Source organism: Harmonia axyridis, chromosome 4 (assembly GCF_914767665.1).
Source record: "Harmonia axyridis chromosome 4, icHarAxyr1.1, whole genome shotgun sequence".
In the NCBI taxonomy this organism is placed as follows: Eukaryota; Metazoa; Arthropoda; class Insecta; order Coleoptera; family Coccinellidae; genus Harmonia; species Harmonia axyridis.
The window spans coordinates 40,263,284-40,335,372 of NC_059504.1; the positions used below are offsets into that span (position 1 = coordinate 40,263,284).

Sequence of the window (72,089 nt, forward strand, 5' to 3'; positions counted from 1 at the left end):
TTAGACATATGATTTATTGCTTCCTAAGAGTCAGAGAACTGTATCGTTCTCTGACTCTTAGGAAGCAATAAATCATATGTCTAAATCTCAGAAACCGTATGATCTTATATGTCAGTTTGGCTATCATACTACCACATTGATTATGTCATGATAGACAGATGAAATAGGAAAGTTAGTGAACATAGAGTGTGGCACGATATAATTACACCACCAATTGGATATGTTAATAGCAAAAGTGTACGTCTATTTCCCGTTCAATAGTATAATCAGTATCAACAAGGAGAATGTTTTACTATCGAAGTCAATTATTTTAATGAGGACCGCTACACTTATGAAAATGACCTGCAATATCGCAACATTTTTCTGCGCTTTGATAGACTTTTATTTTATTGAAGAATATAGTCCCTCTAAAACGTAAATGAAATTATTTTAGCAATTAGTTAGTGTTCATTCTAAGTGTGAAAAATCCGCTAGAGGGAGTCCCACTTGCGAGGATTTTCTAATCCCTCTCTAAAAATCTCCGCGCGCCTCTGTTCCTTGGTCAGTTGGGAAATTGGGTTCTACGGACGTGGAAAAATATATAAGTTTGTTGTAGGCAGATAACGTCAAGATTATAGTAAAAAACTTTCGGAGAGATGACCGTTGAAACTCAGGATTCAGGACGTTAGCTCGGAAACTTTCCATGTGAAAAAAGCTACATCAGTCTTGAATTTCAACTAAGCATGATACAATGCTTCTCAACAAGAACTTTTCCTTTGTCCAACATCGGGATATATTTCGAGACATTCGTTTCACTTTTTGCAGTTTTGATGTATGATACGAAATGAGGGACTCATTTTTCGTTCGATGTAGGAAGAACGGAAATGTTATGCTGCCTGAGTTCGGACTCACGGGCCGAAAGATCCTGTTTTTCCTGAAAATTATTACATTTGAATTGAGAAGAATTCATAGCTTGGTAGGTATTTTTACAATTGTATTCTCATTCTATAATAAGGAACGATCAACTTCAATTCATGAAGGATTGCTAATCTCATCACGTCTGCCCAGAATAACAATATCAATTAATTATTATTATATTCCCGACTTGAGCCTATACGCGTAGGACAGAAAAATCTCCTCGCCGTCGGCTTTCCCACTCTCCGCTAAGAGGAACATTCACTAAATCTCAGATATTTAAAATATCAGAAGGGTAGAGCTCGGTCGTGTCCGGTCCTTGTGGTCCCTGGTTCTCATCGAGCTGGTACTCTTACACGCGATCCTTGGACCTATGCGTCGCTTCCTAGGAATTTTCTCACCGTCCTTGAAGTACCTAAAAGAACAGCTTTTTGCATTATATTACAAATATACTCACTAAGTCCTAATTGCTTGATATTCCTTTTGAGATTTTTGGGTACTATTCCAGTTGTTGAAATGATAATTGGAATAGTTCTCGTTGATATCATTCCTCATTGCTGCTTTATCTGAATTTCGAGGTCCCCATATTTTGAAATTTTTAGACCTCCTTTTGACGCATGTTGTTGTTATTTTTCATTGCTATGTCGATGAGTATTGTTGTCTTTTGATGTTCATCGACTAGCAGTATATCTGACCTGTTCTGAGGGACTGTTTTATCAGTCAAAACTGTACGATCCCAGTACAGTTAAGAGCATTCGTTTTCCAAGATGGTCTCCGGTTGGTACTTGTAGTATGGCACTTTTTCAGAATGAATTAGTTTGAATTTGGTTGCCAATTCTTGGTGTAGTATCTTTCCTTCTGCATCGTGTCTCTCTTTATATTCATTTTCTGCAAACATTTGTCATCCTCCCGTGATATGCTGGATTGTCTCATTAATTGGACACCCATATCAGCATCGATTTTAATTATTATTACTTTAATTATTCGAGGAATTATATCCTTCAAAAAGTAACTGGTTCTTCATGGGGGTGCTGGTGCCAGCACCCTTCGTACGGCAGCTTTGGCCTTGGTTTTTTCTGCTGCTGAATATTGTTGTTCTGTTTGGTTCAAAAGTAGATATTCGTGTTCATAAAATTGATGCACAGCTTGAAATTTCTATGAGAATTATCGGTGGAACATCTACGCCTTCACAGTGCGATTTCATATACTTCCGCCTCATATTCTTAGATAGATCTCAGTCAAGTAATCTTAGGAAAAATTTCTTTTCTACCAGAACATATTTCAAATTGTATCTCACCTGTTTACTAGAACTGCTAGATTAAAGTCCCGCAAACCTTTATGGATTAATACCTACCTTCAATCTAGTGAAAGCGACAACGAAATTTAGCATTTGAATTGGAGTTCTTGTAATGTGTCCAACAAAAGTCTAATCGTTGATCCTTGAGAGAAAGTTCTAGGTTTCAATCTTCCTAGGAAAATTTGGTGTATTCTAAATCGACTTAGGACTGATCGTTGCATTAGTATACTCTTCAAATGGCATTCTATTGATAGCCCACTATATTTGTGTGGTGTAAAAGAAACCATTGACCACTTAGGGAATACTTTACCAATTTATGAATTTCATAGTGGTTTCCAAGCTATTCATTCAGTTTCAGATTCCTTTTTAAAATGGGTCGCTTACCTACTTTCTTTTTTGTTTTCAGATTTAAGTATAGGGTCGTCAACCGTTGGTGAAGAGAAATTATGGAGAAGATTTTGTTTGGATGAACAGGAAGCCCTTCAATATAAATATGTCAGGTTATTCTCAAAACAAATACACAAACCAGTCACTGCAGGAGACAGAGTTTTGCTGAGGTTTTTAACTGTGCTCTTGTATCAAACGTTGATATTTTTTGTATCGCTCTATCTCAAAAAAATCGATGTATCGATTGGTGAATGAATTTAGTGTGAACTGTCAAGACAAACACTTCACGCGATGAGTTCTGGGTCGAACAACTAAATACACATTCTTTCTTAATATTTCGACTTTAGGTATTCATCTAAATAGTGACATTCTAGAGTTACAAGGGTGTAACATGAGTAGTTGAATATAGCCTAGTGGTGAATGCAGGTCATCCAGGTCTTTCAGAGAAGTAGTTTGTTGTGTATCCTAAGATTATTAGTTTCGGAGTGACTCATGAAATTTATCCCAAAATTTCTGATATCAGTAGTTCGATTCTGTTTGAATTTTATGGGTTTGTTCACTGAATTCAACACTTCGTTCAGCAGTAGACGGGATAAGTTTGATGATGATGATGATATCAAAAATTCAGCCGATTTGTCAGGGGAACACATTCTCTTATAAAGTGTGCGGTATTCTTTGTTTAGTTTTTCACAAATATTGTATAGAATATGCAAACGTAATGAACACTTCGTCATAGTATATTATTCAACGAGCGGTAATGTAGGTAATAACTCACGCAGATGAAGTTACTGAGTTATGACCATTACAGCAAGTTGAATACTATACTTCATTAACGACTATAACAATAAATACTAAGAAACAAGTACAGACGAAGGACTTTGTTGATAAACCTTAATAGTTACCTATAACAATGCTATACAATATGTTGTAATTACTCGTTTTGTTTATTGATACAATTAAATGTGAATTTTGAACAATAAGTAAAAATTTTTGCAATCTTAGTTTATCTGATTGATGTTCAAGAAATGCACTCGAAATTTTGAAAAACACTAAACTAATATTATCTATATTGATTCCATTATTCATGTTGAGTGTGCTTCTTAGCGAGGAGTTGAAAGTCCATAGAGATGATGCTTTATATTTAGTGCTAAGTTCACTGGAAAATATCAAAAAAACATTCTCTGTAAACGATGTCTTAATGTTTTCTTACTGCTACACCAATCTCGAAAAAAATTGTAAACAACTTTATGGTTTTTTATTTTTCTGTCAAGAAATGCTATATAGTAACATTAGCTACTTGTCTTCTGGAGTTGTATATGATATTTCACCTCCTACGAAAAATTCACAAATATTAGGTATCAACTTAATTTAAAAACGTCAAAATTATCAAAGTGACATTCCTCCCCTCAATAACAATAATGGCATGTACACTTTCGACCAATTGCATAGAAGCAGAGAGGTGAAGAAGCAAAGATCCATCTTTTCAGATTTATTATAGTGAGTTATTATAACTAAGATGCATAGAATACCTGGTGTGTCTACTTATAGCTGTAAAACTTTCAGACAAAATGGGAGATTTTTCGGATTTATACCTACTTGATTTCGAGGGATCGCGGGCTGTTCAGATGGCGCATACATCGTTTACATTTGACATTTCTCGACTCTTGTGAAACAAGGGCGTAGATCTTTTTTTTCTTGGGGAGGGATAATCGAAAAAAAATTTTTGACGACAACTTTTATTAATATCTGTAATGTTGGAAAAAGAAGTTTGATAATGAAGTTTGAACCAAATTACTCGAAATAATTTTTGTTGTTACTAATTAGGTTGTTCTCAAATAAGAGTTACGAATGAAAATGAGAAATTACTTGGATAATTTTGAGAAAAAAAAGTTTCATGAATATGAGCCCACAAAGGCTTTGCTTTCAATATACAGGTTGTTTCTAGTGTGTCGTACAGTTTATCAAATATTTATTAATCTTCGCTACAGATTAGGTAAATAAATACCAAAACTTATAATTAATGCATTCATTAGAGGTTATTAGCTGGATCTTCATAATAATTTGGATTTTCCTGAGGATTACTGGAGATTTTTCTCGAAATCGATAGCAGATACGACAAAACTATAACAAACAAACAAAAAAGTATAGTACTGGACCAGAGTTTTTTTTCTACATTTTTCTAAACTAACAGCCATTCACCAAAATATAGTTTTGGAGGAAGGAAGCAGGCATCCTTCCAGAAAATATATCACCCTGTAGATTTGCATTCAAAATTAGCATATCACATAGTGAAAACTTTAAACTGGAATATCTATGGCCAATTCATATTAAATATCTTGTGAAGGGAAGGTTATACGAGAAAATAACTTGAACTTCAACACATGTATCTCAAAACAAAATGTTTGGGGACTCATGTTATAGGACTTTTTTTCTTAAAATGATCCGGAAATCTGTCATTTTCATTTGTATCTCCAATTTAGGAGCACCGTGTAATTACCCCTAGTATCCCCCTATTTCTACGCTCTTGTCGTGAACTTTGAGTATAGAACAATAATATTTTATATTCTATGGTCTGTCATTATATTCCATTCATTTGAGTAAAAATTCGATATGAACTGAATTGTAATTTATTGTGAATGTTTGCAGTGTCTAAAATCAGTATTTCCTTTTTAAACGGCACCAGGCAGATGCGGGAATTCGAAAAATTTTAAAGAGCGCCACCTTACAGCACTCTGGTGAAGCACACCACCAAAGCAACAGGTGGGTCTCTCAAAAAGTCTGAAACAAAATCGAATCAGTAAACACACCAGGTATTCTATGCATCTTAATTATAACTCACGTTGTTGCTGAGCAATGGCACACCTTTAAAGTTGTCTCAGAACGACTCGCCAAAAATTATGTTTGGGAATTTTCAAAAACAATAAATGAACCTCCACAAGGATTATTGTAATGATTTTCAACTAGAATGAGATTAAATGGCTCATGTCCACTCAAAATCAAAGTTCAGAAAATTAATAAAGGTTTTTTCTACAGTTGTTCATGAAAAATGCAAAAATATTGTGTATTGAAAAATTTATCAGGAAAAGTTCACAAAATTTATATTCTCTCCTCCACAAAAGTGCACCAATATTGTGTTCTTTTTGAAAGGAAAAAAATAACTGTTGAAAATTGAACAGTTTGATAGAGTTACCTACTACACAATCAAGGGTACACAAAAATTTGTATATTTTTCACACTGTACCTATTCCAGCACCAATTTGTGCGCATTAAGTTGTTAAATTGTACAACCATTTTTGCGAGTGTAGATTTCGAAGCTGACTTGAACTAAAATAGTTATTGATGAGTGAGCTTAATCTTCATTCCCAGTATTCCGCTAAATATTACAAGATAAGAGATCCTCATTCATTGGAGAAAAACCGAATCCCATATTTATTCCATAGATAAACGTGCACTCCAGAACAAGCTAATTTTTCACCAGTAGTATCTCCAATTTCAGATTCACTTGTATATGGATTGGCGCCATAAATAACAACCCCTATCAAGTCAATACCAGCGGACATGTCCTGGGTTCCAATTAATATCCTGGAATTGTTATGCCCTCTAGCCACCGTTCGATGAGATGTTATAGCTTCCCTACAGCACATACAAGAACAATTAATCACAAAACAATAATATGGCATTGTTCGTTTAACAATTATTGATGTGTGAGATTTTTATCCCTTATAGAATGAAACTAGTAATAGCTTGATATAGCTATCTGTATTTGCCAACCATAGCAATTTTTCATTCAGGAAATAATATACAGAAACCTAATTATTGAATGATTTGAAGTGAAAGATTTTGAACTATGGAAATTTAAAATTTTTCATTCAGAAAGGATGAAAAGATGAAGTATTTGTCGAACCATAGAGGAAGTTATTACTTTGTGAGAATAATATACATGATGATTCATTGGTAAATCGTAGAAAGAAGACACTGAAACGAATCCCAATATCCTATATTTGAAGGATCTATCTCTCTTTATAACCAGGATACAAAGTGTTTTATTGATTTTGCCTATTTCTTCAATTATCCATAACGCTCGAACATATTTGCATGAGATTTGGAGCGTTTATTCTCTGCAACAACTACTTAATACAGACATAGCACCTAATTTTTTTAGGGCCGGCCTAGGAAATATTGATGAATAAGATTCAATCGAAAAAAACACCCTATATATCAAAATTTCTTGAATTTTATAGGATATTCGAATGAAAGAGAAAAAAAACTAAAGGGAACAAGGTATTTCTTTAACTTCCGCATGCGATTTTAATATTCAATAAATCTAGTCGTAATAGGAAAAGTTGAGAAGTTAGAGTTAGGCAATTAAATTATTCTACTAGTTTTTGGGAGGATATTGCGAAATCGAAGAATTTTATACAAATGATTATTTAACGATGAAGCACAATTTACCAGAGATGTAATTAATAATTTTAAAAAATCAAATGTCTTCGTCGAACCAAATTCTTTTGCTACATTACAGGCCCATTCCCAATACCGGTTTTCAGTTTATGTTCGGTGTGGTGTTTATAATAATAGATTGGTTGGTCTGTACGTGTTGCCACCCTTTTTAACTGGTGAAGTTTATTTCGATTTTCTTCAAAGTTTTGCTTGATGCAACTGTTCATGTCAGAGGCATGTACTTTAAGCACTTCATTTCAAGGCCATTGTGACCAATTTTTCGAACGAAAATTTTCCGAATCGTTATAGGTAGGGGTGGATCTCATAACTGGCCTGCAAGAAGCACCGACTTGAATCCATCAATTATTTTGTTGAGGGTTACTAAAAATCAGTTTTCTCGACACAAATAAACGATAGAATGCAACTTCTTCAGAAAATCGAGGACGTTTGCAACAAATATTGAAATAATCAATCAATGATAAGAAAATCTATTTAAATGAACACAGAAATGGATAGAGCAGAATGGTAGTCATTTTCTGTAATTTTTGTGAAACTATTTTCTCTATTTCAAAGGTTTTTTTTATAGGTAAGGCTTTTTATGATGTTATGTGTTTCAGAACTCATTCAATTGTTTATCCTCAATTTAGATATTTAATAAATGATTTTAATCCTCGGTGTTATCGTTTTCAGTGGTGATATCAGTGATTGAAATCAGTTTTCTCCAAACAAAGACCATATGCAAACCTATGCATTTCGTTGTGTTTCAAATTTGTGCCCCAAAAATTCAATGGAATTGAAAGAATTAATAAATACCGAATGAAGTTTAGTTTTTTTGAAATTTTGGTTACTGTGTTGTCCTCAAAATATAATTTCGCGATCGTTGATCATAGAAATTGTAGTGGAATTAAATGTCATTTTGACGGTGATATGTCATAAAAGTAAATTCATGCTTTTCAAATTTGGTATAAGAAACTGAGACTTGAGAATAAAATTTTCGTTTTAGAGTAAATACGAATTGAATTCGGAAGCTTCAGTTTATCGATTAATCAAGTATATACCTGAATTAATTTTCATATTTTCTGTTTGATTATTCACATTTTTCTTCCACAAAATTTTAAGGTACATAGTTTCTCATAAAGCTAGTTATGTTCTAATTTGCGAGACTGCATTTTCTGAAATATCATTGTTTTATAATTTTTCTTCTCGTTTGGTTGTTGTAAAGAGTGGAACAATATCGAATCAAACCTCAAAGATCTTGAAAAATTAAATGTTCAATTATTCTCATGCATGGAAGTACATTATTCACGAATATAACCTATTATATTATATACTTATCGATGAAATGTAAATAAGATCGAAATGGTTTCCTACAAATGACTAAGAGGAATATAATTCATAGTTGGATTACCACTTTTTTCGATATTTCCGCTTTAGTGACCAGCAGTTTCTTATAGCAGTTGTTTTACTCTCACAGTGATAGATGACATTGTACATTGTTTATTTTTTATTTCATTTTAGCAGTAAATTCAGAAACAGTTACAAATGAAGGATTTTTCAACAAGACGTTTCATTTTGAAGAGCCCGCTATATAATCAGATGTCAAATTTGAAGATGTCATCTTTTGTCATTGACAGGTAAAAACTATGCCATTAGTAAAAATGCAAGATACACACAAACAACAACGCAATGAAATTTTCAGCCACAGTTCCCAAAATGAAAGTGTTTTTGGGTCGTCGTAAAGCACCTTCTCAGCCGGCAATAGTGAAATTGTTGTAGAAATTTGAGCTTTTGGGACAAGTTAGTGATGTGACGAATTGAAACCATGTGCGTCGCTCAAGAACAAATGAGAATATGGCAGATGTAGCACGTAGTGTTTGACGAAAACCCAGCTTTGTCGATTCCTCATCGATATTTGCAATTAGGGATTCTAACGGGTGTTTTTTTTCGAGGTATATATCTTTAAATTGTCATTACTGTTCAAGATGGCGACCGATTTAACAGCTGTCAAGTTATTTATTCTCAGTTTGGTTTGGCAACTCATATTGAATAAACTCACGCCTGAACAACGCATGCAAATAGTGCAATTTCATCTCGAAAATAATGGTTCTGTGCGGAATACGTATCGAGCACTACGTCCGTTTTATTTTGTATAGCGATGAAGCGCACTTCTGGTTCAATGGCTTCGTCAACAAAAAAAACTGCCGCATTTGGAGTGAAGCTAATCCTCAAGTGTATGTCGAAACACCGCTACATCCAGAAAAACTGACTGTTTGGTGCGCTTTATGGGCTGGTGGAATCATTGGTCCGTACTTCTTAAAAAACGATGATGGCCAGAACGTTACAGTCAATATGATCGGTATAGAGCCATGATTACTAACTTTTTCATTCCTGAATTGAACAACCATGATGTCCAGGAGCTGTGGTTTCAACAAGACGGCGCAACATGTCACACAGCTCGTGCCACAATCGATTTATTGAAAGTCACGTTTGGTGACCGCCTAATTTCACGTTTTGGACCTGTGAAATGGCCTCCAAGATCTTGTTATTTAACACCGCTAGACTACTTTCTGTGGGGCTATGTGAAGTCATTGGTCTATGCGGATAAGCCACAAACCCTTGACCATTTAGAAGACAACATTCGCCGTGTTATTGCCGATATACGGCCACAAATGTTGGAAAAAGTCATCGAAAATTGGACGTCCAGATTGGACTACATCCGAGCCAGCCGTGGCGGTCATATGCCAGAAATCATATTTGAAATGTAATGCCAGAAGATTATCTTGCGGATAAATAAAATTAATGTCAATCGAATAATCCATCGTTCTTTTATTGCAATTTAAAGTTCTATAGCTCTGAAAAAAACACCCTTTACAAAAATGATTACTTAAAAGCCTCCCCTACCTCTGCTACTTCACAATCGATTCAAGACCTCAAGTATGGAATTTGGCATCGTTCTTCGTCGTTAATTGTTTACGTTTCTCTTTACAATGAAATACACATTCAGTGATTTATATATTTTATTAGACTTGTACATATTTATTGAATACTCCTTTTTTTTAATATCAAATCGAAACATCTTTTTGGAAAACTCTTAAGCCTTGTTTTATCATATTTCTAGTATATGTATGATTTAATTGTTCTAGATTTCTAGAAATTACAGTTAAAACTAAATTCAAAATGTTTTTCCACTGGTTTTCTCTAAGATTTTGTCGTGGATTCAAATATTCAAATATAAAGCTCAAAAATAATGTGAAGAAACGGTTACATAATACATTCATTCTTATTATTCAATTCAGAATAGCGTTTTCTGGAGGACCTATTCAAGAATTCGGCAACACCATGGATTATCATATACGACGTTCTTTACTTTCCTGGTCTGAAATAAATCGAAGCAATATTTATAAGAAAAATAAGAGAGAATCGACAATCATCTAACCTTCATTCTATTCTCTTCAACACTGTAAACAGTGATATGCTTTATACATGGTGATTTTTTTCCATTGTCCCCATGTTCATGATGATGATGGTGGTTATGATGATGCTGATCATGATGATGTCGATTGTGGTGGTGATGTTTGTCGTCCCGATGGTGATGTCTGTGGTGCCTTTTATTTTCACTGCAATCGGAATCGTCATCAATATCGACGATTCGAGTTTCAACTTTGTTTACTGAAAATAAAGGAAATATTAGATTCTATCACCATTTGACTCACCCATCAGTTTACCTGATGCCATCAGGAATAAACATAAATGTATAATTTAATTCCATACATCAATATTTAAACTCTATTGTTAGTAATTGGTGCATGCGTAATAGATTTATATTTACTATCTTATTTATCTGAATTCAGTTGATTATTTCCTTGTTTGACGAAATAATTTTATTTCATATGATCAGTAATGAAATTCAATAAAGGCAAGATGAATGTTGAACAATCTTTCCGAGAAAATGCAGAATAATTGATAAAAGGTAACTGGATTGGGAAATTAATTTTCAGAGCGATGAATATGTTCTTTTGATTTGAAATTCAAGTATTTATTAATACTAAGTAATTCATGTCGTCTTCCGGATAACACAGCCTCATTTCAATTCAAAATCAAACAGAATTGTCATTCGAAGCGTTATATGTTTAGTTGTATGTCGACATAATGGTCCATCTGATTGTACAATTGACATGACAATGAAAAAATTCGAAGAGACTGGACCTGCTTCTGATGTCTTGAGGCTCATACCGAAAATATTGCTGCTTTGAGTGAAAGTTTGGTCGAAGATACAAATTAATCCATTTCTCTGCTCACACATTTATTGGCCACCAAGATCTTGTGATTTATCCCCTTTGGTTATTTTTTTGTGGGGTTATGCGAAGGATCGTGGTTATGCCAATAATCCTCAGACTATTAACGATATTAAAACCAAAATTCGTCAAGTTATTGGCATTTATTGAAATGCGCAGGTGATTCATCGAAACTTACCTCACAATTTGAATGATGTTGTATTCCACACATAATGACAATGTACAGGGTGGGCAAATTTCGATGTTTTAGCACTACAACTTTCAAACCATCAGAGGAGGTAGACAAAATCTGATACCCCTCCTCGGTCTCTTTTTCTGAGAAACTAACAAGGGTATTATTAATTTTTGGCCACCTTATTTTGTTTTTGAGTAATAAGCGAAAATTGGAAAAATGGCGATATCGAAAAACATTTATATCTCCGCTAATACTGATTAAAGAGCTCTGAAATTATAACATTATTGAGGCACTTTTTTACGTAGAATCCAGGAGCGTGCTCTTCTTTTCAATAGTGTTTTTAATTACGAAGCTATGAACTAAAGTTATGTTTTTTCAAATAGGAATACTAGATTTCTGTGCTATTTTTGGAAAGCGCAATTTTTCCTGATTTCAAAAATATATAACATCACATGAATATTGAGACTCTTTCATGAAAAAAGGTTTTGACCATTTTCTATAATTTATATTGATACCATACGATGTTATATAATTTTGAAATCAGGAAAAATTAAGCTTTCAAAAAATGGCACAGAAATCTAGTGTTCCTGTTCGAAAAAATATAACTTTGGGTCATAGCTTCGTAATTGAAAACCCTTTCGAAAAGACGAGCACGGCACTGGGATCTACGTAAAAAAGTGCCTGTACGATGTTTTAATTTCAGAGCTCTATCATCAGTATTAGCAGAGATATAAATGTTTTTCATTATCGCCATTTCTCCAATTTTCGCATATAACTCGAAAACAAAAGAAAGTGGACAAAAATGAATACTATGCTTGTTAGTTTCTCAGAAATAGAAAATGAGAATGAGAAATATCGAAAAAACAAATTGCTAATTAATATTTCAACAAGAAGCATGAGTGATGCTGGCAACAAAAATCCGAGTCAGAGACGAATGCTTTTCGTTAAAAAAATATTAATTTTCGGCAAGAAAAAGCGTCCGGGAAGTGAGCACTTCCCGGACGCTTTTTCTCTGAGAAAGTAGCATTTCCCGGCCTAGTCCCGAAAGTACGTACTTCCCGGACTAGGCCGGAAAAGCATCATAGAATCCATAGCAACCGAGATAACGGCTGACGGCTGTGTTATTTCATGTGGTTGCCGAAAAAATATTGTACGCAACACGCCCGAAAATGGTTTTTTTGGACTCACAGACTTCCCGGACTCGCTTACGCTCGTCCTGGAATTTTGTCTATTCGTCCAAAAAAACCCTATTTTCCGGACTTGTTACGTAAATTACTATTTTTTGTGAAAACAGATGTCTGCCAGTTTTTTCACAGGTAGAATCGAAAAAACTGCTGTCACAAAATTTTTCCATCTCGAACCTTTTGTGTTTCGAAATTGCTCGTTTATATTGGTGGAGATTAAGATGAGAGAAATAGAAAAAGTAAAAATTTGATCGATATTCTCAATGAAATTGCGTTTTATTTACATTTTACACAATGGACAACCCTTTGTTAGGTTATATGTTGGCATAGGTATTATATGAGAATATCAGGTGATAATTCAAATATTCAAAACGTTTCCGATTAACATATTTTATAGGTCGAGATAAGTTAACGATCACTTTTTGTATCATATCAGTTTCCCTTTTCTGTACAATAATAACAAACAGTTGAAACTAACGTTTGATCTGTAATAAACTGGCGACAAAAATTTAGTGAGTTTGATAAAGTGTGTTCAAGAAAAGTCAGAAATTGTCAGTAGGACTGAATATTGCAATGAGAGCTCTCCAAGCACGGTTCCAAGAAGACTTAATACTGAAAACAAGGCAACTCTTTGCATTGATGAAATGCATAGTTTTTACAAGAGCAATTGTGGACCATTGGTTCATAGAAAGTGGTATGCGTAGTGTTCATAATAGAATTCGACGTTTTGAACTATTCTCAAACAATCCTCACTGTGTGTTAACTCTTACATCTATAAACCAAGACAACCTACCAGCATGCTGCAAAAAACACAACTGGAATATGTTTCTCGTTGAAGACAAATTTTGTTCAGGTATGGATAATGTTCGGGCAATGGTTAGAATGGAGAGATTACGATATAGGAAAAGATGTCATGACCAAAATTCTTTGGGAAGCCCAGTGTACTGTAGTGTTGGAGATATGATGCGGGAGATGGTAACTCAAGGAAATGGACCTCTTGTAAGAAATAATATAACCGCTAAATATTACATTCAAGGATTAATGGCATTCGTTGCTCAACCTTACCATACCATTAATCCATTTTTCCGGCAAGATATTGCCCTATCTCCCATTAAAATAAAGTTTACCTTAGTCCACTTGGAACAAAACCGAATCAACTTGTTGTCATGGCCACATCGGTCTCCGGATTCCTCGTACATTGTGTACTTCTTGAACGTAATGGATAGAAGATTACTAAATGTATCCCACCCTAGACATACTTTGACTAATATTTACCCAGAGTTACAGGCAGATTGGGGTATAACACCTGAAGAGGAAATGGGAGATTTCATAAGATGTAAGCACAAATCTATTTCATTTTAGTAAAATTGAACCAAATTTGATATAGTATTTAGCAATTCCTTGTAAATGTTAAGGATATCATTATACAAATTGGTTGGTGTTTAACAAAGTATATTCTTTTTATCGACTCATCTTCCAAAAAAAAAAACAAGCATCATTAGGACATATATAAAAAAGTGGATAGAATTCAATTATATCCGACCGTCTTACAAACACGAAACATTCCAATTATATATTTGAGTCCCGACCAAGGGCGTTGAAATGGGGGGAACTGGGTGTAATTACCCCCCAAGATTTCCAAATTACCAAATTGCGAATTCTCGAAAAGACGAAGAACGAACATTTTTCCATAAAATGATTCAACAATCATTTTACTTTTTTTCGAAATCCACACAGCAGTAAAAATTGGACCCTTTTACGGTTTATGAGTTTATTATAGCTTTTAAGATGAGTACTTTTATTGCACTACGGGCACGTCTATGTCCGAGGTTTATTATTTTTCTATATCAATCCGCTTTCTCGGGCTCTTATTTGCCATCTGTGATTTTTGCATTCGTCATTCTCGTCACAAAATTTCAATAGTGTAGTTATCAAAGAATTGAACTGAGTAATTCGCATAAAAAATTTGTATGGGATGTGTTTGTGTTTCATTCAAATTGCAATTCATTTGTGAAGAAAGACATCAGTTTTGAATTGACTATATCTACACGTTGTTCCTAAATAAGAGGTACAAATGAAAATGATAGATTTCTCTGATCATTTCAAGACAAAAAGTTCTATAACATGAGTCCCCAAACACTTTGTTTTTGAGCTACAGGTGTTAAAGTTTAAGTTTTTTGGTTTGTTATAGTTTTATCGTTTTTCGAGAAATATATTTCAAACAAGTCTCTAGTAATCCTCAGGAAAATCCAAATTATTATAAAGATTCAGCTAGTAAGCTGAAATGAATGAATGAATTATAAGTTTTGGTATTTATTTACCCACTCTAGCGAAGATTGATAAAGATTTGATAAACTGATATACCTAAGCAGAAACACCCTGTATACCGAAAACAAAGCGTTTGCGGGCTTATAGTCATGGGACTTTTTATTCCTAAAATTATCCAAGTAATCTCTCATTTTCTCCGGTACTATAATTTAGGAACAGCCGGTATAAGGTAAGAACAACTGAACTGATAATAAACAAAATTATTTCGAGTATTTTTGGTTTAAACTTCGTTATCAAACTTTTTTTCTTACATTACAGATATGAGTAAACGTTGTTGTCAAAAAAATTTTTTTGATTACCCCCCACAGAAAAAAAAAGATCTACGCCCTTGGTCCCCACTGCCGCGATTGAGTGAATCCCCAAAATTCAACTAGGGTTCCGTAAATATGGCCGTTCGAATATTTGTCTGATAATGTCAATACTACGGATTTGATAAAGATGTTATTTTGCATTCATATTGGCGGCACGAGCCGCTAGTTGTGCGTAATATGCTTCTTACGAATCTACATCAACAGTTGAAACCATAGAAATATTGGGACTCTTAAATAAAAAAAGGGTTTTTGATCATTTTCTATTATTTATATTGATACAAACCATACGATGTTATATATTTTTGAAATCAGGAAAAAATAAGCTTTCAAAAAATGACACTGAAATCGAGTGTTCCCATTTGAAAAACATAACTTTGGTTTATAGCTTCGTAATTCGTTGGAAAGACGAGTACGCCACTGGATTCTACGCATGTATGATGTTTTAATTTCAGAGATTTAACATCAGTATTAGCTAAGACATAAATATTGTTCGATATCGCCATTTTTCCAATTTTCGCTTACAACTCGAAACGAAAGAAGTTGGTTGAAATCAATGCTACTCTTGTTAGTTTCTCAGGAAAAGAGAACGAGAATGGGGTATCATATTTTGTCAATCTCATCTGGTTTAAAAGTTTTAGTGCTAAAACATGCTAAAACCCTGTACAGTGCATCCCATTTTGGGTGAGACAGCCAGGTTTCTCGCTTGTTATTTGAGATAGAGCCTTGCGGTTTTCACGTTCCTGTCCTACTTTTTCGTGAAACTCAAGTTGGTCTAATCAGATTTTTCATAACTGTTTCCTTTCAAGAGATACCGGGTGATTTTGGAAATTGATACTTTTCGGACACCTCCTTTATCTCCGAAGTTATTAGAAATAATTCTGAGGTAAAAACTACGCCTGAATCAGAATTCTGCGTAGAATCCAGTGGCGTACTCATATATTTTTTTCGGGTTATGGTTTTGAAGATTCAACACAAACCTATATTTTTTTTAATGGAACACTCTATATATCATTACTTCGTTCAATTCGTAATTTTTTTCCCTTCAAAATGATGTATGATACTATGTAGGTAGGATGTTCAGAAATGTTAAAAAAACACTAAAACATAAAATAATGATGATTTTTTTGTTAATGGGCAATGGATTTCCAATATAAAAAGAGAATCAATTGGATAATTGATTTGTGATTTTTATTTATAGTAGAGTAAGCAAACAAAGATAATCCAGTCATCACTAACGTGAAAAACAAAACGTAGGTACCTGCCTAATAGCAACAAATAAATAATACAAAAATTCATAAACATTGTATAATATCTTACAGATTAAACTCTTCAAATTGCTGTCCATTTTCCCTAATACATATATTATACTACAGTTAAAGACACAACAGTCCCGAAGAACTTCGTGCATCAACAGAGGCAGTTTTCCAGGATTTACAATATTTTATAATATTAAATGCACTCAGGCGTATTGAAATTTTTGTCAATTATGTATGAGACAAAATGGACAGCAATTTCAACAGTTTAATCTATAAGATATTATGCAATGTTTATGAATTTTTGTATTATTTATTTGTTGCTATTAGGTATGTACCTACGTTTGGTTTTTCATGTTAGTGATGAGTGTATTATCTTTGTTTGCTTACTCTACTATGAATAAAAATCACAAATGAAAATTATCCAATTGATTCTTTTTTTATAGGGGAAATCCATTGCCAATTAACGAAAAAATCATCATTATTCGATGTTTTATTGTTTTTTAACATTTCTGAACATCCTACCTACATAGTATCATACATCATTTTGAAGGGAAAAAAATAACGAATTCAACGAAGTAATGATATATAGGGTGTTCCATTAAAAAAATATAGGTTTGTGTCGAATCTTCAAAACCATAACCCGAAAAAAAAATTTGAGTACGCCACTGGATTCTACGCAGAATTCTGATTCAGACGTAGTTTTTACCTCAGCATTATTCCTAATAACTTCGAAGATAAAGGAGGTGTCCGAAAAGTATCAATTTCCAAAATCACCCTGTATCTCTTGAACGGAAACAGTTATGAAAAATCTGATCAGACCAACTTGAGTTTCAAGAAAAAGTAGGACAGGAACGTGAAAACCGCAAGGCTCTATCTTAAATAACAAGCGAGAAACCTGGCTGTCTCACCCAAAATGGGATGCACTGTACATCCTCAAGATAATTGTATCTCGATTTCTACAGCACCATTCGGCATCATTAGCATCTCAATATAAACCAGCAATCTCCAAATATAAATGAAGCCAAACAATGGGGCGTACGCCATAGAAATGTTTCGCGATCACGTGGCATCCAATGGGTACATTTAGGTCAATTTTCGCGCAATACCACCCCCACAATCGTATCGGACAAATCTGTTTCGATTGTCCGATACTCATTTGAAATATTCGGTTGAATAATGCGATACTTGATCGCATTTATGATACAACAATAATAAATTACCTAAAAGCTTTTATTTAATGTTCATTTCTGTTGATTTACGGGCACAATTTGTGACGGAACAAACCGATCCCGGTTATCTATTTATCAGAATTGCACGGTGAATCTTCCGTTACATGAAATGCCATTGCTCATTCGCAAATATGAAATCGGGAATTATGAAAAAGTAGATATGGGATGATTCATTTTCATCGAAAATTCAATTACTTATTTGGCTATCATTTGTTACGTCGATTAATTATCAGTAGAAATATCCCTAGTATATGACATTACTTGGAAACTTGGAAGTTCTTTCCCTTCTGCCGTTTGGCTATTAGACTTTTACTGCTCAATTTCAATATAATTCACCCCTGGTGAGTTATTTTGATCTGCTCTAGCAGGTGGCACTACGCCACTCAGAAGGTTTGTGTAATCCTTATACAATCTTTGTCAGAAGAAGTTTGGCTTTAAAACACACTTCCAAGGGAAGTGCCATCTTTGGTCTCTTGTGTTTCCCAGGGCTTTTTCATCATAGTCGCAAACCTTCCTTATGAGATGGTTTGCGTGATTTTTCATCTTACTGTAGGTCTTCACGCTCAGGTCTTTTGGATGGTCGTCTAGGAATGGTAAACCTAAAACATTAATAATTGACGAGATAATTTTATGACAATCGAAAGACCGTCATTGACAGCCCGAAGCTGAAGACTGCATTTGTCAATGACCGAGGAACATTCATTGTAAAATTATTTGACAAAAAAATTTATGACTCTATTAAAATTTAACTAAACAAGAAATTCGTTCCTGTTGTCTACTATGAATGATCTATTACCATTACATCGTGGGCATTACTGTGCACAGTTTATATTTTCATAAAACTCTACAGTATTATAGAGTTTATTGAATGTATTTTCATGAATAAACTCTCTTATGACCCGGTATTGGTCGGCTACTCTTTGTTCAGAAACTTGAAGTTCGGGATAGTTTCTGTGAAATTCTGCAAACAGCTTTTGCCGGTAGCCTATTTTATCCTCTTCCATATTAGTTACTTCATAGTATATGCGCATGATCGTTTCATTTATCGAACTTGTCCATTTCATGCGTCTTCTTGGTGACCTGCTTGGGTGAGTGCTGGTTGGGGATCCTGCACAGCAGCTTCAGCAGTCGGAGAAACACGTGTTATTCTTCTCCTAGAATGTTGAGATTGTGGAGGCGTAGCATTTTGTTCGACAGACGCCCGTCTCCTTAGCACTCTGTCACCGACGTCCCCCATAGTGTCATGTCCAGCGCCGGCTCCAGACACGCCCTGACGAACCTCAGGCAGCGGCTCTATATTTCTATTCCTTAAATTCACCATCATTCATGGGTTCCTCCGTGTCGTGGAGGAGACGGCCTTTGATCGCTTTTTACGATCCGCAGAGCTACTTTCCATACGGCTTCGTCCGTTACCCTGGACAAGGACCCTTCGACAGGTTACAGCTTCCCGGGTCAGGGAGCTCTTGGAATCTGTGGTGGGCAGGAGTCGATTCAACTCTCCTGATAGGTGAATCGCTAGGGATTCCCTACCGCTACCCTAGTACTCTTATTATTATTAATATTATTATTATTATTACATCGTGGGCATCTCGAGCTGATTTAAATACAATGTTGTTAAATTCACAATCACAATCACAATGTTATAATAATTATAGTTTTTCTTGCAATAGATTGCACAAAACTTTCCACATTGTCTCAACTGTTGTCCTGTCTTTCTTTCTCATATTGACCGCCCAATATTTTAGTATCAACCTCAATTCTCCTAATCTCATATATTCATTCAATTCATATTCTCTTTCGCAGAAAAAATCCATAAATATTCCCCAAATATATTTGTGAGTTTGTTGTATTTCTGGGAATTTACTTTGATTAGCGCATTTATAATTTGTTAAAATTTGAATATACGCATTGCCACCAAGTGAAGTTATCAAACTCAATTGTGTTGTCTTAGTGATTGATAATTGCATTGAATGCAATCATCAGTGTAATGTTGACATGATTGGGTGAAATTGTTTCATATGGAACGGAATGACAAAATTTGATTGTTAGTGCTGTCAAACAATTTTTCAGGAAAACACGTTGTGTTTATTATACGGAATGGACTAGTTTAGTGATGTTGATAATATTATATTTGACACGATAGAATTAAAATGTAGAGCAAAACTAATAAATCAGTGAAAAAATTCTGAAAATCCATCAATAAATGACTGAGAAATAGATTATTTAAATTTACGTATTTTAGCGCGGAACGTCTTTGGCCTCCGACGCGTCTGTGACGTCACGCCACTTGCCTGTGATCGCTACACCATAAATTACGTTGAAATACTTAGCCGCGCCAAGGCTCTCGCGCCGTTTGTAGTTGTACAGTGTAGTTTTAACTCGAGTTTTGTTTTTATGTCACCATAATGGAAGAAGGCTTCGTGAAAGGACAAAGTTATTTTTACTCAATAACTTATTTCGAACCAACTTACACCTTAGTATTTTTATTATCAGAAATAGACAGCTAGTACTGATAGGTACTTACATCAAAATGATCTTCACACACATATGAAGTAGTTTTAGGTCCAATTAAGTCACGCCTCATTAATTTGCACCACTTCTTCCTTTGATTCATGTCATTTGGTACATGAAAAAAACAATTTATTGGTGTTTTTAATTGTCTTGCTTGCACACATAGGCACAATACAATATTTGTAGGATTTTTTTGATTTCAGCTATCGTGACACGAACGGCACAAGTGATTGTACACCAATGAATTCGTAAGCACTCTGCGAATACCAGTCGCCTCGTGTAAGTGGCGTGACGTCACACATTAGACTATGAAATTATTCTTCCAAGCGCATCTTCCAAGTCCCATAACTTTTTCATTTCTAGGGGTATTTCAATGATTCTTCCACATTTTTGTTTCATTTTACTTAAATTTTTAGAATTAATCCTTAACAAAAAAATGAAAACTAGTCCATTGTGTAGGGATCGTGGGTGGAAATATAATTTTTATAATTTTGAAGAAATTTTGTTCGAATATGTTTTGGTATTTTATAGCAGATACGTATTCTACGTTGAAAATATTTTGTATGAGCAATTTTTCACGATTCGCCACAGATGGTACTGTATTTGAATTTGAATTTCCCATCAGAACGTGACTTTAATGTAGCCGTCTCATTAATTATTCGAATAAAATTTTATTCGTATTTTGTTCAACTATTCCTTGAAACCATGAAAAACGTTATGCAGATGGCTTGACGGAAATTTCTACTTGATTAAAAATAAGAGAGATCCATTTCGATCCTTTCTTTTGTTTCAATGGGTACATCCTTTTTAATTAATGGGAAACAAAAACAACAAGAACAAATAATTTCGCCATTCTTGAATGATCAATGACAGTACATGTACTGAAAACAAACAATTCAGCAGGAAACGTCAGAATGTTATTTGAATGGGAATATTGTGATATAGAGGGTTTTTACAATAAAAGGTTTCATTTTGAAATGGCCGCTATCTGGGTAGCTGTCATCTACGTCATTTCTAAAAATGAAACGATACACGCATCAACAACACTAACTAAGAATATTGCTGCTGTATTGTTGACGAAAACCTAGGCTTGTCGATCCCTCGTTGATCTGGGGAATTAGACATTCAACAAACGACATTACAGTGTAAATACTTAGGTCTTTCAATAAAACTGCGCTACGTGTCACATAACCAATGAAACGATCGGAAAAGTTTCCTGGCCGTGTTATTTCTCAATTGGCCACCTAGATCTTACGAATTAACACCTTTATACTTTTTATTCGGAGCCACCGGAATGAAGATGTCTATAAAAATGCTTCAAAACCGATTCAAGACCTGTCAGATGGAATTCGTGCAAATTGGTCATGGAAAATTTTATGAAAAGAATATGGTGCTGCAACCGTAGCATTGACAGTCATTTGGCTAATAGCGTTTTCCATTTTCAACACCATACATTTTTCACAATTGAATTAATATCCACTGATTCCACTTAAAATATATTTGTTTCGAAAATCGTTTATTATGGGAAATATGCACAATGGATCTTCACAGGGCCCCCGCAACCGCGCGTGCAACGCGTGCACCGCACGCGGGCGCCACTCTAAAGGGGCGCCAAAACCACTTATAGATCGAATGAAGAACCGAAAGAACTAAGGTTTTTGAAAAAGATTCTTTCAAATTTTTTAAACAATTTTTTTTCCAACTTCTTTCTTGCAATTTATGCAAGTTTCCGAACGTCGCAATCGGTATGAAATAGCCTTTAGCTAGAGGAATTACTGAAATTCACTTTTGACACCATCTGTAGGAAAAATACTACAAGTTACGGAGAATTTCTGAAACTACCAAAATCTGCTTGCTGCGCAATAACAGCGAGAGGCGGCGTAATCCAAATAATAGATATTTTATTTCGCCAAGTTTAAGAGTCAAGAATTTAAATACTTTAATACCTAATTAAAAATTGGAAAAATTTGTATTTTGTGTATAATTGTGTTTTGTTAAACCGCTTTTGTTGTGATCGAATTAAATTTTATGAAATGGTAAGTACCTTTCCAAGGTTTTCCTAAAATACTTTTTGAATATGATAATGGGAACTTTCTCAAAACTATCTGAGATGATTTCGTCTTTTGATCCTGTGATGAGAGAGCACATTAGTCGAGTGTAAAACTCACAAACAAATTCTTTAAGAATGATTATTTAGGCTACCAGATACAAAAAGAAATCAAATTTAGATATTAAAATCATGAGAGGTCAAGAGTCTGATAATGGGGCAAATATGCGCGAATATATAATAATAATAATAAAACAAACATATTGGTTTACAAAAACGCATACTCGATGCTAATCCTAGGGCATTTTTTGCGCCATGTGCTGCACACAGCTTAAATTGAACTGAAAATGATGCTGCTAAGGTTTCAAATGAAACATTGGACTTTTTTAATATTGTACAAGAACTTTATATATTTTTCTCTTCATCCACAAAAAGATTGGAATGTTTTTAAAAAGCATGATCCTCAGTTACATCTAAAACCCCTAAGTGATACTAAATGGTCAAGTAGAATTGATGTTAAAGTTTTATTTTATTCAAATATGTGATAGCCTTTTAGAAATAGCAGAAAATGATACTTTCAATATAGAAACTAGACATAAAGCAATTCCTCTTTTATTAAATATTCAATCTTTTGAATTGATTTGATATCCAATCTTTTAAATTTATTTGTTGTATAATAATTTGGTATGATGCTTCATTCCAGATTAATATTTCAAGCAAAATGATGCAAAGTATAGCAATTGACCTTAAAGTGTGCCAAAACTATTTGAAGAAGTTGATAATTTCAAAAATTATAGAGATAATAATGTTTTCGAGGAAAAACTTGCTGAAGTTGGAAAACTAGTGGCTGCTCGTGAGAAAGAGCAATGTTTATGCCTTTATGAATAATTTATAGAAGAATAAATCTTAAGTTTTGAAACATCTCTTGTTTCATAACAAAATTAAAACATAATGCGCTTTTAGTCGAATGCTAAAATGAAATAATGAAAAATTTAAAAAATGTATTATGTAACAACTGACAGCATAAGGTTCTAAAGGCAATGACTGTTGCTGATAGATTTTTAACCATTCTACACTTAATTCTCAACAAAACCTAAAAAAAAATTTGCCGATTACCCAGCAGCGCTTTTCTCCACCTTCCCCCTTTAAGGGGCGCCAAAATATGTTCGGCACGCGGGCGTTGATGACCCTTGCGGGGGCCCTGGATCTTCAAATCAAGGTGCATGTTAGGTCAGATCATTTTTCGCCCCTCCTATAATCTAACGGAAATAAAAATATTTATTTTTTATTTGAATCATAAAAGTTTCAAGTCAAATTGAATTTTTTTTTTTTCGCAAGTGGATTAACAATTCTACTAGCTCAGATATTGGTTTCCTACAAAAGTTATGTAGATGTCTCAACCGTTATAAATCATCGGTTAATCACCGATCCTAATCTTTTAATTTCCTCAATCAAATATGTATATATATTCAAGCGCATTTATTTACTCGAACTATTCAGTTTTTGTTTCCATAGAACCATGGCAGGTAAGGTCTGAATGCGAGTTACTTTATAACTAATACGTTTACGCCTTGATTTTCTCACCCTTTGTTTCAGCTTGCTCGTCTCAGCAGCAACAGTATTCTTGGCAAGACTGTAATGATTTCCAGTTGCCAGAAAATTCGGTGTGGTATGGCAAAGACGATGATGGAAGCGACATTTTTTGTGGTAAGGCTTGGTGTGATGGACAAGAAGTTCCAGCTAAAATAATACCTCAAAGAAAAGAATGTAGGATCATTCACAACGGATCTGAGAGAGTTGTGCCAAGATGTAGAAAGGTAAGTAGAAGATTGAGTTTATCATTCGAATAAAAAATCAAAGTTCGTTATATTTCGAATTTGAATTTTCAGAATTTGTTCTGGTATAGAGTTTTGAAGATCATATCAGTTACTCTTATAAGTAAAGGGTTATAACACTAAAACATACAAATCATTCAGAATATCCATCAAATTTTGATTCCAATATAATGCTTGGACCTTGCCAATATATGTGAAATAACACATCATTTAAGAGATCCCTCAGCGGGATCTCTTGATCATTTTGGTCGCGGGCAGTTTGAGGATTATTGGCAAAAACATGACCCTTTGCTTTACCTTACAAAACAAATCCAGAGTCAAATAATCAAAACATCAGGGTGGTCACTTCACATCGTCGAAACGATAAATACGTGTCCTGGGAATTTTTCTTGCAATAAAGTCAAAACGGTCGTATTGTCTGGCATTTTGCACCATCTTGTTGGATTCACTCATATCTTTCAATTCCATATCAGTAACATCAGGGCAAAAAACAGTAACCATTTGACTATAGCTATGAGATTTAAAAGTTGAGTGATACCTTCCTTTCCAAAGAAGTATGGGCCAATCATTCCACCAAACCAAATACAGTGATTTTTGTGGATGTAATGGTCTATCAGCAGTTACATGAAAATTTTCACCGTCGCATAGGCAATAATTTTGCTTGTATACGCTGAGGAATTTATAGAAGTTCGTCCTATGCGAATCAATAAATGGATTAATTGGGAAAAGTTATTTGATGAAATTAATTTTTACATTTTGTCTCTCTTTCAAATCAACATAATTCTTTTACATTATTTTAATGTATGTCAAACTTCATTTAGTTATTCTCTTGCCCAATCTCATTTCGTTATTTCTATTGATGTTTTGCCAACTTTCGATTGAGAATCTTCTTCATTTCTTCATTATCCTCTCCATACCCATTAGAAAATTTTACACATTTTCAACCATATTCGTATCACATTTCCTGTTTAGATTAACCTACCCTTTTCAATAACTTAGACAATATCTGAGTAGAGTTCGATATCTATGGTTTTCAGTTCATGAGATCAGGTGGGTTAGTATATTATTACTTACAGAAATGAAATGAATTCTATTATTTAATGATATTTTCCAGCTTCATTTATATTTCCTTGTCATTGGTTCATATTTAAATAGAACTCAATTTCAAGGTACTAATATGTCGTGGATCCGACGAAGATCAATGCAATCGAAGAAGGGACCACTGCCATAGACGCAAACATCACCATCATCATAGAGGTGATTGCTCTAGTGAAAGTGAAAGTGAAGAGGAGACTACTACTACCACTACTACCTCTTCTAGTAATAACGAGAGCCGATTGCTCATTAGAAGCATCAAGTGTAGCAGCACCTCAAGCACTACTGTCGTGAAGAAAGATAAGAAGGTAAAAAAATGTCATTCTCTCACCAGAAATAATTGTCAAATATAAACATCGACAAAATTAGGGGAACGGACAAAATATCAACGAAGTTTGTAGTTAATTTTCTTTTGAACCAATTTTGTTTTGAATTATGGCTTGATTCTTCAGGTACATAACTATTCAAATGCAGTCCCCAGTTACTTTGTTTTTTGTTATACAACAGTGGGGAATGAAAAGTAAGCTCAAAACAACCTGAGGATTGAATCGTTGAGAGACAAGAATATTTTCCAACACTTAAATGTTGGCTCATCATAATTTTTGATCATTTCATGTTTTTATTAATTCCGATGTCTAAATTTTGAGAAAAATTATAGAACTTTAAATCCGTTTCTCTAATTTTGACGGCCTCGGGTCTTCTATTTGTATGAGGACTGATATTTTATTTAATACGCCTCTACTCTCATTTCTCCGATTTCCTACTGTTGTCTAATTGGGAGTCTTTTCCCCCTACTGCATGTTATTTCTTTCTTTTATTTCGTTCTATGAAAGAGGTATTTCTTTTTTTCTGTCATTCTTATTTTGATTTGTAGTATATTTCTTAATTCCTTATTCTACTGCTCCTTCAGCGTCTCCATTTTCTTCTTTCTTTGTTTGTTAACTATTTCCTCAATAGTTTCAATTTTCAATTTTTCTCTGATTTGTTGGTTGCTTATATATCATGGGGCGCCAACCGCTGTTCTGATAACTGTATTTAGTGTAGTTTTCAATTGATCTTTATAAGTGTTTTGCGTATTACACCAGGTTACTCCTGCATACGTTATTAGCACTGTTTTTATTATCTTCATCTTTTATTCTAAGGAAAGTTTATTTTTTGATTGATCAATTTCCTTGCCTTTCTCTGTTTTCTTCTATCTGTTTTTTAGAGTTCATTCTTTCATCTAGAATTATTCCCAAATGTTTTGCTTCCTTTTTCCATTCAATATCGTCTGATTTTCTATTTTGACGTTTCCTGCTTTCTCTTTCGTTATAGTTGTTCCTCTGAAGTGGATTGCAACTGTTTTCGATATATTCACTTTTTTTAGTCTACATTTCTTGAATTATTCCATCAATTTATCTAGGTCTATCTGTAACTGCCTAGTAGTTGTTTTCCCCATTCTACAGTGATAGTAAATGGCGGTGTCATCTGCAAACTGGGCATCTATTCATTTTTGGTATGTCCTATCACCGAACCTTGGGGAACTCCGGCTTCAATTCCTCTGATCGTTGACCTGGTACTATCGATATTCACTCTAAATACTTTGCCGTACTTTGCCAGGTACGATTGTATTAAGTTCGTAAGTTTGGTGGGAAATTTTATGAACTTCATTTTGTATTGATGAATTTTGCCGATGTGTTTCTATAGCCTATATAAAATTTTTATTTCAGAAACGCAAGAAGAAGAACCGTACTCAATGTTGGGATGAAAGGCGTACCCGTATGGTGCCGAAAGTAACTGTCGAACCGAGAGTGCGTTACATTCCCAAGGTCACTATGGAACGAACTGTCCGTTACGAACCTGAGACGTACGTTACCAAGGTCTGCTGCGATGACAGATGCGAACCCTGCGAGCCTTGCGAGCCTTGTGAACCATGTGAGTGCGAACCTTGCGAAGATACTTGCCGCCAAGAAGACAGATGTAGGGAGACCATAGTTTGTGAACGTTCTACTGCAAAGAAAGGAGGAGATAGATGCGTTCGACCCAGTAGATGCGATCCACCTTCGCCTCAACCCAAGGCCAAATGCTGGTAGATGATGGAAGGTTGCAGGATATGAATAAATCAATTATATTTCACTAGAAATTTCCAATGACGTGTTTACTGAGTTATGCATTATAATAAAGTTTTATCGAGCATCATATATTGGTTTTTGTTGTTGGAAAGCAAATATTCAGTTAATTCTTTATATTTCATCTGCAACTTACAAGAGGGCAGAATTGGCTTAAAGTTCCATTCGTTTCACACGAAAAAGAGCATTTGTGTTCAAATGTTCCGTAGTTGAACGTTTTTGTGCACTCATTACAAGGCACTAGTCTGTAATTTTCGACTTTTGAGTAGAAAGTAGTATAAAACACGGTTAGGTACGACCCACTAATGAAGGATTTGGGGTCGTCGTGTAAAGGATAATGTTAGATACTTGAAATCTTCAGGATAGATTAAGGAACTAAAAATCTCAGTTAAGTTCGTTAATGGGTCAAATCGATTCAATAGCTCTGGAGTTATACAGGGTGTACCAGGAGTAACTGTAGGACTAGGTGATTGCAAAAAATTAATTTCTGCCTTTCCTAAGAAAGCTACAGGGTGAGCTTGTATATCATGGAAATAATGCAACCATTATCAGAACCAAACTTTTTCGGCGGAATTTATTGCAACTTGGTATATCATTGACACATGTCAAGGTCGAGTCAGAAACATATTAATTTTTTAATATTCCAGGACTCGACTCATTATTTCTCATTTGAAGTGTTCAGGTTGTAAATATCACTTTGTATTTTGAATTCGAAACCATTGTTCATATTTTCAAAAAGTACATAACTCCAGTATCAATACGTGGTAACACTCATAGTTGTCACATCTAACATTCTTTTTTATGAATATTTAAAATTGGACAACAAACAAATAACTCACTGGAGTTATTTGTTTGTTGATCTGGGATGGCTTCAGTTAGGTTGATTCCTCACTTCTACAAGTTTCTTGTCCAAATCAGATTTTGAGTTGACTAGCGATGGCTAGGCATTCTGACACCAAGTGATCCAGAGTTTCTTCCTACAGAATCTGCGACTCATGAGGTGCTTTATGTTGTGGCATAATGTGTTGGTAAAGAATCCTGTGAGGAGGTCTAGTATATTCTTGCAAATATCCAGATACTTCTAAGATCTCGCAGTATCAATGTTTCCAAGAAACTTTTTGAAATTGTACAACACAGGAAGATTCCGCCAGAGTATTTTTCTTTCGATTTTTTCCTTAGCCTGAAACTATTTCTTGTAGGTACATTTGCCTATACTACAGGAAGATTCTAGGACAATGAAAGAGTTTGCCTTCTCTGGCAATTATGTTGACCTCTTTATTTCCTTTCATTATGACCGGAAACCAAGACTAAACAAGCCTAGTTATCCTTGCCTATTTCATTGAGTTTCCTTCGGCTTTGATTGCAGCTTGACTGTCAGAACAGAATGTATCGCTATATTAGGGGAAATGCGGACAAAATTAACTTTTAGATTTTGAAAAACTACACCAGTGCCGTTTTTTCGAGAAAATTATTTCATTTCTGAAATCAGCAGGGTTCTATATTAGTGAATAATGAAAGTAAAAAACTCGACGTTATGTATCAACTTGACGTAATTATCAACAATATTATTGCCAAATATGGTTTTAATGGAAATCTTGAGTGATATTCATTTCGTTATTCTGATTTTATTATGGCTCTAGTAACGTGATTCACAAAACATTCCACACGAAGCTTGAAATTGTCAATTTACATACAAATCCAAATTTTCATTTCGATCCGAAATGCATCATTCCGATTGGCCCTTTCAACGGAACACCTAGTCGAATTATTCCCTTCAACGATCTTGAGCAAGACATTCAAGTTCTGAACCTACATACGCTTTAATTTCAAGTTTTTAGGACTTCTCGTTCCAGAGTTATCGTAAGTGTGATTGGTTGAACGGATTCTTCGGTTTGTCATCAATGAGTCGAACCTTATCGTTTTTGACCATTTCCAGCACAAATTTCGAAAATTACAAAAATTTAGGCGAAATGATAGAGCGATCTGTTCGGAGATATATCTACCGGTCATTGATATGATTGAATAGATTATAACATATTTATACTGTAAGGACATAATTGTCTAAATTTTCTTTAGTGAACTTCATTATATATAAACAAAATTTTAGTCTGTGATAACTTATATTTCAGATATTAATATTAGACCTTTTTTATGTACGTTCCAACAAAGAAAAATGCAATAAGGAAATATAACAAAACTGAATAAGCACAAGCATATAAATATATTATAATAAATGTGAGTTCCTCCATCGTTGCCTGGTCATGGTCTTTACTATATCAAGTTTGTAGATAATGTTTAGTACAGAATTGTCTTATTTCTCCTGTTGGAGCCACAGGGATCACATGGTTCACATGGATTGCAAGGTTCACATGGTCCACATGGTTCGCAAGGATTACAGCATGGCTCACACGGCTCACAGCGTGGCACACGGGGCTCACAGCGTGGTTCACATGGCTCCCAGCGTGGCTCACGACGTGGTTCACATGGTTCACAGCGTGGCTGACATGGCTCACAGCGTGATACACAGGGCTCACAGCGTGGCTGACATGGCTCACATGGCTCACAGCGTGGTTCACATGGCTCACAGCGTGGCTGACATGGCTCACAACGTGGCTCACATGGTTCACAGCGTGGCTGACATGGCTCACAACGTGGCTCACATGGCACACAACGTGGCTCACATGGCTCACGGTGTGGTTCACATGGCTCACAGCGTGGTTCACATGGCTCAATGCGCGGTTCACACGGCTCACAGCGTGGTTCACATGGCTCACAACTTGGTTCACATGGTTCACAGCTTCGTTCACATCGTCTCCTTCCACATACCCTGGTTACATAAGACTCTTCTACATAACGTACAGTACGTTCGTTAATAACTTGTGGAACATAACGAACTCTTGGTTGGACAGTTACTTTTGGTACCATTCTTGTACGTCTTTCATACCAACACTCTTCTCCTCTGGATCCCCTCTTCTCTTTTTTCTTATTATCCTAGAATTGAACAGAATCTCGTGAAGTTTCAAGATCTGGTAGATAATCGGATTTTTGAAGCAAAATCTGAATAATTATCAGAGAGGAATGGCCATTGAGACGAAGAGCAATCTTTCAAATCGTAGGTCTAACATTCGATTTTTTAAGAGATGAATAGATATAACTAACATGAATTCAAAACAATACCTAAACTAAGATGAATACCTCACCTTCTTTACGATGGTTGTGGTAGAAGAACTGCAACATTTCGAACTTTTTTCCAAAACCTTGCTCTCGTTGTTACAGCAAGTTGATTTTTTCGTAGTGGTTGTATTCTCTGTCTCAGATTCACAACTTGAGGTGTCATCATGACAATGATGGTGCCTATGTCTATGACAATCATCTCCTCGTCTTTCACAACTATTTTCTCCCGACTGATTGCATATCAATACCTGAAACAGGAAATTTATGTAAAAAAATAAGGATTGAAGTAATTTAGGTCGCTTCACCTTCCTACAGTTAGGCACAACTCTCTCGCAACCGTTGTCAATTACTCTGCATTCCCTCCTGTTGGGGATGACCTTGGCTGGGACTTCTTCCCCATCACACCACGCTTTTCCACAGAAAATGTCGCTGCCATCATCATCCCTCCCATACCAAACAGAATTGTCTGGTACTTGAAAGTCTTCACAAGTTTGCCAGGTGTACCCTGGATTGAAGCCACGTTGATGACATTGGCTAGAGTCTGTTGCTCCTGAGGAATCAGTGAAAAATAATCAAAATTTAAAATAATACGTTCCTTATTATTTCTAGTTTTGCATTCAATAAAAATCATGAAATGAAAAAAAAAATATGATTTTAAATAATCGAATTGAATTGAAAGGTAACTACGTCCGATTGGACCGATGTTATCGAGTGTTCTTACCTGTCATGATTTCTATCCGCTTCAACTGGATTTGAACTGATTATTATCCGTTGATAATCGGGAATATATAGCTGTATGCGCGAAATAAAAAATTAATCAGGATATATTACAAATGACAAATTTGAATCCTTTGTGATCGATTTATTTGTTTATGATAGATGATTTCAATATAACTACACAGTGTTCCGCATCGATACATTCATACGCCAATTTCACCCTTGAAAAAAATTACCCGATAAGTCTTATATTGACCTAGTTGTGGGTTTTTAAGGGAATATAAAATAACAATTTCAGGAGTTACGCACAATTTGTGTGGATAGAAAAATCAGAATCATAGAAAATTCAAGCAAAACATCCATTTACCCTTAGAGACCACATAACTGTGTATAGATATGCTCCGTCTCACAAATCAATGAATACCATGGCCAAATTGCGCATCCATCTGCTTGACCACCCAGCTTATTCTCCAGATTGTGACAAGGAGCATTGGCAATGGAGAAAATTGGTTTTTATCCATTTTTTAAACAACAACAAATATAGCGTCACTTAATCTTAAATATCTCGATCCAGACCTAAAACTGTTGTGCAATTTTGAGTAGCATCTTTTGAAGCTAAAGAGAATATGAAACCGCTCTTCCTATCATACGAATCAGACGTTGCTAAGTACAATGATCACATGTGAACTATTAATATTAATATTAATATTAATATATCGCCTCAATTGTTTTATGTTGTGAAAAAAATATTTTGAATTGAAGAAAACTACTATGATGTGGCGAACTCGAGTTAAGCTATTCAAACTCAACCACATTAGCACAGGAAAAATTGTTGCATTGTTGCAGAAGCAGGAGATACCACAAAAAAAAGGAAATATAACATAATAATAATAAAATATAGCGGTGGTCAGAATATGAAGCAGGTAAATTGCTGCATCAGGTTCTGATTATCTAAAAAATAGTATTTGTATCGGAGCCATAGCCTGTTAACACTCAAATTCCTGAGATCATCTGGGAGTTAGTTAGAAGTCTTACTGCCTAGTAAATGATGGAGTTACAAAACATGGTAGTCCGATGATGCGGAACAAGAAACCTACTACCGAATCTGGTACCCCTACCATGTCTCAACTCCACCAAGACAAAACCACACACAAGATATTGTGATGAATCCGGAGACTGCAATCATTTTACGGTGAAATCCGCTTAAAAAAGCCTTCTTTTACTATCATATGCTGGGCCAATCCATTGAAAACGGGGCTGCAAAGCATTTTTTTAATTCATGATTCAAAACATGTCTATTCGACTGAAGTAACATCACATTTGCATAGACTCTTCTTAACTAATATCTGACAGGTTTACAGTACCTCACATCACGATGCAACCAGTTCAATAAGTTCATTTCGATGCTCTCTCAGCATCCTAACCATGTATTACTATCATCTTGACTTCCACCCATCATATATAAGAGAAAAAACTTTCCACTCAGTCGACTTACTCAGTAGATACCCTCTGAGGGGAACATTCAGCCCGGATATTTAAACTATCGGAAGAATAGCTCTCGTTCCTGTCCATCAACATCCTTACTGCACTTAGTCACCTTTCTGCATTGAATTACATATTTACTCACTAAGTCCTAACTCTTTGATATTTATCTCGAGGTCATTAGGTATTTGGTTGAGATGATAATTGGGATAGTATCATACTTTTTGAAATAATTGTTCCCTAGCGCTTTATTTGTAGGTCGAGGTATTATATTTTAAATTTTTTTCACTCATGTTATTGTTATTTGGGATTGCTACGTCGATGGCTATTGCTATAGCGTTAGAGCAGGATGGTTTCGGTCTGTACTTCGAACATGGCACTTTGTCAGAATGTATAACTTTTAATATGGTTGTCAATTCTTGGTAAAGTATCATCACTACCGCATTGTGTCTCTCTTTATATTCGTTTTCTGTGCACGTTTAACATCCACTCGTATTTTACATTTATAAGTACATATTATTATTAACGCAAATTTAGATCTTTGAAGTTCTTTCATCACCGGAAACGAGTATAAATGAGAATAAGAGTAGAAATAGGTATCATTTCAATCTTAATGTCGGTATAGTGATTATAAATTGTTGAATAGTTACAGAAAAAGAATGTTAGTTTATGTGAGTAATTGGGCTGTAACATGGGTTAGATAAGGAGAATAATGTTAAAAAATATTTAAACATTCATTCTATTCTAGAACTATTTGGAGGAGGAATTCGCGGTAAAAAATATTGCATCAATGTGTCTTTGATATCTCCTTCCTTGAATATGTAGTAAATCGGAAACTTTGAAATTATTGGAATCATTATTCAGAAGTAATATACGTTAAATTCAAAAGAGCGGTCGCGACTTGTGTAAACTGATCTTATCATAGAAGCAGGATGTTTTATTTTTCAATTATTGCTTTTCTTAGTTATCGTCTCACTGCGTTGGAGAAATCGATATATTTTTCACGGATAAGAAAGAATAAACTAAATCTTGAATTATCTGAGTTCGATACATGCGACGAATCGTTATGATCGTTTCCCAGATGACACAGCAAAAAGTTCGTTAGGCAAAGTCGAAGTATGGTTTTTGTTGAGACGACAGAAAAATCTAGTTTGCAGCTAAGGTTGAAGGTGGGGTCTGTTGACGAAAAAATGAAGAAAAATAAAAATTTTTTTAACCAATGATCTAATTGGCATGGTATCTCGGGCAATTGTTGGGGCGGTCTTGGATAAGTAGGAGGTTACGATTTTGTTGAGGTTTAAGGAGGAAGTCAGTATCGGTTAGGGTCTCTTATTGAGAAGGGTTGAGAATTCGAACGTCGATCGCGAAACCGGACTTGAAGCAAAACAATTTCTTTTCAAGATCAGAGTAATATTTAATAAGGATAAGTTAAATAGAAAGGTAAATTGGTAGATAAGTGAGTTTTAGGGATTTTGAGTATTCAAGAAAAGGAATTGTTTTGGCTCTCAGAAAGGAAGAGTTAGGTCAGAAATAGGAAATCAGGCATTAAATTTTTGATTGAAGTTCAGATTTCATTTTTTCGGATAAAGTCTTGAAATTTGTTCTGGTATGAATTAGATTAGCTCGGAGTGCGCGAATCGTGAGTGGAGTTATTAAAAAGGAATTACACGTTTCGAGTGAAAAGTTTGAAGAAATTAAAACTAGGTTTAGGCAGGGCCTTATTACTCACCTAGCACCGCGGGATAAGGGCAAGTTAACAATCTTTTGGCTATTTGATTTTATTTTTTCATTTGATGATTTTTGAATACTTTTTCGATGAAGATAAGTTTATTTGAATAGTCCCGATTCTCCCAATTTCAAAGTTGAGTAAATAATTTTGTTATTTTGTTTCTTTTGTTTGAATAATAGATTATTTGTGACATTTTCATTTTAATCATAAAGTTTTTGGCCGTTGAGTTCAATATATATCAATTTCGTGGATATTGTGAATTTGGTTTTTTTTTTTCTCTTTATTATATTTAATTTTAAAAATTTCATCGACTTTTATTGACTCAGAAAACTAATCCAGTCCCTAAGGAAAGAAAGTCAACTAAAAAAAAAGACCTGTCCATTGAAGCGACAGGCCAGACTCACTCATAACATCTTCGTAAATTTACATAATTATTAATTCTCCGAGACCTCTGGAAAGCTGCTCTTCCAGGGGTTGAAAGAACATCTCAACCGGAGATAAGTGAACGTTGGTCATCATTCTCTGACCAACCCGTTCATGACAAATATATGGACAATTTTTGCTATCTTGAAAGAAAGACAATCCTTGAAAATTTTTATTAGCGGAGTAGCATTTTGGATGGATGGGTCTTTGATGTCATGCCATGAATGTCCTGTGTTTCCTTTTATTTAATTCATTAATGTTCATAACCTAAAATTACGTTATAGGGTTGAACTCTGTCCAGTCGTTTTTCTCAGAAAAAATTTGCTTCAATAATGTGAAGGCATGTTACATCCATACATCTCTTCATTCGCTAGGCCGTCGTTCCGAAATAGTCACTGTACGTGTCAGGAGTACATAATATGTGTATCTTCAGTTGTATGATTTTTGCATCTTGGAATTTAGCTTTTGATAATCGACCATATAGTTTTTGTCCTATCGCCTAAATTTTGTGAAGATATATAACCTTTTTTGAATGATTTTTAGTATTCGGTTTACAGCATTTGAATTCCTAATAATTGTATCTGTACTTTTCGAATCAAAGGTGGCCTACGAGAAGGACGAATCTCCCAAAGTTGCCAGAATATACACTTCGGGTTCTGAACAAAAGAATTGATATTATCGTTGAACTTTATTATCAACATTGATATCTATCCACTAAAATCCAATATACTCAATAAATCCATTCAACAAACAGTCAATAGAGGGTAAATAATATGAAATATAACAAACTTGAGGAAGCATTAACAAACAAATTATATACTAAACGAGAAATCCTCAATCAATGCCTTGTCATGATATTCCGATCAAATTGCCATCGGACTTTTATATATTAATTTGATTCTCCTTGAAAGAATTAGCATCTCCGGGAACGACCTAACAGCTTCTGTCCTGCAGATTGTGCAGAGAATACAACTGTTCTTCTTCTCCTGTTTGAACCGCATGGGTCACATGGATTGCAGGGTTCACATGGCTCGCAAGGTTCACAGCGTTGTGCGCATGGCTCACAACATGGTTCGCAACGTTGTTCGCATGGCTCACAGCATGGTTCGCAACGTTGTTCGCATGGCTCACAGCATGGTTCGCAGCGTTGTTCGCGTGGCTCACAGCATGGTTCGTAGCGTTGTTCGCATGGCTCACAGCATGGTTCACAGCGTGATTCACATCGTGGTTCACATGGCTCACAGCTTGGTTCACAGCGTCTTTTCTCACAAACCCTTGTTACATACGATTCTTGTACATAACGTACAGAACGTTCGTTTATAACTTGTGGAATGTAACGTACTCTTGGTTGGACAGTCACTTGAGGGACCATCCTTGTACGTCTTACATATCTGCACCTTTCTCCTCTTGATTGTCTCTTCTTACGACCCTAGAGAATATAAATTTGAACATGTTATTTTATGAACATTTGAAAATTGCTCGAACAATCCGAACAGTTAGAAGGCACAGTAGTATTCATACCTGAATTTGAACATTTTCCAAGAAATGAATAGAGATGAAAGATACATGAATATGAGTTGATCCAGTAATATTAATACATTACCTTCTTCACTACGGTTGTAGTAGAGGAGCTCCAACTTTTCGAACTTTTTTCCAATATCTTGCTCTCATTGTTGGAACAAGTCGATTTTTTCGTGGTGGTTGTATTCTCTACTTCAGACTCACAACTGGAGCTATCGTCATTGCAATGATGATGCCTACGCCTGTGGCAATCATCTCCTCGTCTTTCACATCTATTGCTTCCTGACCGGCTGCAAATCAATACCTGAAAACCTAAACCTGAAAAACATTGTTTTTGAAAGAATACAAATCAAATCACCTTCCTACAGTTGGGCACAACTCTCTCGCAACCATTGTCAATTACTCTGCATTCCCTCCTTCTTGGGATGACCTTGGCTGGGACCTCTTCGCCATCACACCATGCTTTTCCACAGAAAATGTCGCTACCATCATCATCCCTTCCATACCAAACAGAATTATCTGGTACCTGGAAGTCTTCACAAGCTTGCCATGCGTAACCTGGGTTGCACCCACGACGATTCCATTTAGTAGAAGAAAATAATCTTCCTGAAAAATCGAAGAAGGAGATGGGTTAAGGCATTCCTCATTGGCTGTAGGAATAGTTTTCCATTAAAATTTATGTTGTTTTGTAATGACAAATTCCATTCTGTCTTTAAAAATTTCAAGCTTTTTTTCTCCTGTTCCGAATGAATGAAAAATTTCTGAGTTCGTTCCGAACAATGAAAGCTATAGAAAAGGTCTAACCTGCCATGTTATTCGTTAGTTTCAACTGAATTTGAACTGATTACTGTTCGCTGATATTCGAGAATATATACCGGTCTATATGACATCAAAAAATCAATCAGGATACATTCTCATTGACAAATCAAATCCTTTGTAATCGATTCATTTATTGACGATAGATAAGAATTTGATTTCAATAAATAAAAGAGTGTTCCGCATCGATATAAAATATTGCATTGGAAACTGTTCTACTGATAATGTGTATTATTAATTTTACATAATTCCTCATTACATAGCTCAAATCCTATGAATTCTCGAGTCAAAAATGCATATCTATATTTTATAACGGGTGTATAACTTTAAGTTGGCATTACTGTTCAATATGACGACCGATTTAACAGCTCACAAGTGATTTATTCTCAGTTTGGTTTGGCAATTCATCATGAATAGACTCACGCCTGAACAACGCTTGCAAGTAGTGCAATTTTATTTCGAAAATAATGGTTCTGGGCGGAATACGTATCGCGCACTACGTCCATTTTATTTTGTTTAGCGATGAAGCGCACTTCTGGTTGAATGGCTACGTCAACAAAAAAAACTGCCGCATTTAGAGTGAAGGTAATCCTCAGGTGTATGTCGATACACCGTTACATCCAGAAAAATTGACTGTTTGGTGCGCCTTATGGGCTGATGGAATCATTGGTCCGTACTTCTTCAAAAACGATGATGACCAGATCGTTACAGTCAATGGTGATCGGTATAGAGCCATGATTACTTACTTTTTCATTCCTGAATTGAACAACCATGATGTCCAGGAGCTGTGGTTCCAACAAGACGGCGCAACATGTCACACAGCTCGTGCCACAATCGATTTATTGAAAGACACGTTTGGTGACCGCCTAATTTCACGTTTTCGACCTGTGAATTGGCCTCCAAGATCTTGTGATTTACACCGCTAGACTACTTTCTGTGGGGCTATGTATAGTCATTGGTCTATGCGGATAAGCCACAAACCCTTGACCATTTGGAAGACAACATTCGCCGTGTTATTGCCGATATACGGCCACAAATGTTGGAAAAAGTCATCGAAAATTGGACGTCCAGATTGGACTACATCCGAGCCAGCCGTGGCGGTCATATGCCATAAATCATTTTTAAAATGTAATGCCACAAGATTATCTTGCGGATAAATGAAATTCATGTCAATCGAATAATCCATCGTTATTTTATTGCAATTTAAATTGCTATAGCTTTAAAAAAAAACACCCTTTACTATACCTACGGAGGGTGGGCCACGGTCGATGGTACCCTGTACTTTTACGGATAACGAAAGGTTCGATTCTGTTGAGAATTTGACTTATTCTGTAGGAACAAGTGTTTCATCGATCTAAAATAAATAAAACTTTAGCTCCATCGGTTTCGAGGTCACGAAATTATTGTATAATTCATGTTTGATATCTTCTTGAATTTTCTATGGTTCTGGATACGCTATTAGTTTGAAATTTTTCAGTAGACTTTTGAAATTGCCATTTTGCATCCTAATGTCAATTTGCATTTCGCAATCAAAATGAAAACCAAATTTTGAAGTGTCATATTTACAGATCCTCATATCGCTACTCGTGAAGTATTCACCAAATTCGAATCCACAATCCTTGATCAGTACATTGATTCAGTTATCATAATTACTGTAAAAAGTCGACGTATGACTGACATATGAAATTGATCAAATTAGGATATTTGTCTTAGAAAAGGTAATGTTACAATTGCTCATGTGACTCTAAAGACTGATTTCTAGGTGTGGTTTCACTTATTTGACAACAAAACTCCTACCCAAGTTGGTTTTTACAAATTTAATGAAATCAAAATATTCAAAGATCGATCTTTTTTACTCTGAACAAATAACAATGAAATAAAAACTGAACTTAAATCAGTTTTTATATGAATTACTGTCCTGTTAGGATGGAACCTCTTCTGTAGATTATTTTCAGCATTCTAAACACCAGATCTTAGCAGGAAGCTATAGTACTCTAATTCCCATTCAGCGAAGTTGATAATAACGCCAGGTAAAACGAAGGTGTTCTCTCAGTTACAGGAACTAAAGTGGTTCAACATACGTACCATTCCAATTCATATATCTCAAGGAAGTACTTCTTGATATTTTTCAATCCCAAGAGAAGTTTCCGTTGTTCAAATCCCACGGGAGGTGCGAGAATCCCAACACAATTCTCGCCTATAAATTAAATTTTGAATCTCAAATTAAACTAGTACTGGCTGAAAACTGAAACAAGGTACGTATTTTTACTGAAGCCTCGATAACTATTGAAAATTCAGTCTGTTTCTTTCTCCAGATACGCGAATCTGTTGGCGCTTCATCGGCGACCAACAACCGCGCCTTTGAAAATTCCAGTAGCGTAACATGAACCGAAGCGTTCAAAATTGTTGCAAAACATAACTTACATAAAAGTTTTGCAATGGTTATAGATATTTCTATTTCCTGCTGTTAGATTGACTAAATTTATCTGAAGTGACATGTCCCCTTACTTCATATACACTTCGTATGGAGACAAGAATAGTTGGAATTGAAGTTCGCGTGAACGGAAATCCTCAAATCTTGATGTGAATTAAGTGTTCAAATGAAGACGATTCCTGTGCTAGTCAATATTGATTTTTTTCTGAGTAGGCAAAGTAGGATATGCATGAAGAATTTGATATTCCCATAACCGAAGTATGCTTTGGAAGGACTTGACATCAGTGAATATGTTTCGGCATATTCAAATTAAATTCGTTCAAGTAACTGGCAACATCGACCAAAAATAACAAATTGGATAACCATGTGCCAATCACCAAATGTTGGACCATATCTACTTTGTCCTTCATTTCCATGAAAGTTTTCACTTTCTCTCTCAGTTTATAGAATCTCTTCAATATATTGCCCTTACTTAGCCAGCGAAATTGAGGCGTGGGTCGAGTGTGAAAAATGTAATTGGCAGGCCAAGAAAATTATATAAGCCGGCTTTAGGGTGCCCATACTAGCCTTAGAGTATTAAAGCATAAATTGCATCCTTGAAAAGAAATAAATTTGATTATTTTTTTCATCATCGAGGATGCATAAGAATTGGATGAACTCATCTATATACATTTTTAGCTATTGAGCTCATACTATTCTACTCAGAAGATTAAAATCGTAGATGAAGCTTTCGGACGCAAGCTACCGTAAGCAAAACTATTACTCCAGATCCAAACCTGTAAAAATTTCAGTGAAATTATTATACATTATGATTAATCAAAGAAAAAGTAAAAGGACACATCCCTCAAGGGGAAGCGCTAACCGTATAAATGTGTTTCGGACTTTCGGCCCTCATCAGTACGGTGAAAAAGTAAAAAGTAAAAGTAAAAAGTGTTGGGATGAGCAACACTTGATGTGAAACAACGGACAAACGGATAACAATAGAAACCAGCCTTTCATTTGTGTTTTCGGTAGGCAGACTTTATAGACTCCAGGGCAACATCCAACGTCACCACGTATTCAGCTATAGTTACCTGCGTGACATCCATGAGTCCAAGAATAAAAATAAAGAGGAAATAAAGAGGGGAATTGCGAATAAAAAAAAAAGGATTTCCCTCATTATTTCTCTATGTGTTTATTCCAGGACTCGGATGTTACGCAGGTAGCTATAGCTGCCTACGTGCTGATGTTAGTAATTGGCCTGTAGTCCATAGGGTGTTCCTACTGAAACCACAAATGAGCGGCTGGCTTTTGTTGTTGACTCTGTTCATGTTTTTCCACCAATTGTTGCTCATCCTAACACTGTGTCAACCTTCTGATGAGGGCCGAAATCCCGAAACACGTGACTGCGGTCAACGTTTCTTCTTGAGAGATGTGTCCTTATACTTCTTGTTTGATTTGCAAGTTTGCAAATTTCCCCTCATTATTTTCTGTACAGGGTGGGCAAATAAGCGAGGTAAGCGGCTATATCTCAGGAACCACTCATCGTAGAGACTTGCGGTAAAAAATTTTACTACTAAAGTGAACAAAAGAAAACACTGGAAATTGTTTTGAAGTTCATACCTCCACCGCTAGGGGGCGTAATAGCTATCGTCTAGTAGAAAAATGCATTTTACTCGAAAAATTTTCATATAGAGTTGGAAAAAAAATATCATCACTGTAAACCTTGGAAAATTCTCTATCTGTTTGAATTGTCACTTTCGATTTTGCGACATCAAATAAGGGTGGGGGAAAGATAGAAATCTGACTGATTGAAATGACTGTAACTTCAGTTTGGCTCAACATTTTTGAGCAAATTAGATCTTATTTGAGAGACAACATCTTGTTGATTAAGGAAAAAATATACTCATAATGAATTTGATTCAGCTGCTTCCGATAGGGAGCGCTAAGTCAGAAGTTCATTGTTTTGTTCATTTTTCTCTGAAATTTCAAATGTAATGGTAGGATTTTCTTAACAGAAACAAAAATTTCATTGAATTTGCATGAAAAAACGTGGAGGTCGCAAAGAGATAATTTCAGGCGTTCTGAAGTTATGGCCGAAAGAAGATATTCTTCAACTGATGCACTGCGAAAAACCAAATTGAGTCTTCAAGTTCTAACAGAAACAGAAATCCCATCAAATTTGTATGAAAAAAACAGAAGGTCGCAAAGCGATAGCTTCAGGCGTTCTGGAGTTATGGCCGAAAGAAGGCACAATTTAGTTTTTCAGTGCATCAGTTGAAGAATATCTTTTTTCGTCCATAACTACAGAACCCCTGAAGCTATTGCTTTGCGACCTTTTGGTTTTTACATACTAATTTGATGGGATTTCTGTTTCTGTTAGAACTTGAAGACTCAATTTGGTTTTTCGCAGTGCATCAGTTGAAGAATATCTTCTTTTGGCCATAACTTCAGAACGCCTGAAATTATCGCTTTGCGACCTTTAGGTTTTTTCATGCAAATTCAATGAAATTTTTGTTTCTGTTAAGAAAATCCTATCATTACATTTAAAATTTCAGAGAAAAATGAACAAAACAATAAACTTCTGACTTAGCGCTCCCTATCGGAAGCAGCTGAATCAAATTCATCATGAGTATATTTTTTCCTTAATCAACAAGATGTTGTCTCTCAAATAAGATCTAATTTGCTCAAAAATGTTGAGCCAAACTGAAGTTACAGACATTTCAATCAGTCAGATTTCTATCTTTCCCCCACCCTTATTTGATGTCGCAAAATCGAAAGTGACAATTCAAACAGATAGAGAATTTTCCAAGGTTAACAGTGATGATATTTTTTTTCCAACTTAATATGAAAATTTTTCGAGTAAAATGCATTTTTCTACTAGACGATAGCTATCACGCCCCCTAGCGGTGGAGGTATGAACTTCAAAACAATTTCCAGTGTTTTCTTTTGTTTAGTTTAGTGGTAAAATTTTTTACCGCAAGTCTCTACGATGAGTGGATCCTGAGATATAGCCGCTTACCTCGCTTATTTGCCCACCCTGTACATTATGATTTATCAAAAATTTTGGATGGATAACGAGTACCTTCAACCACCTATCAAGTTACTTGCTGCTTCTTCTTTGACAAGTATAATCCTTGCAGTATATAGACTTCCTTTGTTGGTGGACAGTCCAACAAGGATAGTATGTCCTTCTAATTAGTGGGTATAGCTATTTGATTTCTGAAGATGTTTGAACTAATTTGATTCTTATTACGATTTTCACTAATGAAGATCGATTTTAGGAAGAAAACCACTCAAATCTGGTTGAATGAGTTAGAATAGCAAGGCCAAGCCCAAAAAGCATATATTATGTTGAGACGTACTGATCTCAAACAATATACAGAGCCATCACTGCGCTTCTTCCAATATTCCTTCAATTGTATTTATCTTGGGATGAAAATTTAACGTAATACCGTAGACGAGACTTAAAAGCATTAAAATTATTTCGTGTTTACTGATTTTCATTAAAATTTTTCAGAGGTGAAATATTAAGTCTATTGTTATCACTTTTCACTAACACAAACGAGACTTTTTCTGAAATATTTTCTTATTGTGATGAATTGTTATTTATCTAAGTTGTTCGTTTATTGCATGTTTCATCAGAAATTATTTTTTTCATGAGGTCAGTGAGTATGTGCGTCTCTTCCGAAAACAAATGTAGCCTTCGAGGAGGATTGAATCACTCAAAGACTTCTAACTATACATTTGAAATAAACAATTAAACTAGTATTTTGGATAAACTTTATTATTAACATTTTTATATGAATCATCTTACAATTCAATATGCTCAATCATTTCGGTCCAAAAACAGTCAACAGAGAGTTATGTATATGAAATATAACAAACCTGATAAAACTTTAACAATTAGATTAAATAGAATACGTGAAGTCCTTCATCAATGCCTGGTCATGTTATTTCGATCAAATTGCCATCGTCATCTTTTTTAAATCAATTTAATTCTCCTTGAACGACCTAACAGCTTCTGGCCTGCAGATTGAGCCGAGAATACAATTGTTTTGCCTCTCCTGTTCGAACTGCATGGGTCACATGGATTGCAGGGTTCACATGGATTGGAGGGTTCACATGGTTCGCATGGTTCACAAAATGGTTCACAGCGTTGTTCGCATGGCTCACAGCATGGTTCGCAGCGTTTTTCGCATGGCTCACAGCAGGGTTCACAGCGTTGATCGCATGGCTCACAGGAGGGTTCACAGCGTTGTTCACATGGCTCACAGCATGGTTCACAACGTGGTTCACAGAGTGGTTCACATCGTGGTTCGCAGCGTGGTTCACATGGCTCACAGCTTGGTTCACAGCGTCTTCTTTCACACACCCTGGTTACATAGGATTCTTGTACATAACGTACAGAACGTTCGTTTATAACTTGCGGAATGTAACGTACTCGTGGTTGGACAGTCACTTTTGGCACCATCCTTGTACGTCTTACATATCTGCACCTTTCTCCTCCTGATTCTCTCTTCTTACGATCCTAGGGCAGATATATTATTCAAACCTGTTATTTTAAGAACATTTAAAAATTTCGCGAACAATCCGTAAATTGAAATTTTGAAAATCATTGGAGAATGCAGTCTATATCAACAATTTAACCCGAATTTGAAAATTTTTCAAGAAGCGAATATAAATGAAAGATACATGAATATAAATTAATCCAGTAATATTAATAAATAAATTACCTTCTTCACTACGGTTGTAGTTGAAGAGCTGCAACTCTTCGTACTCTTCTCCAAAACCTTGCTCTCGTTGTTGGAACAAGTCGATTTCTTCGTAGTGGTTGTATTCTCTACTTCAGACTCACAACTGGAGCTATCGTCTTTGCAATGATTATGCCTACGCCAGTGGCAATCATCTCCTCGTCTTTCACATCTATTGCCTTCCGACCGGCTGCAAATCAATACCTGAAAAATAAATCCTGAAAAATATTGTTTTTGAAAGAATACAAATTAAATCACCTTCCTACAGTTAGGAACAACTCTCTCGCAACCATTGTCAATTACTCTGCATTCCCTTCTTCTTGGGATGACCTTGGCTGGGACCTCTTCGCCATCACACCATGCTTTTCCACAGAAAATGTCGCTACCATCATCATCCCTTCCATACCAAACAGAATTGTCTGGTACCTTGAAGTCTTCACAAGTTTGCCATGCGTAATTTGAATTGCATCCACGGCGATTCCATTGAGGAGAAGAAAATCTTCCTGAAGAGCGAGGAAAGAGAAAAGTATATCATTAAAAATGATTTTTCAGATATGAACAAAATTGATACATTTTCTTGAACCTTCAAGCGCTCTTCTTTGTGATCTGAATGCATGAGAAATTTAATTACATAAAAAGTGTTTTTTTTAGAGCTATAGAACTTTAAATCACAATGAAACAACGATGGATTATTCGATTGAAATGCATTCCATTTATTCGCAAGATAATCTTGTGGTATTACATTTCAAATATGATTTCTGGCATATGACCGCCACGGCTGGCTCGGATGTAGTCCAATCTGGACCTCCAATTTTCGATGACTTTTTCCAACATTTGTGGCCGTATATCGGCAATAACACAGCGAATGTTGTCTTCCAAATGGTCATGGGTTTGTGGCTTATCCGCATACACCAATGACTTTACATAGTCCCACAGAAAGTAGTCTAGCGGTGTTAAATCACAAGCTCTTGAAGGCCAATTCACAGGTCCAAAACGTGAAATTAGGCGGTCACCAAACGTGTCTTTCAATAAATCGATTGTGGCACGAGCTGTGTGACATGCTGCGCCGTCTCGTTGGAACCACAGCTCCTGTACATCATGGTTGTTTAATTCAGGAATGAAAAAGTTAGTAATCATGGCTCTATACCGATCACCATTGACTGTAACGTTCTGGCCATCATCGTTTTTGAAGAAGTACGGACCAATGATTTCACTAGCCCATAAAGCGCACCAAACAGTCAGTTTTTCTGGATGTAACGGTGTTTCGACATACACTTGAGAATTAGCTTCACTCCAAATGCGGCAGTTTTGTTTGTTGACGTAGCCATTCAACCAGAAGTGCGCTTCATCGCTGAACAAAATAAAATGGACGTAGTGCGCGATACGTATTCCGCACAGAACCATTATTTTCGAAATAAAATTGCAATATTTGCAAGTGTTGTTCAGGCGTGAGTCTATTCATGAGGAGTTGCCAAATCAAAGTGAGAATAAATCACTTGATAGCTGTTAAATCGGTCGCCATCTTGAACAGTAATGTCAACTTAAAGTTATATACCTCGAAAAAAAAACACCCGTTTGTTCTCTCTACAACAAAATAATGATTGCAAAATCTTACCTGCCATATTGTTCACTAAATCCAACTGAATTTGAACTGATGGCTGTTCGCTGATATTCGAGAATATATACTGGTCCATATGACATCGAAAAATCAATCAGGATACATTCTAATTGACAAATTAAATCCTTTGTGATCGATTTATTTATTGACGATAGATTAGGAATGGATTTCATTGCAATAAATGATAGAGTGTTCCGCATCGATATAAAATAACGAATTGTAAACTACCAAATTTACTGTTTAAAATGTTGCTGTTGACGATCGAAGAAGATGATCACTCAAGATGAATATGATGTTAAATAACCCTTGCAGAACACATACAAAATTAGGACCGCAGGATGGAATTTGAAACGCTCATAATTTCGTAGTGTGAGACCAACATCGAGGAAGGGGTGTTTTTTCGAAATGTATCATATGAAGCATAAAGTTGATTCCATGAATTATAGAAAAGATATTCAGAATATAGGTAACATTAATTTTTATTTAATTCAAATCATCCTTTTCAGTTAGAGTGAATTGACGGGTAGGTACTTTGATTTCTATGCTCTCCAGTGTCATTGACATAATATAATAATAATAATAATATATATTCATCGTCAAAGTTTACATATACATAACAGGACATACCATTCTAACTAAAAAAAAACAACCTTATTGTGAAGTAGCTGTAAAATTTATAATAAGAAATGTAAGAATATTGTAAAACTTTCAACTTCAGACTTGTGTAAAAAACGTTTTTGTGACACTTACAGTCCTTGATCTTCGTGCTACCTTTCCTCTGACATTTACGTGACAGCAATCAATGATTATGTTTCGGAGGAGTCATTCTCAAATGAAAAATTTGCAACCACTATGAAACTTTCAAAGCTTAGGTTCGTTTCGCATTATGTAGCATTAAAAAACAATGAGGAAAGCACTGTCGTAATGTCAAAAATTCATACGCTAGTTGCACCCTTGGGGACCACAAAAATATATAATTATATCCAAGTATGGAGTTTGCGCGTGAATGATGAGCGCCTAAAAGCTTTAGACTTCACGTCAATGCTTTCCTAACATTATTTCATCCCTATTTTGCTTGAATATTCTATATTTTCTTCGTTTTGATGACGTAATCAACACAAATTAGCATGAACTTGATATGATTGTTCTAAAATCGAAACTCGAAACTACAATTTGATCTGATCATGGAAATATTCGATATTTCTTTTCAACTATTTTTTTTTATATTCCATGGTTCTATGGTTTTGAATCAGTTTGAAATTTACCACAGAAATTGTTAGTTGGATGTAGACACAAAATCTCATTCATCGGTTTTGTTGTAACGAAAATATCGATTAATTTTCTTATCTTCTGGAATATTTTATGTTCCGGGTTACGCGTTCAACATACAATTTTGCAAGAGGCTTAAAAATAATCATTTTTCTTTCATTTTGGTCAAATAAGCTGTTCCAAAATTAACAGGAAAAGTACATTTACGGAACCCTCGGTTGGATTTTGCCCATTAAAGGAATTAATTTAATAGAAGTGATTTGATAAGATTTTATATAATTTTACAAGGGCGTTATGTGGAATATTCAAAGAGTACGTAATGAAAACAAAAACAAAATCTGAAGCTTACTAATGACGAAAGACAACTTATGTTATCTAATTGTCAATTAATTGCGATTTCAAAGCACTATATCGGATTTGCTGAATTTTTCATTTGTCTGACATTGTTCTGAAAAGGGCCCCACGATAAATTTTTGAGGTAGGTACCTAATTTTAATTTTTTCGATTACATATATTTTTTGGGGTGCTGAATACAAATCTGAGGTTTGCTATCAACATTTTTTGACGGAACTTCGAAAAAAATGCAAAAAAGAATGTAAAAATTTCATTTTTGTTGGATGAGCTTCCTATTCTATGTTGCTGAAAAAAAAATGTTGTATAGGTACAAAAGTTCGAATTTGAGTACTCTTTTCTATGATTTTCACGACGGTATCATTTCCTCAATATAACCATTGAAATCTATTGATCAATAGAAATCAATTTCGAAGAAATAAACTGAATTTCGGAAAGTGATTCTGAAAATGATTTTTTCTGAATAAAATAAATGCTCTATAATTCACATCCATCTGGATATTATTGGAAGAAGAAATTATTGACTAAAAGACATATAATTAATAATAAATTAAAATTTTTGAGTGGTAAAGTGAGTTTGTAGAGACAGATGAAATACGGACTGCCGTTTGAGCCACAACGGTTTATCGGACAAAAAACCTCGAAGAGAAAAATTCGTAGGAAATTTTATTCACTTATTTTTTGTATGCAAAGGTCATTCCGAGTTATATGCAAAAACAGACAAAAATGATATTTTCAAATTTTTTTGCATTTTTTTCAATGTTTCGTCATGAAATTTTGATGGCAAACCTCAGATTCAGAACCCAAAAATATATATAAAATTGAAGAAATCGAAACTACCCCAAAACTCTCCTGAGAAAAGCACATATTGCCTGGATGGTCATAATAATCTCAATTAGAATCGAAGTTTATATTTTGTATAATGTTCGAAAATTTAATACTCTGAATCTTAGGTATACAAGTATATTGGGATTCACAAGATTCGTGATATTGGTTCAATTTATGTCAAATGTATATTACTCTTCAACTTTGATACATTTTGGTTATATAAAAGCTTGATAGGATTCCATTGAAATGAAGAAAACAAAAGTAAACTGAGAATATATTTATCATGAAAAAGGTTAGAGGACTTTACAATTAGGATTTCTTATTTATTATGTATATATACATGATAATGATTTGAGGACACATAAGAAATATATCTTATTACAACAACTATAATGTATTGTTTATCGTATGGGATATGCCTTAAAATAATAAAGCATAAAGATACACTCGAGGAGGAATTGATCTGATTTTTTTTTCATCGGTTTAGAATCCATAATAATTGTATAAACTGATCTATACACGTTTTTGGTATTTGAGAGCTTACCCTCATATTTTGCTGTAAAGAGGTGAATCGCAACTATAGTTTTTGGTTGCTTAGTATCGAAACCAGATCTATCACTTCCTAACCAATACCTGTAAACATTTCAGAGGAATTATTTTACATTATCTTCAAAAATTTGGAGAGATAACAATTACCTTTATCCACCGATCAAGCTTTTTATTGACACCTCCATAGGAGATCAATGCTTCTTTCTTTGCTGGTATAATTCTTGCAGGATATTGACATCCTTTGTAGTTGGTCAGTCCAACGAAGATAGCATGTCCTTCAGTGGTGTATCCGCAAATAAAGGATTTTTCCGGGATTTCCGAATTAGAGACAATTTGCCACGTGTATTCTGAAAACGTATGTAACAGTTTCAATCTTATTCCGATCTTCTGTGATGATTTCCTTACCTGGAATTCCACTCATATCAGGTACAATAACTGTGAACAGCAGGACCCACAAGCATACCGGAAAATCATCACATTGACTTTATATCGCTTCAAATATGAAAAAACCTTATCTTCTGAATGAGTGTTGATTAATTACAGATTCTTAGTTGATGCCTATTGGTGAATATCTATCAATGAATAATGCAGGCAATCTGCATTATTCAAAAATGTCTTAAACTTCAATTTTTGATAAAATTCTTAATTTGTTGTCTTTCTTTGTGTACCATAGACTAATAATCATAGATAGAGGGAGTATAAGCAATTTGTACATGAACATGTCCCCAACATGGTTAGATTACGTTGTCGGATTGTGATACATTTTCAAATCCACAATTTTTTTTATATCGATATGAATGTATATTATATTGATTGAAATATACACTGCTCAACAATTGATAGGGATCACTTACTTGTTCTAAATTTATTTCTGAAATATTCGCTCCAAGATTATAAATTCAGTCAGATATCAGAGTATTTTCAGTTGATAATATGGTTCACTTGAGAAAAGAATGAAAAAATGGAAAGTTGGAGAGAAAAAAAGACTTTATTAGGAACACTCAAAATTTTGTGTTTGAATAACATAAAAATTTTATGATGAAACCACAAGAAGGCTGAAGTTTCGGTTAAGCTCGTACCTAGTTGGTCCCCCACGAGCTCGTCTCAAGCATTCTACCCTACGAGGCATACTTTCGATCAAACGATTTATAAAATTTTGGGGCAATTTCGTCCAAATATCCCGTAAAGCGTTAGAAAGGTCCTCCAGGTTATTGATCGGTTGTTCTAAGGTTGACAATTGTCTAGACATCTCAGACCAGACATGTGCGATGCAATTCATGTCTGGAGAGCGAGCTAGCCAGTCCATCCTATCAATAGCATGAGTTTCTAGCGCTTCATTAACCAGACGACTACGGTGTGGACGGGCATTATCGTCAATTAAAATGAAATTCTCGCCCATGGCAGCCGCAAACGGAACAATTATGGGTTCAATAATCATATCGTGATATCTCTGGCTGGTCATGGTGGTGTTCTGCAGAACAACCAACTCTGTGCGTTGGTTCAAACAAATGCCTCGCCATACACATATAGAACCTCCGCCAAAAGCTGTTGTGGATACCATAAACTGTTCTGCATACCTTCGACCTCTTTCCCTTCAAGCAAGAATACGTCCATCGGAGTTAACCAAACAAAAAAAAATAAACATCGGCTCCAATCTTCAAGTGTCCAATTGCGGTGCTCCTCAGCCCATTGCCGTCGATGAACCCGGTGTTCCCTATTCAAACGGGGATGTTGTACCCTCCTACGTGCTCTCAAACCACGAATATGTAGTCGTCGTCTTACAGTCTGGTTCGAAATTAGAACTCCTGTTGCAACTCTCAGTGATCTATTGAGCCGCGACGCCGGGTAAGTGGGATTTCTCCTAGCATTGAGGATCAAAAGACGATCTTGGGCAGCTGTTGTACTGCGCTGCCGACCTCCCCCATGAACATAAGCTACTGAGTCGTTTTGGATGAACCTATTCCAAGCCCGACTCACGACACTTTGCGAAACATTCAACCGCCGGAACACTTTTCGCAGGGACAAAACTTCCTGTATCCACCGTATGATTTGGTCCAGTTGCACAGGAGCCAAACGTCTTCTCGGCATGACTGATAAGCTGATATTGTTCTCATTTCTTCAATTATTGTCACCTTATGTCTTTGAACGAGAGAAAAAAACAGATTTGATAACAAATACCACATTGATTTTCACTCCACCTGCAACAGCCTACAGATAATTATCGATTTTGTGAACAAGAGCCGATGAAGTGAGGAAGACTTTGATATAATCAACTCAAAACATCTTACTTTGTCCTTAGAGAACATATAATGTACAGATATTCACGAGATAACTTGAAAAAAATACAAATGAAGAGAAGTTCATAAGTGATCCCTAGCAATTGTTGATCAGTGTATTTATTTGAGTGATTCCCGATTGAATATGCAAATTTAAAATTTGGAATCTGACATTTTTCTCAATTGAATTTATAATAAGCAGAATATTCATTATTTTCTGTATCCACCTTCTGAAATCCAAGGTTTGGCAAATTTTGCTTTCCTAGTGTCATCGATTGTTTCACGTCGTTTGGCGCTCTTGAAGTTTGTTTTCTGAATTTCCGATATATTAAGCTATTCATTTCAATATATTTTGAATTAATATGAAACGTTGATTCACTATGGGACAAATTAAGTGCGTTTTTTGTGGAGAAACTCGCGAATTGAATGAAATATCGTATCACTGATATGTTTTCATTTCCGCGCGCTTCATGTCAAATTTGATAGTTCATGTTGGGGACAAAATCTGCTTACTGAAAATGACATATGCTCCCTCTATGTTTAATACTCTGAGCTTTGCACCGATTGCCAGCAATTCAGCTATATTATAACTGCTGTCACAAATTTTTGTTTTTGCTGACAGAATATGCTCTTATGTTTTTTATTTGTTCAGATATTAAATTAGAGAATAAATAAGTTTTTTATTCTAGTGTTAGATTCAGTTCAATGGAATGGATTAAAATGAATAAAATAAAAAACCTGAAACTATGCAATGGGTTAATTTAATATATTTCTAAAGTAAAATTGAAGAAAGATGATGATTAATACTTGCTTTTTTTAAAGAAAAAGTTTAGACGCGTTTCGGAATCAGTTTCGAGAAAAAGATTTGGATTGAATATAGAGAGACACGTTCACACTTGTTTAAAATATTCGACGTTCACACATATCACATTGAACTTGTTAAAATAAGCTACAAAAATCGTGAAAATTTTTCAATCACAGTTCGCAAAACTAAAGCACATTTTTGGTTGACAATATAGTGAAACTGGTTGAAAAATTCAGACTGTTGGGACAAGTTAGTGATATGAAAAATCGGAACCATGTACGTCACTCAACTGAGGATTGTACATAGTGTTGAAGAAAATCCAGGTTGATATTGGAAATTAGGCATTTTTAAACTGAGAAAAGAGAACTATGACTAATGATTTTATTAAGGTCGAAATTGGGAGATAGTGACGTTTCTGTCCAACAAGATTGCGTTACATGCCATACGCGCACGAATCGATCGCAGTTTTGCAAGAAAAGTTTTTGGCCTTTTATACAGATTCTTTTAAACTTAAAGATGGAAATTCGATCTCGCCGAAATATGGGAATTGGTCATGGAAAATTTCATGAAATGGATATGGCGCTACAACCGTAGCTGTGTCAGCTATTTGGCTTATATCGTTTTCCATCTATAATGACATAAGTTTTCCTTTACAATATAATAAACATACATTGATTTCTATTGAAATATAGTCGTTTTTTCCAATATCAATATCAAACTCTATATTTTGGTGGAAATAAATTTTTTCCTACTAAGAAAAATGAATGATGGGATCGTGCAAAAGACCGTTGCATGAACGTTTAAATGTACTAATTTCAGGGAGTAGTGTCCAATTCTTATAACACCGATTGCGTTCCTTCATTAGCCTTCGCAGAATAAGCGGTGGATGATAGCCTCTGAAAAAATTTTGGTATATTTTACAAAATTATAACCCATCCTAATCATCAAAAAGGAGAGTATACCATCATCTTCATGATTTTATATTTCTTGGGATTATTGTGACATACATTTTGGTTTTATTGAATGAAAAGGCATGACTATAAAAATATTTTTATGTGTAATTTACTACACACAGTCTTAGAAACATAAAAAAAGGAATAAGTAGTAGTACATCGAATGACCTTAATCATGGAAAGACAAGTATTTCATAATCTTTGTAGGACATTTCTTTTCCAGCAAAGGGGACGTAAAGGCAGCCATGGGAAGGATGAACCTGAAAATATGAAATAAAAATATGACAAATCTTTTAAAAAGTGAAATTGAAACAAACTTTGTTTTTAATTGAAATTGAATATTACAAGTAGAATTTCATGACAATTGTGTTAAATATTTTTCCTGTGTCCTCCCAGAAGTTGTTTTTTCTAAAAACTGGCGTCCTAGTTTCACTTCCGTGAAATTAGGAGCTCTCAAGCATTGACGCGCCAAATTCGAATTTCATCTCAATCGAATCCGTAGTTTTGTAATTAACTGGAAAACAAAATTTTGAATGGCCATATTTACGGAATTCCAATTTTGTCGATTTACAATTTGATCGATTAACAATTTTATCGATTAACAAAAACTAACAGTGGCATTCGAAATATAAATCTTTCCTTTATATTTCACATTTCTATTCTTCTCCTTCTTCAACAGTGTGTCGAACTTCTTCGATTGAGACCATCATTATCATCATTCAGCTTGACTCCTGTCCACTGCTGGACATAGGCCTCCCTTAACCCAAATCAACCTGGCTCAACATTAGAAAATTATAGATATCGTGACTAGATGATAAAGTGGTCTGTCGACTTCCTGTCATTAATCGGAAAGTCACCACAGGATCATCCACTTCCGTTCAGCTGACAGCATCAGGCTCAAGAACATTCTCGAGACTTTGGTTTCTGTCCGAGCACTACACCACAAATTAGCTGCTCAGAGTTGTGGAATAGATGCAGTGATTTTGGACATTTCTATGGCTTTTAACATCTTATGGCTCCAGGGTTTCGTCTTCAAATTTCATGAAGCGATGTGATTCCGATGTGTTAATATATCCACTCAAATCTCAAAGACATCCTCTGAGGTTAGAGATCTAGAAACCTATATCCCTCGAGGTATTGTGCTGTTATATTGAGAATACACATCTGACGTTCATAAGTGATATAAGCAGATACTGCTATCATGACCATGTCAAAATTACCTCGATTATATACTTTCTATACGACGTTAGCCATCAGGAAGATGGATGCAGCATAAGGCCGATCAAAGTGAAATCAGAAAAGAGCAGGGCTATTTTCATGAAGGTAAGTCAAACAGTGCTCTTATATCCAAATGTTTGGATGTGAAATACTCTGAAAATTCCAACCAAAATATTTGGGAATCATCCTGTTTAAGAAGCTATCATTCAACCAATACCTAGATTACGCCATCCAAAAGGGTAAACTGACCCTTGCCAAATTGTCTTAGACTCTTAGCTGCTCTGTCGTCGCAACAACTCAAAACAAATTGACTCTATATTGAACAATTGTTCGTCCCATTGTAATTTAAGTAGTCCAAGACTCTTACATTCCCAGCAGAATGATAGGTTTAGTGGGAGGTTATGTTCTTCGAACATGGAGTCCTACAATGATCCACCTTTCAAAAGATACTTCTTCCATGAAAATTCCTCCTAGTTAACAAGAAAACGAAATGTTTGCAATATATGTTTTGCATTTTTCGAAAACTCAATTGAATTCAAACACAAAATCTTTACTCCTTAAGAGCTTATCCGGAAAAATCTATTCAATGAAGTTTATCCATTTCAATGAAAAATTTGTTATTCGAATAAAAATATTTTAGATTGAAGAAGAATTAGTTGTTCGCCATATATTTTGCGATTCTAGAATTTTAAATTGCTTAAATTGACTTCAAATTATGCAATTGAGGATATATATTGCAGCAAGAAAGTAGATAAAATCTATTTATAAACGAGTGGAAAGGAAGTCTATGCTTTCGTTGTTTGGGAATAATGAATTGTAAACAAATTTTTATTACCTTTCCAACTGACCAGGCCGATCCTTCTATTCTTTTCCTCCCGATGTAAAGTTGTTCCCCTCTTGATGTTCTACCTCCAGGAATCGCGCCAGGAGGGATGTGACCTCCTGTATTATGAATCCAGTGCAACTTCTTTTCTACGAGAACCTGAAAGAAAAATAACATTGTTTTCAGTTATATTTTTCTTTTTGTGGTTGTCTACACAGACTTCCAATCCTATCACAATTCAACACACGTCAAGTCTTAATATAATATAATTTGGATTTCGTGAAAAGATTTGCAATTTCTCATAATTTTTTTGGTGTTAAATCGATTTCGTCAGACATAATTCACGAATTCAATGCGTAAATTTTTTTCAAAATTCAAAACGTACGATTTAAATTCAAATTCCGTGATCTGTCAATTCTTGTGGCGAACAACTGCAAAGATACAATACAAATGTCACTAGGATGTAGGATGTATAATCTGAATTTTTCATAGATTTTCGACAATATTTCAAAAAACTTGACTGAAATAGAGAAAATTCGTCTAATACTCGTTGCAGAAAGTAATTCCAACACTCATTTCTCATTCGTTTTGGAATAGTAGCCCATTCAGCAACTTGTTTTAGAATATACTGTTTCCTACAGTTGATATGCTATGCTATACATATACTGAATTTCGAAACTATGTATTGCTCAAACTGTGAGAAATATTATTCCTCACGGCACTTTGCCCAAACCTCGCTTGATATACCAATAAAATTGAAATTGTAAAGTCGTTTCTATGAAAACGCGAGAAATGCTTAGATACTATCAACGTAGACCAATTTGAATTGAATCAGGTACATTATTTGAATTTGTGCAGTTGTAGGCAAAGTATAGCGTGCAACATGTTGAAAAAGTTTTTTTCTCACTCGTGAGAAAAGTTGAATTTTCTCCACTTGTTGCAAAATATACTATTTCCTACAACTGCTATGGAAATTAGCGTATTCTTCATAGCTTACTCAATTTCAAAACTAAGTATTGCTCATTTTGATTTGAATCGAGTCCATTACTTGAATTATTGAAATTTGTGCAGTTGTAGGAAAATTATAGTGTGCAACATGTGGAGAAAGTCCTCTTCTACTCTTCCACACTCGTGAGAAAAGTTAGACTTTCCCCACTTGTTGCACAATATACTATTGTCGACATTGTTTTTGAATTTCTCTTGGTTCTTGAAATTTCGCATGAAGGTTGACATTGTTATTTCACATATGCAATATTCAATTTCGATTCGATTGATGATTCGGAACTTATAATGAATCTGACTCAACCAAATCTACGGAAGTCTACTCCATACAGTATAGTTGAGTATTCTGAATTAATAATAATAATAATAGATTCCTTTATTTGTTGAGTTTCAAATATTTGATACCATAGAACCAGTTATTTCTTGTTCAGTATAATCCACAAATCAAATAATTACCTTGTAATCGGTAATCGGTATTTCTCTTCCATCATAACACACGTAAGCCTCTCTTCTTCTAGGAATTATTTTCGCTGGCAACTCATCACCTAAATAATTTGCCTGGCCCACGAATATCTCACTGCCATCCTTGTCAACACCACAGCTGACCGCATTCGAAGGAATTTGTTGGCCTTTATAGGAATTAACCCAATGGTATGTAGGTGGTGCTGAGGGTACTGAAGGGTATCCACTTGATGGGTGAGGATATATGTTGGGAGTATTTTGAGGAAAGGGTGCTCTGCCACCCCAACCGTATGATGCTGAAATATTCAGTAAGAAAGCATTTCATTTTACTTCTAATTATATAGGGAGCAGGGTGTATATTTGACTTGAACATATATTTTAAAAGTAGATTCTTGAGTTTTTTTGTTCTTTAGCATTTTTTATATTCGGCGTAGAGGAAAATATTTATCAATTTCAAATTTTCATAAAGAACAATGCCACCCCTGGGAACCGGCACACTGAAGTATTTTCAAGCATAAATTCTTTTTTTCCATTCCATTCGATAAACGGAGTAGTATTTTAATACAAAAAATCAGTTAACGCAATTTCGTTGACGATTAGTAATTAATATTCATCCCTTAATTTCCATTTAATTTTCGATAATGACAACGAATTCAGATTGCAAACACCTATATTGAATTTGATATAATTTTAATCGATGTTTATTTAATTTTGTCCAAGAGTCACCCCTTTAACTTTTCATATTTGTATGTTTGAATAAATAATATTCATCTGTGTAAGTTAAAACTTCGAACTAACCAGTTGATAAACACACCATAGCAGAACACAGCAGAATGATAAAAAATTCCCTAAGGTAAATCTAAATCTAACACGCCTACAGCAATATTCTGAAAGTGATGTGGAAATTTGTTTGAACAGATGAGGATTGAATCAATGTTAAGGTAAGCTCATTCGAATTTTTAAACTTAGTCAAATTTTCAAAATTTAAATATTCATTTATGTGGATCTTTCAATGTTGAAAGATCCACATAAATGAATATTTAAATTTTGAAAATTTGACTAAGTTTAAAAATTCGTATTTTTACCTACATTGGCTGAATGCAACTATGTTGGAAGATCCACATAAATGAAATGACATAAAAATGTAATTTCATAAATAATTTTTTTGAGAATAAATAACTCGAGAACTGCGAGAAAATGTAAAGAAAGCTTTAATTGACCAAAATGGTGGAATATTCATTAATGAGCGTTCAACCTATTTTTAAGAGTTTGGATCTTTGAATTCTGCTATTTTATTGAACACATAATGGTCATAATGAAGAAACTGAAAAATGCGGATGGAATTTTGTGTTTGGAGAAGAATCAACTCATCAATGAAGAACTAAATTCCATAAATTATTTCCTTTTAAAAACGATTTGCGAGATATAACAGAAAATTACATTTTTTTCATATATTACCAACAGCATGTATTTTTTTAAGTGAACAATGGAAAAGACGTTTCTTTTGATCTCAGGAATATTCGGTTGAACTATATGTAAAGGGTGTTTCACGGAAGAGGGTCACTGGATTTTGTGGTTTATTATTTCAGCAATATTGAAAAGTGCCTATCACAATGATGGTATTTTTCACGGGCTATCCAAATATTTTATTGTAAAAATATCAAACCAAGGCATGAAAAGTTTTTGAGGAAGAACCATTTTTCCCAAAAATTTTTTTTTTTGCGAATTTGGCTGTTTTTCCAAATATGAATATCTAGAGATAATTTTTCACTAATTGTTTCTTCATTTGAACATCCGGTTTTCTAGAAAACAGAAAATTGCAAAATATGCTCCATAATATTTTCCCATATTTCCTGAATGCCCAATCGATTCTGATTCCGAATATAGTGGTAGTTTTTTATTTATTTTAAGCAATTCCTTTCAAAATGAAATGACATAAATTCAAATAACAATCGATAATACACAATATATGATTTCAAAATTTTATCTCATGGAATTGTTACCAGTATTAGTAAAAAGCGGTATAAAATGTTGCAAAGGCACTTCTTTGCCTATCATCCTTTGTAAAGACTCCGTTATCGACACCCAATATTTTAAATAGGTTGGATCACTCAAATATTGAGTCCTTTTTTTCCTTTTCTTCTTGAATTTTCTCTGGTTCTGGTGACGGGATTAGCATAAAAATTTGAATGATGGATGAAATTGTAGATCTTCATCTATATCTAGATAGAGATGGTAATTTTCGAATTATCAGCATAAAGAAAAATTCGAAGGGTCATATTTACGAAATTTCTTTTAGGATTTTGCACATTAACGAATTAATTCGGCATTCGAGATACAAACATACCATAAAAGTTTTTATGTTGTTCCGTTCTAGAGTTATCGTGTTAATGGACGGTTGAAATTTCGAAAAAACAGAAATCGTGATTGAATTATATAGCAGCACACTGTTTACAGTTATATCATATTTCGCTGCATATCTCACTGCTTATCTGACTACAAATAGACAAAGTTACTACCCATGATTAAGATTACCTCAATATATTATAGTCTGTTTGGTTTTCCCTGATTAATGCAAAATATGAATATAACGTGCTCCTGATCAACATTCAGTTCAAATGTCAAAATAATCAAATTATTACTCACACATAATATCACCACTGTCTACTTGTTCTAAACGATAGGTAGATATCGAGTCAAATGCTAGTGTTTCAGATAAAATTATCTGATAATTTCAGGAAGCTTGATAATAACTTCTGCTTCCTATTTAATATAGATGGTTTTGACGCATTTCCCTTCTGGTATTCCAATTTGGTCCTCCTGGAAAAGATAAGAATGCATATATGTTGTCGTTATAAACGAAAACATCGAATGAGTATATTCTTCTTCTAACATTTTTTATATAAATAAAATTATGAATTATTTCACCATTGCAGAATACAAAATCCTTCAACTAAGGGTGCCTTTTTATTCTTGCTATGACTACTTACAGTTATAATAAATTAATTGGTATAGTACTTCTATCACTGGCATAACCTTTAATTATGACGCACTGGTTGAACGTTCTATGGCGTTATTTTGATACTGCATAAATGACCTTCGGTTAAAAAGATAACAATGAGTTGATTCCTCGAACTTCATCGCATAGCAGTTAACCTTGAACAGAGTTGAATCGAGTAGGGCTCTATCTATACACATACATAAAGGTACCTTAATTGAAACGCTCTTTTATAAGTGAAAATCAATCACCTATTATATTTTTATAGCAATAAATATTACCCGCCATAGACTGGATAATGAATGAATTAATTTAATACTCAAATATTGGTTTTATTTTTATTTCGAATGATATCGAGTGAAGAGAGAGTTCAATAAATTTTGTATAGATCCCTGAAAGTAGTAATTTTAGGCGAACAGATGCAAACAATAGATTGAAGTATAATATTTGCACGGTGTGCAATACTATTTGCGTGTTATATGTGCTAATAAAACTAACAATTGCTCTTGAAAACCACATAACTGTCTGTAGTTTTAACCAAAGGTGCAATTGGCGCAAACATGAACGAGCGCCCAAAAGCTCCTAACCTCGCATCAGTACTTTTCGTTATAATTTTTCGATATTCTGAATTTTACATGTATTTGACGGGGCTGTCAACACCATTTTTTGTACGAAGCTATAAAATTTTATGTTTATATAGGTACACGCAAAATTTCGACTTAATCGAGTCGGTTGCCACGGAAATATTAGGTATTTCTTTTCCAATATTATTTTTGTCTTTTTTTTTTCAATATTGTTCCTGAATTTTTTTTCGAAGTTCTCCTTGAATTTTTTCAGGTTTGACTGATGTAACGAACATGAAATGTTTCATAGATCTTGAAATTGTAAGACACTTCTAAATTCTCCATTTCTCTCAGGAGTATGGAGTCAAAAAAAAGTTTGGAAGACATTACGAAATCAAAAAAGGAAATATTAGAATACGTTCTATTACCATCAATTAAAAGCAGACAAATGATATGAATACTTTAGTAATAAATACAAACTACAGAAGAAAAACTCAAAAGAATTGGAACAAGAATGGCACAACAAAAACACTGCAAAATTATTCATAGATCCATTTGTAAACTGAACCCACGAAAATCTCCTGAACCTGATGACGTATATACTGAGTATTTCAAGTATGGTCTTGGAGGTATGGTCAAGCACATGCATAAGTTATTTTTCCGTGTGTGAGACACAAGAAAATTCCAGAAGATGAAAAACAATGATAACAATAACGGCTGGTAAGAAAACCATTGAATTCAATAATCCTTTATATAATGTGCGTTGTCGCCATTACTACGGCTTTTGATCAGCTACAAGAAACGATGTACTGAAAATATTGAACGTACACCATGTTCCACATAATCTAATCAAACATATATATGATTTATTCTTATACATCAACTAACTAGAGTCAAAATAATCGATGGACTCACAGAACCTCAAACATAGATATACGACAAGGAGATTCACTGAGCTCCTTCTTGTTTGGTCTGACAATGGAGCGCATAATATCCTTTTTGAGAGGAAAGAAGGAAATAAGGAATACCGCGTGGGAAGCCACAACACAAACATTGTTTGCTTTGTCGATGATGTGCTTCTTTGAGCGGATTTTGAAAATGATATGCAGTGGTGATAACATCTGTGACCAAACTAACTACATGGTGATATGTAAAGAGTCTGTTCGATCCAAACTATCATAGAACTGAAAAGAGAAAATGAGCTTTAAATATTCAGTAGTTGAAACACCATTCACAGAGATCTAGATATATGTAGCAGTCCGATAGCAAGCTGCTCATGCGGCAAGAACATAATACTTCGGCAAAACAAATACATGCTAAAAGAATGTTCGGGAATATGAGTCTTTACAAAAAATGGTGCACCCAAATTATGACCAACGCCATGAAAACCTGTACGGAAACAGAGAGAACACAAGCTCAGAAGGGTAAGAATCAAGATCTTGAAGAGAATTTCAGTATGCAAACATGAGTAATGGCCCTTTTATTTCATTGAAGTGTCTTTAATTTTGGAATTTTGACACGGAGATGTTCTCAAACCATAAGGTTATGATTCGAAGTATTCAAGAGGAGTAGGCAAAGAAGGAAGGAATGGAGAGACCATATTGATAGGATGGGGTCAAATAGAATTTTATACATCTGCAAACATGAGTAATGGCCCTTTTATTTCATTGAAGTGTCTTTAATTTTGGAATTTTGACACGGAGATGTTCTCAAACCATAAGGTTATGATTCGAAGTATTCAAGAGGAGTAGGCAAAGAAGGAAGGAATGGAGAGACCATATTGATAGGATGGGGTCAAATAGAATTTTATACATCTGCAAACATGAGTAATGGCCCTTTTATTTCATTGAAGTGTCTTTAATTTTGGAATTTTGACACGGAGATGTTCTCAAACCATAAGGTTATGATTCGAAGTATTCAAGAGGAGTAGGCAAAGAAGGAAGGAATGGAGAGACCATATTGATAGGATGGGGTCAAATAGAATTTTATACATCTGCAAACATGAGTAATGGCCCTTTTATTTCATTGAAGTGTCTTTAATTTTGGAATTTTGACACGGAGATTTTCTCAAACCATAAGGTTATGATTCGAAGTATTCAAGAGGTGTAGGCAAAGAAGGAAGGAATGGAGAGACCATATTGATAGGATGGGGTCAAATAGAATTTTATACATCTGCAAACATGAGTAATGGCCCTTTTATTTCATTGAAGTGTCTTTAATTTTGGAATTTTGACACGGAGATTTTCTCAAACCATAAGGTTATGATTCGAAGTATTCAAGAGGTGTAGGCAAAGAAGGAAGGAATGGAGAGACCATATTGATAGGATGGGGTCAAATAGAATTTTATACATCTGCAATCATGAGTAATGGCCCTTTTATTTCATTGAAGTGTCTTTAATTTTGGAATTTTGACACGGAGATTTTCTCAAACCATAAGGTTATGATTCGAAGTATTCAAGAGGAGTAGGCAAAGAAGGAAGGAATGGAGAGACCATATTGATAGGATGAGGTCGAATAGAATTTTATACATCTGCAAACATGAGTAATGGCCCTTTTATTTCATTGAAGTGTCTTTAATTTTGGAATTTTGACACGGAGATTTTCTCAAACCATAAGGTTATGATTCGAAGTATTCAAGAGGAGTAGGCAAAGAAGGAAGGAATGGAGAGACCATATTGATAGGATGAGGTCGAATAGAATTTTATACATCTGCAATCATGAGTAATGGCCCTTTTATTTCATTGAAGTGTCTTTAATTTTGGAATTTTGACACGGAGATTTTCTCAAACCATAAGGTTATGATTCGAAGTATTCAAGAGGAGTAGGCAAAGAAGAAAGGAATGGAGAGACCATATTGATAGGATGAGGTCGAATAGAATTTTATACATCTGCAAACATGAGTAATGGCCCTTTTATTTCATTGAAGTGTCTTTAATTTTGGAATTTTGACACGGAGATGTTCTCAAACCATAAGGTTATGATTCGAAGTATTCAAGAGGAGTAGGCAAAGAAGGAAGGAATGGAGAGACCATATTGATAGGATGGGGTCAAATAGAATTTTATACATCTGCAATCATGAGTAATGGCCCTTTTATTTCATTGAAGTGTCTTTAATTTTGGAATTTTGACACGGAGATTTTCTCAAACCATAAGGTATGATTCGAAGTATTCAAGAGGTGTAGGCAAAGAAGGAAGGAATGGAGAGACCATATTGATAGGATGGGGTCAAATAGAATTTTATACATCTGCAAACATGAGTAATGGCCCTTTCATTTCATTGAAGTGTCTTTAATTTTGGAATTTTGACACGGAGATTTTCTCAAACCATAAGGTTATGATTCGAAGTATTCAAGAGGAGTAGGCAAAGAAGGAAGGAATGGAGAGACCATATTGATAGGATGGGGTCAAATAGAATTTTATACATCTGCAAACATGAGTAATGGCCCTTTTATTTCATTGAAGTGTCTTTAATTTTGGAATTTTGACATGGAGATGTTCTCAAACCATAAGGTTATGATTCGAAGTATTCAAGAGGAGTAGGCAAAGAAGGAAGGAATGGAGAGACCATATTGATAGGATGGGGTCAAATAGAATTTTATACATCTGCAATCATGAGTAATGGCCCTTTTATTTCATTGAAGTGTCTTTAATTTTGGAATTTTGACACGGAGATTTTCTCAAACCATAAGGTTATGATTCGAAGTATTCAAGAGGTGTAGGCAAAGAAGGAAGGAATGGAGAGACCATATTGATAGGATGGGGTCAAATAGAATTTTATACATCTGCAAACATGAGTAATGGCCCTTTTATTTCATTGAAGTGTCTTTAATTTTGGAATTTTGACACGGAGATTTTCTCAAACCATAAGGTTATGATTCGAAGTATTCAAGAGGAGTAGGCAAAGAAGGAAGGAATGGAGGGACATTATTGATAGGATGGGGTCAAATAGAATTTTATACATCTGAAAACATGAGTAATGGCCCTTTTATTTCTTTGAAGTGTCTTTAAATTTGGAATTTTGACACGGAGATTTTCTCAAACCATAAGGTTATGATTCGAAGTATTCAAGAGGAGTAGGCAAAGAAGGAAGGAATGGAGGGACATTATTGATAGGATGGGGTCAAATAGAATTTTATACATCTGCAAACATGAGTAATGGCCCTTTTATTTCATTGAAGTGTCTTTAATTTTGGAATTTTGACACGGAGATTTTCTCAAACCATAAGGTTATGATTCGAAGTATTCAAGAGGAGTAGGCAAAGAAGGAAGGAATGGAGGGACATTATTGATAGGATGGGGTCAAATAGAATTTTATACATCTGCAAACATGAGTAATGGCCCTTTTATTTCTTTGAAGTGTCTTTAAATTTGGAATTGTGACACGGAGATTTTCTCAAACCATAAGGTTATGATTCGAAGTATTCAAGAGGAGTAGGCAAAGAAGGAAGGAATGGAGGGACATTATTGATAGGATGGGGTCAAATAGAATTTTATACATCTGCAAACATGAGTAATGGCCCTTTTATTTCATTGAAGTGTCTTTAATTTTGGAATTTTGACAGGGAGATTTTCTCAAACCATAAGGTTATTATTCGAAGTATTCAAGAGGTGTAGGCAAAGAAGGAAGGAATGGAGAGACCATATTGATAGGATGGGGTCAAATAGAATTTTATACATCTGCAAACATGAGTAATGGCCCTTTTATTTCATTGAAGTGTCTTTAATTTTGGAATTTTGACACGGAGATTTTCTCAAACCATAAGGTTATGATTCGAAGTATTCAAGAGGAGTAGGCAAAGAAGGAAGGAATGGAGAGACCATATTGATAGGATGGGGTCAATTAGAATTTTATACATCTGCAAACATGAGTAACGGCCCTTTTATTTCATTGAAGTGTCTTTAATCTTGGAATTTTGACACGGAGATGTTCTCAAACCATAAGGTTATGATTCGAAGTATTCAAGAGGAGTAGGCAAAGAAGGAAGGAATGGAGAGACCATATTGATAGGATGGGGTCAAATAGAATTTTATACATCTGCAAACATGGGTAATGGCCCTTTTATTTCATTGAAGTGTCTTTAATTTTGGAATTTTGACATGGAGATGTTCTCAAACCATAAGGTTATGATTCGAAGTATTCAAGAGGAGTAGGCAAATAAGGAAGGAATGGAGAGACCTTATTGATAGGATGGGGTCAAATAGAATTTTATACATCTGCAAACATGAGTAATGGCCCTTTTATTTCATATAATAAATAATAAATTGAAATTTTGAAGTGGATAAAGCTAGTTTGAAGAGATAGATCAAATACGGACATTCTCAACTACCGTTTGAACCAGAACGGTTTGTCGGACAAAAAACCTCGAGGAGAGAAATTCGTAGGAAATTTTATTTACTTACTTTCTGTATGCAAATGTTCATTCACGAAAAATTTATATTTTCCGAGTTATATGCAAAAACCAACAATAATGACATTTCTAACTTTTTTTGTATATTTTTCAATTTCATAAAATTTTGATAGCAAACCTCAGATTCGAATTCAGAACCGCAAAAAATATATAAAATCGAAGAAATCAAAACTAACCCAAAACTTTTCTGAGAAAACACATATTGCTTGGATTATAATATATTCACTTTCAAGCTTGATGGCCATAATGATCTCAATTAGAATAGAGATTTATATTTTGTATAATGTTTGACAATTTGATACCCTGTATCTTGGGTATACAAGTATATTGGGATTCACAAGATTCGTGATATTTGTTCAATTCATGTCAAATGTATAACTCTTCAACTTTGATACATTTTGGTTATACAAAAGCTTGATAGGGTTCCATTGAAATGAAGAAAACAAAAGTAATCTGAGAATATATTCATCATGAAAAAGGTTAGAGGACTTCACAATCAGGATTTCTTATTTATAATGTGTATACACATGATAATGATTTGAGGACACATAAGAAATATCTTACTACAACAACTATAATATATTGTCTATCGTATGAGATATGCCTTAAAATAATAAAGCATAAAAAGTACACTTCGGGAAGAATTTATCTGATTTTTTTTCATCGTTCTAAAATCCATAAAAATTGTATAAACTGATCTATACACGTTTTTGGTATTTGAGAGCATACCCTTGCTGTAAAGAGGAGAATCGCAACTATAGTATTCGGTTGCTAAGTATCGAAACCAGATCTATCACTTCCTAACCAATACCTGTAAACATTTCAGAGGAATTACTTTATATTATCATAAAAAATTTGGAGAGATAACAATTACCTTTATCCACCGATCAAGCTTTTTATTGACACCTCCATAGGAGATCAATGCTTCTTTCTTAGCTGGTATAATTCTTGCAGGATATTGACATCCTTTGTAGTTGGTCAGTCCAACGAAGATAGCATGTCCTTCAGTGGTATATCCGCAAATAAAGGATTTTTCCGGGATTTCCGAATTAGAGACAATTTGCCACGTGTATTCTGAAAACGTATGTAACAGTTTCGATCTTATTCCGATCTTTTGTGATAATTTCCTTACCTGGAATTCCACTCATATCAGGTACAATAACTGCGAACAGCAGGACCCATAAGCATACCGGAAAATCATCACATTGACTTTATATCGCTTCGAATATGAAAAAACCTTATCTTCTGAATGAGTGTTGATTACTGATTCTTAGTTGATGCGTATTGGTGAATATCCATCAATGAATAATGCAGGCAATCTGCATTATTCAAAAATGTCTTAAACTTCAATTTTTGATAAAATTCTAAATTTGTTTTCCTTCTCTGTGTACCATAGACTAATAATCATAGATAGTGGGAGTATACGCAATTTGTACATGTCCCCAATATGGTTAGATTACGTTGTCGGATTGTGATATATTTTCAAATCCACAATTTTTTTTTTATCGATATGAATGTATATTATATATATATATATATTTATTTTTTTAAATATATATATATATTTATATATATATATATATATATATATATATATATATATATATATATATATATATATATATATATATATATATATATATATATATATATATATTTTTTTTTTGTTTCACACTCTCGTGGGTTCAATTAGATTCGCCGGGTGCTAGCACCAAGGCGAGATCCTCTGAGTCCTAATGAGGATAGACCACCTGCCGAATGATGTTGACCGTCCCCAGTATTACGGCTTTCTGCATCCAACATAATGCGTTGATGGAGAGTTGAAGTTCTCGTATGTGTTGTATATATATATATATATATATATTTTTTTTTTTTGGACACTGTTTCATTTCATGTAACTATTTGTTAAAAACACTGTAGGAAATGATTTGAAATAAAGCAAAGTATTATTATTATTATTATATTGATTGGAATATATTTATTTGAGTGATTCCCGATTGAATATGCAAATTTGAATATTTGGAATCTGACATTTTTCTCAATTGAATTTATAATAAGCAGAATATTCATTATTTTCTGTATTCACCTTCTGAAATCCAAGGTTTGGCAACTTTTGCTCTCCTAGTGTCATCGGTTGTTTCACGTCGTTTGGCTCTCTTGAAGTTTGTTTTCTGAATTTCTGATAATTATTATTATTATTGTTATATATTTTTCAATATATTTTGAGTTGATATGAAACGTTGGTTCACTATGGGATAAATTAAGTGCGTTCTTTGTGGAGAAACTCGTGAATTGAGTGAAATATCGTATCACTGATATGTTTTCAATTCCGTGCGGTTCATGTCAAATTTGATACTTCATGTTGGGGACAAAATCTGCTTACTGAAAATGACATATGCTCCCTCTATGTTTAATACTCTGAGCTATGTAACGATTGCCAGCAATTCAGCTATATTATAACTGCTGTCACAAATTTTTGTTTTTGCTGACAGAAAATGCACTTATGTTTTTTATTTGTTCATATATTAATGGTAATGAATAAGTTTTTTGTTCTATTGTTAGATTCAGTTCAATGGAATGGATTTATTTATTTATTTATTGCCCATTTAGGATACAAACAGTAAAAAAAAATTTACCAACAGAGTATCCACTTAATATTATAATAGGTACAGAAACAACTCGCTGAAATAAAAGGAAAAAAAAATCCCCCTAACCCGACATGAAAAAGTGTTTTAAGAGTTTTTTGAACCTTGTAAGACCATCCGAAACAATGTCAATGCCACTATTTAATTCAAGACTATTATAAGTAGCTTGAAGGCGCCGCATCGGAGAGTGCTGTCCTGTATTCGTTCTACGAAATATGACGTTGAAGAGAGTTCTATCTCGCAGATCTCTTCCCGGTACATGCAAATTGATTTTATTAAGGAGAAAAGGTGAATCAATCCCAGAGTGTATAATTTTATGGAGAATACAAAGTTCCTGCACCGACCTACCATCCTTCAATGCTAACATATGATATTTTTTTCTTATAGGGGTATAATCTCTATTTTCTATGATGGTATGAGTTTTGAAAGCTAAAAATTTTAGGAATTTATTTTGAATTCTCTGGATTCTTTTTATGTGAACCTCGTAAATAGGATTCCAGATAACGGATGCGAAAGACAACTTACTGTGCACAAACGCGTAGTACAAGCCAGTAAAGACTCTAGGATCTCTGAATTCTTTGCAACTTCTGTTGATAAATCCAACCATTTTATTTGACGCGCTAATCATTTTTTCGATGTGTGATCGAAATGACCATTTTTCATCAAGCGTCACACCCAAGTCAACAATTTCACTAACGTATTTCAACTTTTCGTTTCCAATTTTGTATTCATATATGATTTTTTGGACTCTCTTAGTGAATGAAATATGAAAACATTTCGACGGGTTCAGAACTATATCATTGAGTTCACAATATTGGACCAATCTATCGAGGTCCTCTTGAACCCCATGACAGTCACCCATCGATCGAACGACCCGATAGATCTTCAAGTCGTCCGCGTAAAGAAGTATCCCACAGTGTCGGAAGCAACCCTTGATATTGTTAATATAAATAAGAAAAAATAGAGGACCCAGATGGCTACCCTGAGGAACGCCAGATGTAATATAGAAAGTTTCAGATCTGTGGCCACCTATCGCGACAAAGCCAGCTCTTCCTGTTAAATAGGATTTACACCATTCTACCAACGATTCGGGTAAGCCAACATCCGCAAGTCTTCTCAATAATTTCTCATGACTGATCTTATCGAACGCTTTACTAAAATCTGTGTATATCGTGTCTAACTGACCCTGGGCGTCTATCTGTTCTATTACATGCTCCGAAAATGAAAGAAGATTAGTTTCTAGGGATCGCCCAGGAAAGAAGCCGTGTTGTTCCTCTATGATAATATTTTTCACTGAGGGTAGTACATGATTATATATGATTTTTTCAAGTAGTTTGCCGAAAATGCATAATTTGCTAATGGGTCTGTAATTCTCAACGTTATCTCTTTGTCCACTTTTGAAGATAGGCGAAATTTCAGCTGTTTTCCACCTAGATGGAAATGATGCGGTTTCGAGTGAAAGATTATATATTAATTGAAGTGGCTTAATCAGATTGCTCATACATTTTTTTATAAATAATGGTGGTATGCCGTCGGGACCACTACTCTTGGATATATCCAATTCATTTATTACATTCTCTATCGTTCGAGAATTTATTTTTTCGACATAACTTATTTTGGGACATTCGGTATCCGGGAGAGCTCCCTCTACAGGCGGGACATAAACATCACGAAAATATTTGGCGAAAAGCTCGGGGACCTCTCGGCCCTTAGCGCGTTTGTTGCTCCATGAGACCGACTGTGGTATGTTAGCTACGCTCTTTCTTTTATTTGCTAAGTATTTCCAAAGTTGTTTTGTATTATGAGAAATCTCGTTCTCGATATTTTTTATATATGTTTTGTAATCTTGTCTAATAATTTTTTTTGACATACAGCGAAGCTCACAGAATCGATTATAAGCATTAAGATCCTTGTATTTTTTATATTTCTTGTGGAATTTATTCTTTTCTTTTATAATTTTTATAAGTTTATGGGAAAAATAGATTGGAAAACTACCACCAACTCTACGGGTTGGAATATGAAGCTTAATGATATCATTTATGATTGAGTAAAACTTGTCAACCACCCGATCCACATTTTGACCCGAGAGCTCAGTTCTCCAGTCAATCTGGGACAAATGATGGTTAACAGCATCAAAATCGCCCCTTTTAAAATTATGATGATAGTTTTTTGCGTGAATCAATGTCTTTGCAGGAGTTAAATTCAAGATAAACTCTAAGGCATTATGATGTCGATTTTCATTGACTAGAAATTCAGTTGGTCTAGTCAGATTTTTGATGTAGTCAACTTCATTGCAAAGAATGAGATCCAGGATCCTACCAGCGTCATTACAGGTAGTATTGAATTGCATGAGTCCCAGGTAAGCAAAAGTGTCAACTATTTCAGAGAATCTGTTCCCACTTAAGGTGGGTTCCAGAAAATACTCTCCTTCAACAGATTGCCAACTCACCGAACTGAGGTTAAAGTCGCCTACCAACAGAACAGCACCCTCCTGGAAAATTTTTTCGTTTCTACACAAACCGTCCTTAAATTCGCACAGCGAACCCTCGGAACCCGGAGGCACATATGCACAACACAACAGGAAACGACCCTCTCCATTTGTGTCGATGGATATCCAAACATCCTCGGCATCGGTCTCAAATTCAGTGCATCGAGTCGAGCGAATTGAAGTCTTCACCGCAATCAGCACCCCACCGCCATCAGATTTGATAGAGGATGATGACTCTCTGTCCCTGCGATAGACCATATACCCATCTCCAAAAAGCTCACCAGAGAATATGTTCCCATTGAGCCAAGTTTCGGTTAGGCAGATGACGTCGTAGTTACAAGACAACAAGTTCTCATAAAAGGTTTGCGTTTTAGTTCGCAAGCCTTGCGTGTTCTGATAATATATGTGCAATCCTTGAGCCATGATAGTTATAAATTTTTTTTTTTTTTTTTTTTTGAACCAGGATCTTATAGGTCACCAAGAGTATTCAAGGACTTTACATGAATAATGCGGGATGAGTCATCCTGCCGCAGAAAGATCATACCATTTTTGACCCAAACATATTTGAAGAGTTTCGTCTTAGCTACAGATCTTGCTTCTTTATAGAGAATTTTATTCGCCAAGGTGAGATGTTCATTGACAAAGAAGCATTCAGACAGACCAGGTATATTCATTTTAGAAGATCCTTTGTCCCCCCTCATTCGTCTCTGTTTCGATTTTGCCAGAAAGTCCTCTTTTATTTTTCTACTGCGGAATTCAACTATAATACTCTTTATTTTAGTTTTATCAGATTGTTTAGGTTTGATTCGGTGTACATGTTCAATCTCGTTTTGGTTTACATCGATGTCAATGTATTCTGCAATTTTCTTTACAACTTCGATTAAATTCTCATTGGACTTTTCCGGAATTCCCTGAATTTCTATATTCCTCGAACGAGCAGATTGCTCCAATTCACTCAGTCTGGATTCAAATGATAACTCTATAAAAAACCTGAAAATTTGCAATGGGTTGATTTCTTATATTTCTAAAATAAAATTGAAGAAAGGTGATTATTAATACTTGTTTTTTTTTTTAGAAAAAAATTCGACGCGTTTCGGAATCAGTTTCTAGAAAAAGATTTGGATTGAATATAGAGAGACACGTTCACACGTGTTGAAAATATTTGACGTCCACACTTGAAGATTAATAACACATTGAAATTGTTAAAATACGCTACAAAAATTGTGAACATTTTTCAATCACAGTTCGCAAAACTAAAGCACTTTTTCGGTTGACAATATAGTGAAACTGGTTGACTATTGGGGACAAGTTAGTGATATGAAAAATCGGAACCATGTACGTCAGTCAACTGAGGATTGTCCATAGTGTTGAAGAAAATCCAGGTTGATATTGGAAATTAGGCATTTATATCG

General features: G+C 34.7%; 6 protein-coding genes across 6 annotated transcripts; 1 reads left to right on the forward strand and 5 right to left on the reverse strand.

Annotated features, from left to right (window-relative positions):
- Positions 1–10,277: 10,277 nt before the first annotated feature.
- On the reverse strand, positions 10,278–10,840 carry LOC123678087 (uncharacterized histidine-rich protein DDB_G0274557-like). The gene is made up of 3 exons (XM_045614888.1): positions 10,744–10,840; positions 10,455–10,687; positions 10,278–10,394 (listed from the first exon to the last, which is right to left on the reverse strand). Exons 1-3 carry the CDS (start codon positions 10,751–10,753, stop codon positions 10,335–10,337), a joined length of 303 nt encoding a protein of 100 aa, XP_045470844.1. The 5' UTR covers positions 10,754–10,840; the 3' UTR covers positions 10,278–10,334.
- Positions 10,841–23,743: 12,903 nt separating this feature from the next.
- Positions 23,744–27,462, forward strand: LOC123678410. Its single transcript, XM_045615425.1, has 4 exons — positions 23,744–23,880; positions 23,951–24,171; positions 25,359–25,592; positions 26,994–27,462. The coding sequence occupies exons 1-4, from the start codon at positions 23,874–23,876 to the stop codon at positions 27,354–27,356; spliced, it is 825 nt and encodes a 274-aa protein (XP_045471381.1). The 5' UTR covers positions 23,744–23,873; the 3' UTR covers positions 27,357–27,462.
- A 2,031-nt stretch (positions 27,463–29,493) lies between these two features.
- Positions 29,494–31,419, reverse strand: LOC123677972 (proprotein convertase subtilisin/kexin type 5-like). Its single transcript, XM_045614729.1, has 4 exons — positions 31,288–31,419; positions 30,872–31,116; positions 30,593–30,814; positions 29,494–30,383 (listed from the first exon to the last, which is right to left on the reverse strand). The coding sequence occupies exons 1-4, from the start codon at positions 31,292–31,294 to the stop codon at positions 29,688–29,690; spliced, it is 1,170 nt and encodes a 389-aa protein (XP_045470685.1). The 5' UTR covers positions 31,295–31,419; the 3' UTR covers positions 29,494–29,687.
- Positions 31,420–35,586: 4,167 nt separating this feature from the next.
- LOC123677974 (scavenger receptor class F member 2-like) lies at positions 35,587–37,344 on the reverse strand. The gene is made up of 4 exons (XM_045614732.1): positions 37,243–37,344; positions 36,797–37,044; positions 36,521–36,742; positions 35,587–36,346 (listed from the first exon to the last, which is right to left on the reverse strand). The coding sequence occupies exons 1-4, from the start codon at positions 37,247–37,249 to the stop codon at positions 35,831–35,833; spliced, it is 993 nt and encodes a 330-aa protein (XP_045470688.1). The 5' UTR covers positions 37,250–37,344; the 3' UTR covers positions 35,587–35,830.
- Positions 37,345–43,433: 6,089 nt separating this feature from the next.
- Positions 43,434–46,180, reverse strand: LOC123677973 (NF-X1-type zinc finger protein NFXL1-like). The gene is made up of 4 exons (XM_045614730.1): positions 46,037–46,180; positions 44,680–44,924; positions 44,404–44,625; positions 43,434–44,198 (listed from the first exon to the last, which is right to left on the reverse strand). Exons 1-4 carry the CDS (start codon positions 46,113–46,115, stop codon positions 43,653–43,655), a joined length of 1,092 nt encoding a protein of 363 aa, XP_045470686.1. The 5' UTR covers positions 46,116–46,180; the 3' UTR covers positions 43,434–43,652.
- Positions 46,181–53,155: 6,975 nt separating this feature from the next.
- Positions 53,156–59,723, reverse strand: LOC123677579 (natterin-4-like). The gene is made up of 5 exons (XM_045614183.1): positions 59,566–59,723; positions 59,222–59,395; positions 56,570–56,871; positions 55,124–55,270; positions 53,156–53,330 (listed from the first exon to the last, which is right to left on the reverse strand). Exons 2-5 carry the CDS (start codon positions 59,223–59,225, stop codon positions 53,244–53,246), a joined length of 540 nt encoding a protein of 179 aa, XP_045470139.1. The 5' UTR covers positions 59,226–59,395; positions 59,566–59,723; the 3' UTR covers positions 53,156–53,243.
- Positions 59,724–72,089: the final 12,366 nt, after the last annotated feature.

What these genes read in the sequence shown, in the direction of transcription:
- LOC123677972 (XM_045614729.1), bottom strand. An exon ending in TTGTGCCTAACTGTAGGAAG is followed by an intron (nt 30,815 to 30,871) that starts GTGAAGCGACCT and finishes TTCCTGTTTCAG; the next exon opens with GTATTGATATGCAATCAGTC. An exon ending in CCACAACCATCGTAAAGAAG is followed by an intron (nt 30,384 to 30,592) that starts GTGAGGTATTCA and finishes GTTCAATTCTAG; the next exon opens with GATAATAAGAAAAAAGAGAA.
- LOC123678087 (XM_045614888.1), bottom strand. An exon ending in TTGAAGAGAATAGAATGAAG is followed by an intron (nt 10,395 to 10,454) that starts GTTAGATGATTG and finishes GATTTATTTCAG; the next exon opens with ACCAGGAAAGTAAAGAACGT.
- LOC123677973 (XM_045614730.1), bottom strand. Translation starts at nt 46,115, where the DNA reads ATGGACCAGTATATATTCTCGAATATCAGCGAACAGCCATCAGTTCAA. An exon ending in TTGTTCCTAACTGTAGGAAG is followed by an intron (nt 44,626 to 44,679) that starts GTGATTTAATTT and finishes TTTATTTTTCAG; the next exon opens with GTATTGATTTGCAGCCGGTC. An exon ending in CTACAACCGTAGTGAAGAAG is followed by an intron (nt 44,199 to 44,403) that starts GTAATTTATTTA and finishes TATCTGCCCTAG; the next exon opens with GATCGTAAGAAGAGAGAATC.
- LOC123677579 (XM_045614183.1), bottom strand. An exon ending in TACCGATTACCGATTACAAG is followed by an intron (nt 55,271 to 56,569) that starts GTAATTATTTGA and finishes TTTTTCTTTCAG; the next exon opens with GTTCTCGTAGAAAAGAAGTT. An exon ending in CGGCCTGGTCAGTTGGAAAG is followed by an intron (nt 53,331 to 55,123) that starts GTAATAAAAATT and finishes TCATATTTTCAG; the next exon opens with GTTCATCCTTCCCATGGCTG.
- LOC123678410 (XM_045615425.1), top strand. An exon ending in TTGTGCCAAGATGTAGAAAG is followed by an intron (nt 24,172 to 25,358) that starts GTAAGTAGAAGA and finishes CTCAATTTCAAG; the next exon opens with GTACTAATATGTCGTGGATC. An exon ending in TCGTGAAGAAAGATAAGAAG is followed by an intron (nt 25,593 to 26,993) that starts GTAAAAAAATGT and finishes TTTTTATTTCAG; the next exon opens with AAACGCAAGAAGAAGAACCG.
- LOC123677974 (XM_045614732.1), bottom strand. An exon ending in TTGTGCCCAACTGTAGGAAG is followed by an intron (nt 36,743 to 36,796) that starts GTGATTTGATTT and finishes TTAGGTTTTCAG; the next exon opens with GTATTGATTTGCAGCCGGTC. An exon ending in CTACAACCGTAGTGAAGAAG is followed by an intron (nt 36,347 to 36,520) that starts GTAATGTATTAA and finishes TATATTCTCTAG; the next exon opens with GGTCGTAAGAAGAGACAATC.